General features: G+C 45.3%; 1 protein-coding gene across 1 annotated transcript; it reads left to right on the forward strand.

Moving 5' to 3' along the window:
- Nucleotides 1-10,830: 10,830 nt before the first annotated feature.
- On the forward strand, nucleotides 10,831-41,748 carry CCDC126 (coiled-coil domain containing 126). Its single transcript, XM_077491293.1, has 3 exons — nucleotides 10,831-11,040; nucleotides 28,057-28,442; nucleotides 40,481-41,748. The coding sequence occupies exons 2-3, from the start codon at nucleotides 28,205-28,207 to the stop codon at nucleotides 40,657-40,659; spliced, it is 417 nt and encodes a 138-aa protein (XP_077347419.1). The 5' UTR covers nucleotides 10,831-11,040; nucleotides 28,057-28,204; the 3' UTR covers nucleotides 40,660-41,748.
- The last annotated feature ends 30,341 nt before the right edge of the window (nucleotides 41,749-72,089 follow it).

Here is a 72,089-nt window from a genome sequence, read left to right on the forward strand (position 1 = left end):
AATGTCGGTCGTGGTCGGGGCTCCCGTTAAATTTGGTGGGACGTATAAATATATTAAAAATGATCATTCTTCCCAAGTTCAATTATATTTTTCGGAACTGCCCGGTCTGGATACCGGGTGCGTTCTTTCAGGAGGCTGACAAGTGTATTGGCTCCTTTATATGGAACGGATCCGCCCCCCGACTGGCCAAATCCGCGCTGCAGGCACCAGTGAGTTTGGGGGGTCTTGCCCTCCCTAATCTGCGTGTTTACTACTGGGCGGCTATGTTGGTCACCGTTTCCTGGTGGTTTGCAGAGCGGAGGTCTAACGTGGCGGTGTGCTTGGAGGCTGCCCTCCTTGGCTCTATGCAGGATCTGAGAAACTTGGTCTATAAGGGGGTGAAGGTGCGTGACCCTGTCCCTGGGCCGACGAGGGCGACAATTAGGACCTGGACTGCGGCCGAGCGACGGTTTCGGAGGTCGGGGTGCTGGTCTCCGGCCCAGCCCCTATGGGGTAATCCTCGTCTGCCACACTTCGGAACGATTCCGGATCCGCAGGTGTGGACTCGTTTCGGTGTCAAAACTCTAGGTGATGTTATGCCCTCGGGTGAGGTGCTGTCGTTCCAACAACTGACCCGTTTACATGCCCTTCCTGGCTGGATGTACTTTCGATATGCTCAACTGCGTCATGCAGCTAGGGCTCAATTTTCTGAACCTCTGACTATGGAATGTAGTCCGTTGGAGGAGCTGTTAGCAGGGGATGGCCCAAGTAAGCCACTGTCCGAACTGTACCGCACTATTCTCCCAATTGATTCTACCAAGCAGAGGCGTAACTAGAAACCTCAGGGCCCCGGTGCAAGAAATCAGGAAGGGCCCCCCCCCCCCCCCCGAAAAGCATGATTTTGATACTATATTTTTTTTCCACTGTACAACAAAGTAAAACATTTCTGTGCAGCCTGTGTCCCCAGTGGAACCTGTGTCACCAGTGCAGTGGTGGTCCTGGAGAGGGGTGGTGGTACTGGAGGTGGGTGGCGGTGGTGGTACTGGAGGGGGATGGTGGTACTGGAGGTGGGTGGCGGTGGTGGTCCTGGAGGGGAGTGGCAGTGATGGTCCTGGAGGGGGATGGTGGTCCTGGAGAGGGGTGGCATTGGTGGTACTGGAGGGGGATAGTGGTCCCGGAGAGGGGTGGTGGTGGTACTGGAGGGGGATGGTGGTCCTGGAGAGGGGTGGCGGTGGTACTGGAGGTGGGTGGCGGTGGTGGTCCTGGAGGGGGATGGTGGTCCTGGAGAGCGGTGGTGGTGGTACTAGAGGTGGGTGGCGGTGGTACTGAAGGTGGGTGGTGGTGGTACTGGAGGTGGGTGGCAGTGGTGGTACTGAAGGGGGGGTGGTGGTACTGGAGAGGGATGGCGGTCCTGGAGAGGGGTGGCGGTGGTACTGGAGGGGGATGGTGGTACTGGAGGTGGGTGGCGGTGGTACTGGAGGTGGGTGGTGGTGGTACTGGAGGAGGGTGGCGATGGTACTGGAGCAGCATGGTAGTCCTGGAGAGGGGTGGCGGTGGTGGTACTAGAGGGTGGGTGGTGGTACTGGAGAGGCATAGTGGTCCTGGAGAGGGGTGGCGGTGGTACTGGAGGTGGGTGGCGGTGGTGGTACTAGAGGGTGGGTGGTGGTACTGGAGAGGCATGGTGGTCCTGGAGAGGGGTGGCGGTGGTACTGGAGGTGGGTGGCATGGTGGTGGTACTGGAGAGGGGGTGGCGGTGGTCCTGGAGGTGGGTGGCGGTGGTACTGAAGGTGGGTGGTGGTGGTACTGGAGGAGGGGTGGCGGTGGTACTGAAGGTGGGTGGTGGTGGTACTGGAGGAGGGGTGGCGGTGGTACTGAAGGTGGGTGGTGGTGGTACTGGAGGAGGGGTGGCGGTGGTACTGAAGGTGGGTAGCACGGTGATTGTGGTGGTGGTGGTACTGGAGGAGGGGTGGCACTGGAGGAGGGGTGGCGGTGGTACTGGACATCAGGATCCCCAGATACCCCACCTTACTTTAGGGTCCCCAGAGAGCCCCCCTTACTTTAGGGTCCCTAGACAGTCACCCCCCTTAAAGAGGTTTCGCTGTACCTTGCTGGACTCTGCTGTGCACCTTGGCCCCCAGCAGATCTCTGTACACCCCCCCCCCCCCCCCCACGCACCTGGGGGGAGGCAGCGATCAGCAGCTCTATGGATGTTGATGGGCGGCGGGATCTTCCCGAGTCTACACACTGGAGAGGGGTCAGCACGGCTGTGAGTGGAGAGCGTGTCTCATGTAAACAGCAGCACAGAGACACCGGCACTCCGGAGTGAAGTTTAATTTTCCCTTGTCCGCTCGCAAAACACACAGCTGATCCTGCTCCCCCTTCGGCCCCCCCTCCCCTCCTCTCCTGTGTTCTCCGCGGGCATTCAGGTGTGAAGCTAACAAGCTCACATTTCCCGCGGAGAACACAGGAGAGGAGAGGAGAGGAGAGGAGGGGAGGGGGGGGCCGAAGGGGGAGCAGGATCAGCTGTGTGTTTTGCGAGCGGACAAGGGAAAATGAAACTTCACTCCGGAGTGCCGGTGTCTCTGTGCTGCTGTTTACATGAGACACGCTCTTCACTCACAGCCCTGTGAAAAGCAACCACGCCGGGGCCCCCCGACAGTGATGGAATTCCAGGGCCCAGTCGCAACTGCGACTGTTGCGACCCTGATAATTCCGCCACTGCTACCAAGCTGACTTTACTATGGGAAAGATGGAGGGCTGATATTCCCACTCTGGGGAGGGAGGACTGGGAGGATTGTTTGGAGCAGGGTCCTAAGTTAGTTGTATCGGCGGGGGATAAACTCATTCAAACGAAATTCCTTCACAGAGTGTATCATACCCCAGTGCGTTTGGCCAGGATCTTCCCTGACAGGGATCCACTTTGCCCCCGGTGTAAGTCGGAACTAGGAACATACCTTCATATGTTTTGGGATTGCCGAAAGTTGGACAGGTTTTGGGCGGGGATCTTCGATCACTTAAATGTCCGACTCGATCTGGATGTCCCCAGGACTCCTACACTAGCATTGTTGGGAATTCATGAGGATGAGCATAGGCCGCATCACTCTAAGTTACTAGTCTCATATCTCCTTTTCTATGCTAAGAAAGAAATTTTATGTAAGTGGATCTCTTCTACTCCACCTTCTGTTGCCTCTTGGGAAAAGAGTGTGAATAATGTTCTTCCGCTATATAAGCTGACTTACCTCAACAGAGGTTGTCCATGGAAATATGACAAAGTTTGGCTTCCGTGGACGTCTAACTAGCCGGGTTGTCAGGACCCGTACACCCAAATGTATTCGAATGTGCAACTCTGTACTGTACTGTACTATGCTCCGACCTCGCTGTACGTTATATAACTGTATTCTGCACTGTTCTCTTGTGTATAATTGTCTGACAATAAAGCACTCCTGTTTTGTAAAAAAAAAAAAAACTTATTTGGTTCAGATGGTGTCAAGCGTGTGTGGCTACAACCAGGTGAGGAGAACAAAGACAGGTGTGTCTTGGCTACAGTCAAGCATGGTGATGGGAGGGTCATGGTCTGGGGCTGCATGAGTGCTGCTGGAACTGGGGAGCTACAGTTCATTGAGGGAACCATGAATGCCAACATGTAGTGTGACTTACTGTAGCAGAGTATGATCCCTTCCCTTCGGAGACTGGACTGGACCGCATGGCAGTATTCCAACATGACCCCAAACACACCTCCAAGGCGACCACTGCGTTGCTAAAGAGGCCGAGGATAAAGGTGATGGACTTGCCAAGCATGTCTCCAGACCTAAACCCTGTGGGGCATCCTCAAATGGAAGGTGGAAGAGCGCAAGGTCTCTAACATCCACCAGCTCTATCATGGAGGAGTGGAAGAGGACTCCAGTGGCAACCTGTGAAGCTCTGGTGAACTCCACGTCCAAGAGGGTTAAGGCAGTGCTGGAAAATAATGGTGGCTACACAAAGTATTGAAACTTTGGGCCCAATTTGGACATTTTCACTTAGGGGTGTACTCACTTTTGTTGCCAGCAGTTTAGACATTAAGGCCTCATGTGCACTGAACGTTTTTGGACGTTTTTACAGCTGCTGTTTTTGGCTTCAGACGTTTTTTTTTTCTACAGTCAATAAACTCTCCAGCATGTTATCCTATGTGTCCATGCACACATACGTTGTTACCCATGTTTCCCCAAAAATAAGCCCTACCCCAAAAAGGGTTGCTATGGCTCTTAAAGCGGTTGTATACCCGCACTGAAAATTTTTAAAACAAAAGAAACTGTAACGCAAAGGCATAATCTTTTATGCAGTGCATACTAGCTCATTATGAAATACTCACCTTAGAATGAGGCCTCGGCATCTGATCCCGGTCCACACCGAGGGGGCTAACATGTTGCCTCTGCGTTTCTTCTGGGCTCGCAACTTGGCCGCTGTGAGTGGCCGAAGCCGCAATTATGTCACTCATGCGCATGCGGGCAGGACTCTTCTTCCCTACAAGGTCTGGCAGCATTTGCCAGACCTTCAGCCAGGCCTTCACAGCGTATGCGCCGTTGATGTCAGCGGCTGCATGCAAATGAAATATCTCATTAACCGTACAGGTTTAGGAGATATTTATTTTATCTACAGGTAAGCCTTATTATAGGTTTACCTGTAGGTAAAAATACCAAAAAAAGGTATACAACCGCTTTAAAGGAGCTGACGTAACAGGTACACCGATTTGCGGGAAGGAGTCAACTTGCTGATGTAAATGTGCTTGAGCTGGTTGGCAAGTGGTTAACTAAGGTTTATTTTTGGGATTACAGAATTTCACAATGCTGACTCTTGAGCTGACAGGGGGAGGAACTTTGTTGAACATACTGTAAATAAATAAGACATCCCCTCAAAATAAGCCATAGTGTGTTTTTGTAGCCAAAATGAATATAAGACCCAGTCTAATTTTTGGTGAAATACGGTATCAACTGTTTTTGGCTGGGGCGCTTTTTGGCTGTAAAAAAAACCCCCAAACCTAGCGGGTTCTGAGAAGTGTTTTCCAGCTGTAAAATTGCTCTGTCTAAAAATGCAGATAAACACAGCTTGCCAGCGTTTTTTTATGTTTTTGATCTATTGAAAAAAAAAAATGCAATAGCAAAAACGTTGAAAAACTCACTGCAAAGCTGCTGACGTTTTTATAACATTAAGGCTGCATTTACACCATGTTTTCCGCTCATAAAATGCTCGTAAAAAAATGAAGGATATGTAGTCCATAATTCATTTGAATTGCTATTTTACTTGTCAAACCGAGTGCAAATATACAGTTCACATTTTCTTGATTAGGAAAATATGAATAGCATATTTGCACTTGGTTTGACAAGCAAAAAACACAACCACACCCACTCACACACCATTATGACCACTAACAGATAGAGTAAATAATATTATCTTGTTACAATGGCACCTGAAAGTGGGTGGGTCATCTCGGAATTTCGTTTTCGTCCAAAAAATACATTTATTTAGTTACTCCCAAAATTTGTGTTTATTTATTTTGTTTTTCGTAAAAAAATTGCATTTGTCCCAAAATCCAAAATCGAATCTGTCATTGAAGGCTTATGGTGTCTGTCGAATGTTTAAAGAAGATTCGACTGAGCAGCGAAACTCACTGTATGATGCTGCAATCATACGTTCCCGATTGAATATTTCAACTACAAGCTATAGTAGGATTATAATGTACGTCTTCTATGGGTTTTAAGGCTATTTGCATTGCACACAGGTCATGTTAGCATAAGCATTAGCATTAAGAAAAAAAAAAATTAAGAAAAAACAATGTGTGGGGGTCCCTTCGGGTCTGGTATGTATATTAAGGGGAACCCCGTGCCAAAAAAATAAATAAATGGCGTGGGGGTCCCCCTCAAAATCCATACCAGGCCCATCAGGTCTGGCATGGATTTTAAGGGGAACCCCACGTCAAAAAAAAAAAAAAAGGAGAGTGGGGCCACACAGTGACTCTGCCCCCTCTGACGCACGGTTCCCTGCATCAGAGGGGCGGAGTCAACGGATGGCCCCGCCCTCCATTATATAAGAACTGTCAGAAGAAGAGAAGCGTCACACAGTGGGAGCCTCCCATTGCGCGGAGCGGCCCGAGAATGAAGAAGAGACGCCGTGGAGGAAGATGCCAGAGGAGAACACCGGAGCAAGAAGAAGCGGATTGGAGGAAGAAGATGAAGAAACTGAAGGATGAAGAAAAGAAGAAGGAAGAAGACCAGAAGAAAGAAGATGAAAGAAGGCTTTAATAAAGGACTTGTCTAAAGACCATCTCTTGTCATTTTTAACACTTTTGTCACTTTTTTGGTGAAATGGTAGGGGTACTTTTATACCCCCTTACCATTTCACACGGGGGGGAGGCCGGGATCTGGGGGTCCCCTTGTTAAAGGGGGCTTCCAGATTCCGATAAGCCCCCCCACCCACAGACCCCCACAACCACCGGCCAGGGTTGTGGGGATGAGGCCCTTGTCCTCATCAACATGGGGACAAGGTGCTTTGGGGGGGCCCCAAAGCATCCTTTCAATGTTGAGGGCATGTGGCCTGGTACGGTTCAGGAGGGGGGGCCGCTCTCTCATCACCGATCTTTTCCTGCAGCCTGCCAGGTTGCGTGCTCGGATAAGGGTCTGGTTTGGATTTTTTGGGGGACGGGGTTCCCCTTAAAATCCATGCCAGACCTGAAGGGCCTGGTATAGATTTTGAGGGGGACCCCCACGCCTTTTTTTTTTTTTTGGCGCAGGGTTCCCCTTTAATATCCATACCAGACCTGAAGGGCCTGGTATGCCCTTGAAGGGGAACCCATGCCGTTTATTTTTTTACATTAAAGTCGTGTTATAAGTGGCGCTGTGATTCACACTCAAGTCGTGTCCAAGTTGCCTTGCCTCCCAAAGTCGTGCTGGAAGTCATGTTGCCCCTGTGTGAATGGACTGTTATGATACAAGTTCAATAGAGACAGATTGTTATTGTCAGAGTCACGTTGAATCTCCTATCTGTATCAAACTGTGTCAAAACAAAAACGAAAATAAAGCATTTATTTATGTCGGATCTTTCGTTTTTTGGACTTTGTCAAAACGATAACGAAAAATACCTGAAATTTGGATGAAAATGCATTTGGACGAAAATATAATAATATAATAATAAATATTACATTTTTTAAGAGCAATTACCGGATCATCTTTTCCTCGTTTCCCTACTCAGCCAACGACTGTGGATGAAGCACCTGGGTGCTCTGCTATCTATGTGATGTATGAGTAGTAGCACTGACTTTTTTGTTTATATAAAGGGAGCAAAGACTGCCCTGTGTCGTCCAACCCAACTGAAGAGAATGCTGATTCTGATAGAAAGGTGACCGAACACAAAGTGCATTCCAGCTTGTTGTTTATGGGGATGTGTAGCCACAGACCAGTTAGGTTGCCCATGCTGACCCATGTACACAGACTAAAGCACCTACAATAGTCACATGAGCATCAGAATTGGGCCTATACATACACATACCGGCCACTTTATTAGGTACATCTTGCTAGTCCAAGGTTGGACCCCCTTTTTGCCTTCAGAACTGCCTTAATTCTTTGTGGCATATATAATTCAACAAGGTGTTGAAAACATTCCTCAGAGATTTTGGTCCATATTGACATGATAGCCTCACACAGTTTCTGCAGATTTGTCGGATGCACAAACATGATGTGAATCTTCCATACCGCCACATCCCACATCCCAAAGGTGCTCTATTGGATGAGATCTGGTGACTGTGGAGGCCATTGGAGAACAGTGAACTCATTGTCAGACATCCCAAGTCTCCCACGAGGTGCGAGCCTCCGGCGTTTCGAGGGCGGCTCCCGGACACCCACAAGTGCTGCCCTAAATCCCAGCTGCGGGGCTGATCCTGGATGGTCCCCTGGTTCACAGTTGGGGATGATTGGTGCAGCAGGAGGGATAGCTGTGAACACCAATCTCCCTGTATAGCTGACAGCCACTTCTCCTTCTCTTCCTCCCGCGGCTGTCAGCTAAAAAGTTATACGGGAGATCGGTGATCACAGCTGTCGCTCCTGCTGCACTGATCATCCCCGACTGTTCCCTGTATCCTCCTCCTCCAGCCCCCCCTCCATGTCCTTCGCCCTCCCCCCACCCCTCTGTTCTTCTCCGGCTCCCTGTCCTCCTCCTCCACCCCCACCCACCCTCGTCCCCCACAGCCGGCTTCCCTCCTCTCCTCTCCCGCCAGCTGTGGGGATCTGTCAGGATAGTGAGCAGAGGTAATTTACCTCCCCTTCCTTTTCTGAATTGGACACCGTGAGCGAGATCACTCCTGTGTCCTGTGAAAACGGAGCAGAGAAACCTGGGTGTTACTATGCTCAGTTTATGAAAGGAGCCGCTGGCCTCTGTCCATTCATCTTCAATGCTGAGAAAGGGACTGGGGAATCTCTGTCCTCAGCCTCTTTCTCTGTCTCAAAGGGGAGATGTCAGGGTTCTGTTTAGACCCTTGATATCTCACCAAAGCCCACCCCAACAGGATTGATGAAAATAAATAAATAAATAAATTACAAAAATGTAATTGTACACAAAAATTATAAAATTAAGTTTTAAAAAAAAAGCTAAAATAATAAACTACTGACACCACCCCCCTGCCCTACCAACACTGTCCATTGCCCCAACCCCCTCTTCCCAAAAAGCATTTAAAAAAAATGTAATTGTAAAAAAAACAATATGTAAAAATAAAAACTACTGACACAATCCACTGCCCTACTGACACCACCACATACTCCCCACCCCTTCCCCAGAAGCACTGTGAAAAAAATATTAAAAAAACTAATATTCAAACAAAATAATAATAAACAACAAAATTGTAAAAAAAATAGAGAACATAATAAAAACAAAAAACTACTCACACACTCCTCTACTGACACTGTCCACTACCCCACCCCCAATCATTGTGAAAAAACAAGAAATGAAAAAATTAATTGTATATAATAATGAAAAAAATAAAATTGTAAAACAATAATAATAAAAATAAAGAACTACTGACACCATCCAGCACATACTACTTATCACTGTACACTTCACACTCCTCACATGCAGATTATACCCACCTACATACACTCCGCACTCCTCTCCTGCACATACTACCCACCGCCATACACTCTACTGCACTGTACAGTCCCTATCACATCACTACATTCTGCACTATGTAAGTCATCTCAGACTCTATAAAACCCACACCCAATTTAGGCCATACAGAATATGTGCGGTTTAAGCCACGACCACCTCCCTGAAATTAGTTTTTGCAGGTTGGGATGTCTGCATGGTCATGTTAAAAAAAACAGTGGTGAGACGATTTGAGCTTTGTGACATGGTGCGTTATTCTGCTGGAAGAAGCCATCAGAAGATTGTACACTGAAGTCATAAAGGGATGCACATGGTCAGCAACAATACTCAGGTAGGCCGTGATGTTGGTACTTAGGGGCCCAAAGTGTGTCAAGAAAATATCCCCGACACCATTACACCACCACCAGCCTGAACCGTTGCTACAGCCAGGATGGATCCATGCTTTTGTGTTGTTTAGCCAAATTCTGACCCTACCATCTGAATGTCGCAGCTGAATCAAGACTCATCAGACCAGGCAACGTTTTTTCCAATCTTCTATTTTGCCATTTTGGTGAGCCTGTGAGAATTGTAGCCTCAGTTTGCTGTTCTTAGCTGACAGGAGTGGCACCCGGTGTGGTCAATGTGTTGTGTGTTCAGAGATGTATTCTGCATACCTTGGTTGTAATGAGTGGTTATTTGAGTTACTGTTGCCTTTCTATCATCTCAAACCGGTCAGTCCATTCTCCTTTCATATCAACAGGGCATTTTCTTACACACAAATTCCACTCACTGGATATTTTCTGTTTCGGACCAGTCTCTAAACCCATTCTCCCATGGGAGTCTATGCCCAGAAGTGGGTGCAAATACCTGTGAACTTCTGCTTTAATGCTTTCTATGCATTAAAGCGGAGTTCCACCCAAAAGTGGAACTTCCGCTTTAAGCCCTTATATGCCACATTTGGCATGCCATTTTTTTTGGCGGGGGGGGGGGGGGTTTAGTGGGTACCTAGTTTTGACTTCCTGCTTTCACCACCTGGGCGACTCCCACCTCCCCTCCCTGCAATCTCCTGGGACACGTCACAGGTCCCGGAAGATTGCCTGGCAACTAAGAGAGTGCAGCTCGACTTGCGCCATAAGCTGTCACAGCCGGGTGCCCACATTTCTGCAATGACAGCGTCACAGAGAGGCGGGGGGAGGGGAGCGAGGCTTTGGAACGTGGGACGGGTGAGTCTCTGTTAATTAAAAGTTGCTTTTTGTAGCCGCTGTCTTTTAATAAGATTACAAACGAGTCAAACTCCCCTTTAAGACAAATAACCTTATATATATATATATATATATATATATATATATATATATATATATATATATATTTGTATACATTATATTTTATTTTGCTGACAGCCAAGCTGTTTTATGACATTGTGACAGATGAGTGCGGAGGGTAAAGCACATCATTCATCCCTTCCATATCGCTGTCATCAATAATGAATAATGTACGGGCAGGCAGTAAGTGGTGGATATTGTTTCCAAGCAGTGCTGTCTTTGCTGTCCGTGCAATCAGCAGAACTAATGTAAATTCCATAGTGTGTGCAGCATCTGCCTATCAGGAGGCGGACACTATATCCATAGAGAGCCCTCTATATCCCCCAGCTGCAGCTATTGACAGGAAGCCTAGGGGCGCTGGGAGGGGGGCGGAGAGAGCGGCCAATCAGGAGCTGCCGTACAACTGTGCGCTGTAGCCCGGTACAGCTTAGCCAATGGAAGTCCGCCTTCCATTGCCAGCAAGGAAGAGGGTCTGCGCTGTGTTGTGCACTTGTCATTGTTGAACGTGGAGCTGTGCGGGTGACTGCAGGAAAGAATGGATCACACTGGTCATCAGGGGGCCTGAGGACACCACCCAGGGCGGGCATCACCGGGCACTCTTCTCACCATGACAACTCTTCATCGGGCAATCTAGGTGAGCAGGGAGGGAGCTGACTGACTGCAATGATGAACTCCTGAATTCCCACCATTAGATTGCTCTCCAATCACAGGATGATTGTTGGAGTGTGTGAGCTGCAGGTGACATGATGATGACTGCTGGGGATTATTGGGGCAGTAATAACAATTTAAAGCTTTACAGGCACTTTGTGTAGCCTCCAGCTGCCATATCTTGCATACACAATCCTCTGCCTAGAAGATCATAGAGGGGGTGGGCAGCTTATTTTCCCAGGGGCCACATGAGAAACTGGGCCTGTTGCGGAGGGCCCAACTTAATTTTGGACCTGGAAAGGCCTGCAACTACGCAAATATATATGTCATAAACTTGGCTCCAGGAATATACAGTATAACTGCACATGAAATGGGTCTGGCTCTCAGGCAGTTGGGAGGGGGGGGGGGGTGGTAAAAACAGGAACTGTAAAATAACAGCCAGACAGCGCCGTTCACATGCCGCAGGCACAACATTTTTAACTTGGGCTGCAGTGTTTGACAAAAGGCACCGCTTGTTCAGTTGCAACTGCATCATTGTAGTGTGGCATTATAGGGTTAAATCAGGTTGGAGGGGGTGATAGAACACCCACCTGCCTGTGAAATGTTCTGAAAAGCACTGTGACTGGAAGGAGAGATCCTGAGATTGCACAGTAGGGATTTCTGCTGACCTGGAATGAAGAGCGGGTGTACGGCTCCTGGGGTTTGCAAGCACTAAGGCCCCGGTTCGCACTGGTGCAACATGCGCTCCGACTTTGGGCACGTATAACGTGTACAGTGGTTTCCTATGAGAGCCGTCTTAGCTGGTCCGACTTTAGAAAAGTTTCCTGCGCTACTTTGGTCCATTTTCATTCAATATCATTGAAGTCGGATCCTCATTAGGGTTGCCTCCTCATCCCTTTTAACCCGAAAAAACATGAGTTACACAGTTTCTGAGGCTAATTTAATGCAGATAAGACACCAGGTGAGTTCAATTACCACCTTAATCATCCACAGAACCTGTGTAATTCATATGTGATTGGTTTTAAGGCCGGGTTCACACTGCTGCGGGGGGAGATCCGGATGTGATTCGCACCGCACTGCAGTGCAAATCACATCCGATCTCCGTAGCGATGCGAGTTCAGCCATACAGATAGTATGGCTGAATTCGCATCGCTCCCGCAGCAAACTCGCACGGGACCCTTTTTTTGGTCCGCAGCAGAATCGGATTGCATGGGTGTTCACACCATGCGATCCGATTCCTGTGCGAGTCTGCAGATCGCACTGCGATATGCGGATGGATCTGGGGGTGTCATTAACATTTCATTGACACTCCCAGCCGTTCGCATAGGGCAGTGTGAACTGCCGGCGGGAGTCATGCGATGCGGGAAAACGCCGCGGATTCGCGGCGTTCCCGCATCGCTGTGGTGTGAACCCGGCCTTAATGGATGAGGTGGCAACTCCTAATCCTCGTCCTAACCTTCTGACTTGTGACATCCGACATGGGGCTCACAGCAGTAGGAAAAGGAATTTGTCACACTAGAAAATATGAAACCATGCTGGCAGCATGTATTATTCAATACACATCATGGTGATTAGTGCCATATACATCATGTTTGTACCATACAAAATCAAAATGCAACAAAATTATATATAAAATGCATAAATCTATAAAGTGCTTATATGAAAAAAAGTGCAATGGTGCGCCAAACTTTGCAAGCTGTGAGGTGACTCCCCCTTCGGTGACCCCACTCACCAGAAACGATGGACCCTCAGCTTCGCAGTCTGGGGTCAAAAAGGCAGTAATCTATTGATCTGGGGATGTGTAGGATGGCTCCTCAAATAACTCTTCCAAGAGGGTACTTTTTAACAGGATATGTCACACTTCATAGGGGATCAAACCTAGAAGATAAGGCTATACGATGCTCCACTGTATAAATGTTGCCTCCCAATTCCTGCCAATTGTCTCACATATATTTTAGCCTAAATTGCAGTGTGAGCCCTGCTTCACAATGATACTATGCGGGAAATTCACAGGAATTGCTGTGCTTCCTGTATTGCATCGCACTGTATTCATGCGAACTGCTGTGAGTGTTAATTAAAAGTTAACCACACCACAAAAGCAAGTAGCAGAATTCGGTGCATTTGCCTGAATCCTATCATATCGTATTGGTATGGACACTCGTGCAACCCGATTCCAGTGCGGCACAAAAAGGTGCCTGCACCTTCTTTGTGTGGATTTGGTGTGATTTGAGCCATACAAAATGATGGACTCAAATCATACTGCACAGAATCGATTTGCACAGGAATGCAGAGCGAATTGCATGCAACGTGACAATGTGAACCTAGCCTAAATGCCTTTTTTGTATGTGGACCCCCCTCTGACGATGGCCAGCGCTATGGATGCTGACGGTTGACATCACAGCTCTGTGTTATTCAGACTCACAGAGGTGGTGGAGCTTTGTGGTCATATGACTGCATAGAAAAAAAAAATGGAAAAAAGTGTTTATAATGTGATTTATGCTAAAATATATATGCATGGCAATGGGGAGGCAGCAGTGTAGGTGCGGTGTTATAACCACAGCCCTTATTCATATGTGAAGAGCGGAGCTCTAAGGATTACACCAGGAGAGAGTGGCTCTGCAGGTAAAATCAGCAGGGCTCCACTGTCACTTTGACAACTGGTGCTCTGCACTGTCAGTGGTCCTGATATAGAGCAGGACTAAGCTGTCAATGTACTGCTCAGAACCTGGACCAATCTCAATTGATTGGCTCTGAAGAAGTAATCTCTCCTCGAAACACGTCAGCCATCTAGAAGGTCCTCTGGCTTGCTGGGATTAGTCTTGGTGACTTGGTTGCTTTCTCTATACTGTGGACCCTGAAATTCTTTTACCACTGAGTTGTTTGTGAGTATATTTCTTATTATTTTATTAAAAACACCACTTGAGCAATGTGCAAGGCTGGTGTGCCCTCTTTTCTTTCCTTCTTTTTATTTTTTATTTTTATTTTTTTAAGCAGTCATTTGACACATGAAGGTTGTGACCTCAGTGCCCTGTCTAGTCTGGTACACACTATGAGCTTTTTTTTTTTTTTTGGGTTGAACGAAAAAAAAAACTCCTCTGATCCAACGTTAGTAAAGCGATCTCCCCCGCGGAGCTGTTGTGTTCTGACAGGGGAACAGAAAACTAAAGTCAACGCTCTCAGCTATTGGCATTCTCGACATTCAGCCCGTGTGTATGGGGCTTAAAGTAGTTGTAACCTTTAAAAATAAATAAAAATAAGACTCTTCAGGCCGGTCACGTGACTCCTGCCTGCTCTCCTACTCCAATTTATGGGCTACAGAGAGAGGGGGCCGAGATTTCCCTCTAATGTCAATTGGGGAGGTCATGTGACCGCTGTGCTGGCCACTCAGCCCCTCCCACTGTAGCCTTTAGAAATATTTAGGAGGAGATCGGCTGGGAGTCATGTGACCGGCCAGAACAGATCTGAAAAGAAGGTATTTTGAGGCATTATTTTCAACAAGCATGTACACTGTGTAGGATGGCTGGATAAAAGCGAGGGGCTGCCAGTGAATTTTTTTTATGTGTACTTTGTTGCTAATAGCCGGGGTGTGTAGATGAGTCTCTCTCATTGACCACAAAAATCGGGGCTCGGCAGCCATGATTACTGTGGTCAGCACACAGAGGGGGTCACAGGAACAGGCAGGTTGCTTACAGAGGGACAGGTTAGACAGCACTGTAGGGGAACATGAGCTCTAATGTTTTAGGAGTTGGAGCAGTGTTTGTCTTGGTGCTAGCCATTCGGTGATTGGAATGCGATTGAGCAGATATCATGTCCATGTGATCTGTCTGCTGGCGGTTGCCCTAAAGGTATTACATTTGAACTCGACAGGAATGCAGATGTTGGTATGGGGACATTCTGAAGTAGAAAATCAGTTAATTGATGTACAAAGAAAAAAAAGCCCCCTGGCAGGGTAGTATTTTTTTCATTTGACCTTTTTCATAGTGCACGTATGTAAGGTCATATAATTTTTTTTTATTTTTTAATAACAAACATCATCATACTTGCCTCCACTGTGCAGCTCGTTTTGCAGAGTGGCCCCGAACCTGCTCTTCTGGGGTCCCTGGGCAGCTCTCGTTGCTGCTCCCCACAGCAGATAACCCCCTGGGAGAGCTTACTTTGCGGGCGCGCTCCTGAGTCCAGCATTCGGCGTCCATAGATGCTGAATGCAGGACTCGGTCCTGCCCCTCCGGTGGCCACGTCATTGGATTTAATTGACAGCGGGAGCCAATGGCTGCGCTGCTATCAATCCAATCAAAAACCGAGAGCCCCAGGCAGAGAGAGAGCATGTCCCCGTGGGACAAGTTCGAGGGTTCAGGTAAGTAAAATTGGGGGGGCTGGTCACTGACGGGTGTTTTTTCACCTTAATGCATCCTATGAATTAAGGTGAAAAAACAAGAAACCTTTATAACCTCTTTAAAAAAATGAACCCTTGCAGTGCAGTTAAAGCTGGGGATAGAGGAATAAAAAGTAAATACGCACCTTAAAGTGGAACTTCAGTAATTGTTTTTTTTCCAACTTTCCATCTATTAAATCTTCTGCCTTTTTAAATTTTGGATAGTATAAAAAAAAAAATTCTGTCCATAAATACCTTCTACAGCCCACTTCCTGTTTCTTGTCTGGTCATTGGCCTAGGCTTATGACATCATGTACAGCTCTTTCTCGTGAGAGTTTTCCAGAAAGGGAGGGAGGATGAGTCATACGGGGGCCAATGCGAGCTGCAGAGCTGGAGGTGTGCTTCTGTGTGTGTGTAAACTGATTGTTTGTCTGATACATTCTGTTGAAGAGTTTGTGCTGTGAAAAACAGACTTGCTTTTTGGATCACCAGATGAAAACAGAAGAAAAGATAAAAAAAAGCAAACAAATGCAGCCATCACCTCTAAGAATTGATAAGCTGCAAACAAATAAATGTTTGCTTTTGTGTTTTATACTGCTTTAACCCTTGCAGTGCATGGAGACCCCACTACAAGGGTGAATTTTGGATATTGCTGGAGTGGGGTGTTAAATATCAGTTATGTTATACAGTGTTTGCTGGCAAAAACTCGACAAACCCCAGGCACCAGGTCGCCATGGCGACTAGAAATTGCATCCTGGGCTTTTGTCAGCCGCAGTGGCTGTATTGTGGGGGGCAGCCACGGGGGTTCAGTTAACTGGTAGGTGTCACTGTGCCGTGTGTACGAGGCTGGGGGGGGGGGGTGGTTTAGGGCGGCGCTGCAAGGGCAGGTTAAAGGAGGAGAGTGGCAGGATTGTGAAGAGCAGGTTAGGGAAGATGCAGGAATGTAGGGAAGTAGAAGGGGCAAGTCAGGGGAGGAGTGGAGCTGACAGGAGCGGAGCCCCTGGTATTAAGTGTTTAAATGGGCAAAAATGAAAAATGCCTATAAATGAAATGTGGCTAAAAGTGGGTTACCACATTTAGCCGCGTTTGGCGTCTGAAACGTCGGAAACTTCGGTGTCTGAACTCATAAAAACGTCCCGTGGTACATTAAGCGTTAGCCCTTGTACACACAGTCGGAGATTCCGACAACCAAATCCGTCGGATTTTGGCCGAAACTGTTGCATACAAACGGTCGGACAAAGTTGACGGAAAATCCGTCGTGATTACATTATTTCGTTACGACGGGACTACATTCACGCTAGTAGCCAATAGCTTTGGTGTAGGAATTTGATCTGAGCATGCGTGGTACTTTGTCCGATTGGAATTCTCTACACATGATCGGAGCATTTTGTCGGAAAATATTTCCGGCAAGTTGGAAAAGTTGGTCCGTCGGATATTCCGACGGAAACAGTCCGATGCATACCACACACAGTCGGAATATCCGACAAAACGCTCCGCTAGGAAACATTCCGACGGAATCTCCGACCGTGTGTACAAAGGCTTTATTATATTGCAAGTTACCAATTCTTCTATCTGATGGCTATGTTCGTTTTCTTTTTTAGGCTTTTCTTTCTTTTATTTTCATCTGATCATCCAGCCAGTAAGTCTGTTTTTCAAAAGAACAAGCCATCCTGCAGATGTATCCAGTTAAAGGGATGAGACCAACAATTTACCACTGACAGGGGTGCTTGCAATGATCAGCTTTTATTTATGGAAAACCGTCATCCCAAAAAAAAAACATTTGCTGTAACTACCTATAAAGTAGTAGTTTAGCTTCAATTTGCTAGTGTGTTTAAATTTGCTAGTACATCTAGTGCTTCCCCCCCCCCCCCCCAACTGACAATGCTGCTGTCCAAATGTGTCCCCTGTACTCATTCATACAGAGCAGGGGTCCTCTAATACAGGAGGTGTGTTAGTGGCCAGATCAGCAGGTGAAAATAGAGCAGAAATAGCCTAAAAATGAAAATTAATGCAGCCACCTCATCTAATGATTTTAGTTTTTTGCTTTAATGCCTGCCTTACCATGATACAGCTTATTGGAAATTGTATTTATTGGGGTTCAATTCTCTCTTGAGCTGTGCATAGACAGACGGCCAACGTTTCTGCAGCTCTGAAAGCCGTTTGTGATGGATTGCTTTTCAGAAGGTTTACAGGGAAGAAAATGTCCATATGAGCCACACTAACTTTGGGGGGAGGATCCCCATGAATAAGCTCAGGGGACACAGTGATATACGTTTGGGCTGTGGCCTGGCTTGAGCCCAGGCTGAGGCTGTTGCACTTACCTGGCGTTTGCAGCAATGGCGGCTGGTCCATAAGGGGCGCACCCCCCAAAGTTAGTTTGCCAAAGAAGAAAGATACTTTATCAGGTTATAAACCATGATTTATTTAAAAAAATTATTATAATAGGACTAAAAGTTTTCATGTGTCACATAATGTGTGGGGTGCCGAACTAATGGGTGTCTATTAGGTCCATAAATGTGATGTGACCATGTGATTTCAGGCTGAGGCTCCAATTGGCTTGATTTCTTGGGGGCTCAGAGCACTGCGCCTGGACCCTCCCACTTGTGCTGTTAGCGAATCAATCGTCATTGCGTCCCTTCCGGTTTCTGGCTTCTCGTCCCATGGAGACGATACTGCTGGGGGAAAGTGCTGGGCAAAGTAATGCGGAGGGGGCAGCTATGGATTGTCTGTGACATTTAGCACCCCCCAGACTGGAACACTATATCTCTGTAAGTATGTAAGTGCGGACCTGGAGGGGTTTGTTTGTGTGCACCTCCCCCCCCCCCCCCCCCCCCCAATATTTTTTTTTTTTTTTTTTTTTTTTTAGCACCAGCCGCCACTGGTTTGCAGAGATGTGCAGTTCATATGGATATTTTCTTCCCCGTACATTGCTGTCTGGAGCCGGGAGGCGCTCTGTCCTAGCCTGCACTCACAGTGGATGGCTTTATTGATTGGGATTCCGACAGTTTAAGCATCATTAAGAATTTTGTCTTGGAGTCGCTTTTCAGAGGGGTTTGACAGGCCTGTTTTAACCCTGTTCATGCTGCACCACCACATTGCAACCTCAAGCTTGCAGTGCAGCCCTATTCACTTGAATGGGTCAATTTTGATGGTGCTACTGCCTGCCGAACACGACAGGGGGGTATAATGTTTGCTGTGTACATCCCCATCTGGTTGCTTTTGCAGCATAAGGTGTGAGTGAGGGAAGGAGGGCAGTTAAAATGTGGCACAACTGCCTGTTTTTACCACCCTCCAACCACAAGTGTTATCAAGCCCTAAAACTGTCACAGTGAGGTCTCAGCTCGGGGTGCATTTTTCATATTGTCTGGAAAATTCTTTTAAAATGAACCCCATATAATACAAGAGTGCGCAAAGTCTAGCAAGAATTTATGTAATCTGGGTAATAACCTTCCATAACAATGAATATTGTTTTTGAAGCACCACATTTGTTTCAACAGCATGGCTGTGCTGTATCAAATTTAGTTTTATTACAACATGTGTACTTCTTTTTTCCCCAGGGAGGTCTTGCGTTTTTTCCTCCATGAACAGAATTACTGGGTAATCTCTGAGAAAATCTTTTTTTTCATGTCGGGTTCAGGCAAATGTATTCTATTCAATTTATCCTAACAGCTGGATCTGTGTTGAAAGAAGCAAAGCTTGTTTAATGATTTAACTGCTGAACAAGCTACAATAATCTCTGTGCAGTAATACCTTTATTCCATCCAGCTCCTTTCTATTAGTGGCTCTCAATGTCATTTTACAGCTATACAGTTGAGTTCAGCAGCAGAAATCTTTAAATAACAAGTACTCTGGCTACTAAGGGTGAGATTTTAGTGCCCCTTAAACCAGGGGTCCTCAAACTTTTTAAACAGTGGGCCAGTTCATGGTCCCTCAGACTGTTGGAGGGCCGGACTATAGTTTGAAAAAAATATCAACAAATTCCTTTTTGCAACACTGCACATGTCTTATTTGTAGTGCAATAAAACAGGAAAAAAACAATACAATATTTAAAATAAAGAACAATTTTAATCAACAAACTTTATAAGTATCAGAATCCCCTCATCCCAGACTCTGCCCCCCCACCCCCATCACAGACTTCCCCCATCAATATTACTCTGCCTCTTCCTTACAAAAGATCGCAGTATTTCCCCCTCCCTCTGCTACCTATTCAGACACAAAGCATGACCAGTCTGGACAAAGGGCGTGACTTTTCAAGTGAAAGGCAGGTGATTGAATCCTGGGAACACTGCCTAGTAATCAATCACCTGCTTCTTAAGTCTAAAAGTCCCGCACTTTGTCCGGACCTGTTATGCTTCACGTCTTGTGTGAATAAGGTAGCAGAGGGGAGTGCTGTGGTCTTATGGAAGGAAGGGGCAGTCCACGGGCCAGATAAATCACCCTGGTGGGCCATAGTTTTGAGGACCCCTGCCTTAAACCTTTGTTTTTTTTTTTTAATATACAGTAAAGCAGTGGTCTCCAAATTTTGGCCTGCGGGCCAGTTGTGGCCCTTTGTTCATCTTTATCTGGCCCTTAGGGTGCTAATTCTCCCACTGACACCAATAATGTGGTACTATTCCTCCCGCTGGCACCACAGATGGAGCGCTATTCCTTCCTCCCGCTGGCACCACAGATGGAGCGCTATTCCTTCCTCCCGCTGGCACCACAGATGGGGCGCTATTCCTTCCTCCCGCTGGCACCACAGATGGGGCGCTATTCCTTCCTCCCGCTGGCACCACAGATGGGGCGCTATTCCTTCCTCCCGCTGGCACCACAGATGGGGCGCTATTCCTTCCCCCGCTGGCACCACAGATGGGGCTCTATTCCTTCCTCCCGCTGGCACCACAGATGGGGCTCTATTCCTTCCTCCCGCTGGCACCACAGATGGGGCTCTATTCCTTCCTCCCGCTGGCACCACAGATGGGGCTCTATTCATTCCTCCAAACGATCCCAACAATGAAGATTATTGTTCTCACTAATACCAATACCTGCCATTGCCCGTGGGCATTATGTAATTATTTTACCCCCACTAACCACCAAGTCAGGCATTTTCTACACAATCTAGCCCTCCTAAAGTCTGAAGAACAGTTAACTGGTCCTTTTGCTTTGAAGTATGGAGACCCCTGCAGTAAAGGTTTGCCTTGTTTGTTATGACGCTAATACACATCTGTGCTATGTGTTCACCAAATAAATCCACGCCCATTTTTTGATAAGTTGATGTGTGGTATTGGGGCCTTTGATAGGAAGGGCTGCACATGACTATGCACCTACCAAAAGCATTTGTAAAGGAGGGTGCCGACAGAGGAAGTCTGTTCTGAGGACTAAAGTCGCTAGGTTTGCACTGATACTGGTATCGGTGCTGATACTAAGCATTTGCATGAGTATTGGTACTCATGCAAATGCTCCGCTATCCAAAACCAATACTTCCAGGCTCGGTTCTTTCAGCTGTAAGCTGGATTCCCCCACTGACAGCTGAAATGTAAAAAAAACAAAAAAAAACAGGAAATGATCTTTTAGTAAGGAGCGGGGCTGCCGTGTTCTAAACAACCGATGACTCAATCAGCTGTCAGTGGGGTTCCCCTGTTGACAGCTGAAAGTGATTTGTAAAGGTAAATTATAATTTTATAATTTTTTTAATTTTTTTTTTTATTTATTTTTTTAAATAACAAACATGTTGTACTTGCCTCTTCTGTGCAAGGGTTTTGCACAGAGCGGCCCTGATCCTCCTCTTCTGGGGTCCCTCGGCAGTGCTCCTGGCTCCTCCTTTGCATCGAGTGCCCCAACGGAGAGCCGCATTTCATGGGGGCAATCGTGGGGGTGCGCTCCTGAGTCCTGCGGCTGCTTCCATTGACACAGACAGCAGGACTCGTCCCTGCCCCCGGCTCTAGTGTCACTGGATTTGATTGACAGCAGCAGGAGCCAGTGGCTCCTGCTGCTATCAATCTATCAAATGAGGACCCAGAACAGCGGCTGGAGCTGCTGGGCTTGTTCTTGTTGCTGGAAAGCTCGGGTATAGGTAAGTAAAAGGAGGGCTCTGGGGGGCAGCTGCACCACAAAAGGCTTTTCAGACTAGGGATGCACCGAATGGTTTTTTTTTTGGTGCCGAAACCGATACCGAAAATGAAAAATACACTAGGCCGAAAACCAAAACCGATACCGAAACAGCACCGATACCGAAAATGACTGTTTTTAAAAAATATTTTTATACAGGAGGTGGTCAGAGACTGGGGACATGGTTCAGGAGGTGGTCAGAGACTGGGGACATGGTTCAGGAGGTGGTCAGAGACTGGGGACATGGTTCAGGAGGTGGTCAGAGACTGGGGACATGGTACAGGAGGTGGTCAGAGACTGGCGACATGGTACAGGAGGTGGTCAGAGACTGGCGACATGGTACAGGAGGTGGTCAGAGACTGGCGACATGATAAGAGATAAGTGTGGTGTCCCCTGTGCAGCCAGTGTGGTGTCCCCGGTGTAGTCAGTGATGCCCCCGTGCAGCCAGTGATGCAGCAAAGAGAGAGGAGAGCCGCCTCCGCCGTCTGGTTCAATAGAGCGCCGGGAACCTCACAGCTTTAATTTCAATAGCTGTGTGTTCCCCCATCACGCGCCGTCGCATACAGCCCCTCCCCCTTGTCCGGGGAACTGTGATAGACAGATCCCCCGTCCAATCTGGACGGGTGATCTGTCTATCAAAGTTCCCCGAACAAGGGGGAGGGGCTGTATGCGACGGCGCGCGACGAGGGAACACACAGCTATTGAAATTAAAGCTGTGATGTTCTCGGCGCTCTATTGAACCAGACGGCAGTGGCGGCTCTCCTGTGCTATACACCTCCCATGATGGGCAGCACCAGGGGCGGGGCTCCACCCAGGCCACGCCCCATTTTCGGCTCAATTAGCGGCCGTTTTTTCCTTTCGGCAAATTGGCGGCCAAAATTTCGGTGCATCCCTACTTTTCACCTTTTAAAGGGGTTGTAAACCCTCTATTTATTTATATATTTTTACATAACAAACATATCATACTTACCTCCACTGTGAAGTTCATTTTGCACAGAGTGGCCCTGTTCTCCTCTTATGGGGTCCCTCAGCGGCCCTCCTGGCTTCCCTCTGCATCGAGTGTCCACGTTGGAGAAGACTCCCCTAAGGTGGACATCTACGCGGGCATGTTCCCGAGTCCTGCATCTGTGTTCATTCACCCCCTGGCACCACATCATTGGATTTGATAGCAGCGGGAGCCAATGGCTGCACTGCTATCAATCTATCCAATCAGGACATGAGACAGGTTTGGATAGCGTGCATTAAGGTGAAAAAACATAAAAAACATGAGGGTTTACAACCCCTCTAAAAGAGAAGTATGGATTTTTTTTTTTCTTTTGGCTATTCATACTTGCCTAGGTGGATGCAGCATCCGGCCGATGTTGCATCTGTCCCCTGCCGCCTCTTCACTGAGAACCAAGCCACTGAACACTGCTGATAGCTCGATTCTCTCACTTCCCTGAGCGGAGAGCTGCTGCCTGTGAGTCAGTATCTCTCCTGCTCTGCTCCTCCACGCTAATTGGAGCGCTGAGCTGTGGAGGGGCGGGGAGCAGCTGAGACTGCCATCAGTACAGGCACCTGGCGAATCCAGACTTCCTAAGTTGGGATGACGTGCTGCCTGAACTGATCTGCTTAAAACGGGTCAAATGAGTGCAAAAGGAATTGCACTCCTGTGACCCAGAGGAGAAGCTCAGCCTAAAAAGCTCAAGCTGGACTTCTCCTTTTAATACATAGAATGCATTAAAGAGGAACTAAACTCTCCCACTCTGATGCTTCTTTTCATTTAGACCATTCTAATAAGTCATTATCAGACTATAGCCACTGTAATCCAGCCCAAATTGCATATTACTTGCTGTTTAAAGAATCTTTAAAAAAAACTTGTTTCCAGGGGTTAGGCAGCGCCATCTTAAGTATTGTTTTCTGAGTCCAGAGTGGAGTGTATTTCCGCCCTTACATTGAGCACTTCCTGTACTGTTAACCAAGCCTCCTTCTCAATCCAACATTTCTATGGCAACCCTGCTTCCCTATGCATAATTTACTTGTTTATTTCATGGTATTTACTTGTGCCTGTCTAATGGCCATTACTGCAGTCTTATCAGCTGAAGCGGATAAGTCTGACAGAGGGAAACAAGTTTAGACTGTATGTGAGGTCACATGGTGTGTAGGAGGAAGCTCTGAGTGATTAGTAGAGTTCAGTGTTGTGCTGTAGGAAGTCCTGATAACAACAGATAGATAAGACATAGAGAGTGTACCTTAAATCAGGGGAGATCTGGGCATGCTCAGTGATTCATTCTACACTGCAGCACAACAAGGATTACAACAATACGAAGCAAGTAAGGAGATATCTACAAGCAGTGTTCATTAGAGTTTTTTTATGCTGATTTACATGGGACAAAGTTGTGGGGGAGGGTTTACAACCACTTTAAGGTGAAGGACCTTGAGACTTTACAACTCTGGGCAATGTTTATCAACAACATGCTGAAACAAAAAGATAAAAATATTGTTTCTTTTTGTATCTTTCTATGTATTCATCTACAGATCAAAGGGATGTTTTAAAGCAACCTGTCAAGTTAAAAAAAAAAAAAAACAAGCCTTAAATTTTTAATTAAATGTTTCTCTATTTCAACCCCTTATTTTTCTCCAATCAGCCTTAATCCATTTAATTATTACTTTCTTGCAACATTTTTGGTTCACTTCTATTTTATAAACTATATTAATAATTTAAAACTTTTTTTGTTTACTTTATTCATTAATGTTTTTACACGTTTCACATTGAAAAAAAGCACAAAATCAAAAAAATATATATATATTTAAATAAATTTAATTACTTTTCCATGCTTGCATGCTTTGTACCATTGCTGACAGCTGAAGTGTAAACAAAACCGTTGGTATTGGCAAGTACTAAAAAAAAAAATATCAATACTCATAAAAAAAAAAAAAAAAAAAAAAAAAATGGTATCGGTGTATCCCTAAAAGTCACCATACACTGTGCGAATTTCCACTGGTCAAACTGGAACTGGCTGAAATGTGCTCCATGTATGGCCTGCTTTAGACAGTTGTCACCAGAGCAGGCTTATCTATTAGAAGATTTCCCCTGAAACCGCTGTGTCCTAATCATTCCATATTCTAGCCAAAACCAAAAAGAGGTTTTGCACCCTTAAAACCTTCCACTGACCCAATTCTATATGTCTTCACCATGCCCTCATCACCTCCCTTTACTAACAGTGTTTAGGCTTGGCAATGGGCTGCTAAGGCTCAAGCTTTGCTTCAATAGCAGATATATTGTGGTTGTTCAGGTAAAGGAGTGCAGCATTGACTTGATATGAATGGGCCCTCACTGACCTCCAATGCACCACAGCAGATTGCGCTGGCATGAATAGACCGTTGGGCCTCATGAACATCCCTGTTCCTGAACATTTTTTTGTCCCTGAATGCACCTCCAATTAATCCTATGTATCCATGCACATGTAGGATTTATAGAAGTTTAGAGGCAGTTAAATCCTTCTGAATACAGAAGAATTGCATTCAGAAGAGCTTCTGACCATAAAAACTGCAGATGCTGCTAAACGTGTCTAAGCTCTAGGCATGTTTAGCACTTTAGCAATTATTCATTTCAACGGCCAGAATAAATTACAATTCTGGCCAATAAAAAATAAATACCCAAACACCAAATATTTCTAAACTCGCTTAACTCGTTTTGAAAAAATGCAACTTAGGTGAGTTTTTAACGTTGATTTTCTTCTGTAAAGAGAAACAGCGTTTACAATAAACCAGGGTGCATTGGTCCCAGGTCCCCTTCTTGCCAGGCATTGGTGGTCAGTGGATTGGCTTCACTAGGAGACTGACCAGAAGTAAAGGAAATCTAGATTGGCAGGAGAAGAGGCAGGACACTGGAAACCATGTGTAATGATCTGTAGAGTGCTGGGCATTTATGGGAGTACAATGGGGGATTTAGGGGGAATACAACCGGTGTTCAGAGCAGCCAGCACAAAAATGGGCCTGGGTGTGGAAATTAATTCCCGGAATGAGCAGTGTGCCATTTGGTTGAAACCCTGGGGCAGTCCTGCAGAACCCAAAATAGTTGGGAAATGAGTTGTCCTACTGGTAATGCAATAGTTTGTGCCATATTTTATTGGTAATTTAATTGTTAAAATTAAAACTTTTATTTTGTTAATTTTGAACAGATTTTTTTTAATTCTTGCTTAAGTATGTATTTTTCAGCTATCTACACTATATTACCAAAAGTATTGTGACGCCTTCCATTACATGCACATGATCTGTAACGGTGTCTTAGTCTGTTGGGTTCAATATTGAGTTGGCCCATCCTTTGCAGCTTCAACTCTTCTGGGAAGGCGATCCACAAGGTTTAGTAGTGTATCTATGGGAATGTTTGACCATTCATCCAGAAGCAAATTTGTGAGGTCAGGCACTGATGTGGAGAAGAAGGTCTGGCTCGCAGTCTCAGCTCTTATTCATCCCAAAGGTGTTCTATTGGGTTGAGGTCAGGACTCTGTGCAGGCCAGTCAAGTTCCTCCACCCCAAACTCCCTCATCCATGTCTTTATAGACCTTGCTTTGTGCGCTGGTGCGCAGTCATGTTGGAACAGGAAGGGGCCATCCCCAAACCGTTCCCACAAAGTTGAAATTTCGGAAAGGAGTAATCACTTAGCACTGTCGGTGGAAGATGTGACATAAAAGGACACTTGTATGAGTTGATAGGACTCTTCACAGTTATTTGCATATTACCAGAGTTGGAGAGAATGACACTATATAATATATGTATGTTTTATTTGTATAAGAATTTATTATGTATACATTTGTTCCACTGCACTATGAAGGTAAAAATATATTTTGGTGTTGTGTCCGCTAGCAACCGTTTTTGAACTATATATTTTGATTGTCTGGGTTCACAGTTTTTGAGATATTTGTGCGGATTGTCACTATAGATTTGAAAAGTCTAGGGTTGGTAGAGCAGTTGAGGTGTTTTGACAGGTCTGCTTTTTCAGGTATTTGGACCCCGTGAACAAAGGTATCTACCTTCACAGCTCTTCTGCTGTGTAAAATTAAAGCTGACCTAAACTGTATCTGAGTACCAAAAAACTAAAATACTGTTTAAAAGAGAAGTATATCCGAAGCTTTTTTGGCTATACTTCTCCTGTAGGTCACAGGAGTGCAGTTCATTCTGCCATTTTCAGCCAACAGTGGGCTAAAGTCTGCTGTTGGCTGACGTCCGGGCTCAGGAACGATCTGGACTATATGGTCGGGATTCACCCAGATGCCTGGACCAGCACCCTGGCCCAGCGATCCGCTGAGAGCCTGAGACAGCCCCTCCCACCCCTCCACACCCAGCGCTCCAGTGAGCTCTGGAGGGGAGATCAGAGAGCCAGTTACTATAGGGGAAAAAAAAGGTGCACCAGACTAAGTGTAGTATTTAAAATTCCATTTAATATAGTATAAAAAAAACTGCCAAATGGCTACTCGCAAAACGATGAGGTAAACAGGCATGTAAATATAATGGGGTCACTGGAGGGTCCGTGGGGAGATGAGCTGTGTCCCAATGAGGATAATAACCGTTGGCTGCTGGGGAAAAAAAAGGGGGGCAGGGATGGAGTCTCTGTGGATGAACCTCAGGCTAGCACCCCTGTGAATATTGTAGAATCAGCAGCGTCTAGTTTCAGCAACGTCCAAAAAACTGAACCGGAAGTGTGCCTCAGCGTGGAACGCAAGCTCCGTGGACCGGAAGTGATGTGGCGACCAATCAGAAGAGGCCTTTTTACAGCATCAGCTTTTTCTTCAGTTATAATATTGGAACCAGATTACTGGCAGTAACGTCTCTCCACTCCAAGCGGAGGGGAGAACTGAGCGATCAGCGGTGTTTGATCACTCAGCTCTCACTGCAGAGCCAGCAAGGGACCTAGAGGAGTATAAATGTCTGGGTTTATTTGGGTGAAAGTCTATACTCCCTTTACTTTATTTTAATTTAATGCAAACTCACCCATGTCTGCATGCTTTATTTTGTTGAAAGCGCACCCCCAGCATTTTTAGATGTGGCGGTCTTCAGTAAGGGAAGATGACTCCTGTAGCATGTCCTTCCCCACTGGCAGATTACAATGATCACTGCTGGCTGCTATTGCTGCCAGCAGTCATCGGTCAAAAAGAACCAGACGGGCTGCTTGTACTGAAGTTGATCAATAGATCAACTTCAGTACAACCAGCCTGCCTATAGACTGATTGAAATTTGGCTGGTTCCTGATGAACTGGCTGAATTTCGATCCATCTATAGCCGTCTTCAGACCACCTCTCTTCAGTTATAACTAAAATATCACTTTTGATGTTATCAGCTACATTTGAGGTAAAGGTACTTCAATCCCAGTGGCCAGAAAAGGTAGTTCTTGATGTTCGACATAATTTAGAGCTTACATTGTAAGAAGTAATTTTTTTTTTTCTCATAATGTAAACCTGGTTGCAAGCCCAGTGAATCTGGGGAAATGTTAGTATTATTAATCAGTAGAAAATAAAATATCATGCCTCTTATTGGCACTCATATTTCTGTGTTGTTTTTCAGATGCTACAGCTGCCATTTGGAAAGAAGCACTGTTTCCGTAAAATAAGCTATGCAACTGAAAATGGCACATCCAGGACCTTTCCCTAAGTCTGACATCTGGGGAAGAAGCCATATTTTGGTGTAAGCTGTGCATCTTGGGAGCCATACCATGTATTTAACATTCTCCAGAAAATCTATGTCACAGAAACTGAGCATTCTACTTCTTGCCTTTGGTTTTGTTTGGGGACTTTTGTTGCTACGCTACACCTTTCAGTATCCTAGGCATCAGAGCAGCTCAGAGCTCCGAGAGCAGATATTAGACCTGAGCAGAAGATATGTCAAGGCCTTATCTGAAGAGAATAAGGACCTTGTAAATGGTGGGAATGGAGGATCCATGGCAGGATATGGTAGGTAGAACCATGTTTACCAGTCCTGAAATAAAGCTACATTGTAGTAATTATAAATGATATGGAATCCGGGAACAGCACATGGTACTATAACATGATGAAATAGGATTAAACAAATCTGAAGGTCCAAATGGTCAATTTACATTGGATATAAAACGTCTACACACCCCTGTTAAAATGCCAGGTTTCTGTGATATAAAAAAAAATTAGACAAATAAATAATTTCAGAACTTTTTCCACCTTTTAATGTGACCTGTAAACTGTACAACTCAATTGAAAACCAACTGAAAATCTTTTTCTTTTGGGGGTGGGCGAAGTAAAAAAAATAAATAAATAATGTGGTTGCATAAGTGTGCACACACTCTTATAACTAAGGATTTATCTGTGTTCAGAATTAAAGGGGTTGTAAACCCTCATGTTTTTTCACCTCAATGCATCCTATGCTTTGAGGTGAAAAACGTCTATCGCTGACCACAATCCCCCCCCCCCCCCCCCCCCCCATGTCCTGTAATTCCCATGCCAAAGATGCACTCTTCCCCTCTGCTTGTTGTCTCGCCTCTTGATTGGATAGATTGATAGCAGAGCAGCCACTGGCTTCCGCTGCTGTCAATTGTCTACGGACGCAAATGCTGCAAGGTAACCCACTTCTACTAGGGGGTTATATGATGTGAGGAGGAGCTACCAGCGCCATCAGGGGACCCCAGAAGTCGAGGATCAGGGCCACTCTGTGCAAAACAAACTACAGTGGAGGTGAGTATGACATGTTTAACAAAAAAATAAAAAATCCTTCCAATCACTTTCAGCAATCGCATTCAACCTCATGTTAAATAGGAGTCGGTACACACCTGTCATTTAAAGTGCCTCTGATTAACCCCAAATAAAGTTCAGCTGTTCTAGTAGGTCTTTCCTAACATTTTCTTAGTCGCATCCTACAGCAAAAGCCATGATCCACGGAGAGCTTCCAAAGCATCAGAAGGATCTCATTGTTAAAAAGCATCATTAAGGAGAAAGGTACTAAACCATTTCCAAGGCATTAAATATACCATGGCACACAATGAAGACAGTCTTCATCAAGTGGCGAAAATATGACACAACAGTGACATTACCAAGAACTGGACATCCCTCCAATATGTATGAAACGACAACAATAAAACTGGTCAGGGAGGCTGCCAAGAGGCCTACAGCAACATTAAAGGAGCTGCTTCAATATCTGGCAAGTACTGCCTGTGTGGTACATGTGACAATAATCTCCTGTATTCTTCATATGTCTGGACTTTTCTTTTGAAGAAAAAACATCCATGTGTGGCTAAATTTTGCAAAAACACATCTGAAGTCTCCCAAATGTGTTATGGTCTGATTAAACCAAGGTTGAACTTTTTCCAGAAGATATGTTTGGTGCAAAAACAACACTGCAGATCACCAAAAGGACACCATACCCACAGTGAAAGCATGATGGTTTCAGCATTATGCTTTGCAGCTGTTGTGTGTGGTGTGTGGTGTTTTTTTTTTTTTTTTTTAACTGGAACAGGGGCCTTAGTCAAGGTAGAGGGAATTATGAACAGTTCCAAATACCAGTCAATATTGGCACAAAACCTTCAGGCTTCTCCTAGAAAGCTGAACATGAAGAGGACCTTCATCTTTCAGCATGACAAGGACCCATAGCATACATCCAAATCAGCAAAGGAATGGCTTTACCAGAAGAAAGTTAAAGGTTTGGAATGGCCCAGACCTGAATCCAATAAAAAAATCTGTGGGGTGATCTGAAGAGGGCTGTTCACAGGAGATGCCCTGGCAATCTGACAGATTTGAAATGTTTTTGCGAAAAAGAGTGGGCAAATATTGCCAAGTCAAGATGTGCCATGCTGATAGACTCTTACTCAAAAAGACCGAGTGCTGTAATAAAATCAAAAGGTGCTTCAACAAAGTATTAGTTTAAGGGTGTGCACACTTTTGCAACCATATTATTTTATTTTTACTTCCCTCCACCTAAAAGATTTCAGTTTGTTGTTCAACTGAGTTGTACAGTTTATAAGTCACATTTAAATGTGGAAAAAGTTCTGAAATGATTTGTCTCATTATTTATTTTTTACATCACAGAAGCCTGACATTTTTACCAGGGGTGTGTAGACTTTTTATATCCACAGTACCAGCAAAAGATTTTCATATAGGACTCAATGTACAGTCCACATTTACAGATACATTTAATTGTTGGATTAGCGCACATTGTGGCTGCCCACACAGCAGCAAAACCTTGGTGCTTGCTCTTTATCCAGACTGCCACTTAGTAGCCTTCATCTAGCGGAAAAGGTTGCTGTAAGTAATGAGATGAAGGGCAGCGAGAGTGTCGGCTGCATCTGTTTATCTCTCTAGAAGCCAGAAAAAAAGATGGTGTATGTACAGTACTATGCAAAAGTTTTTTTCTAGGAAGGTGTTAAGAAATGCTGTAAAGAAAGAATGCTTTGAAAAATATGTATTTTAATTGTTTTTTTTTTTTTATCAATTTACATAATTGAAAGTGAGCAAATGAAGGAAAAATGTAAATCAAATCAATATTTGGTATGATTACCCATTTGGCTTCAAACCAGCATTGATTTGTACCCTTGCAAAGTCAGGGATTTTGTACGATTAGAGTCAGGAGTATGATTAACCAATTATACCAAGCAGCGGCTAATGATCATCAGTTCCATATGTAGGTTGAAACCGTCAATAACTGAAACAGAAACAGTTGTGTAGGAGGCATAAAACTGGGTGAGGAACAGCCAAACTCTGCTACTAAGGTGAGGTTGTGAAAGACAGATTCATGTCACAGGTCACACATCATGGCAAGACTGAGCACAGGAACAAGACACAGGATAGTTTTGCTGCATCAGGCAAAGATTTAAAAGCAGACTGGGGATTCAAGATGTGCTGTCCAAGCTCTTTCGAAGCTGCAAAAAAGGGCAGCATTGGGGACCATAGACACAGTGGTCGGCCAAGGAAACCTAATGCAGAAGATAAAAGACACATGGCATGCTTCTTTTTTTTTTTTTTTTTCTTCCTTTAAATGTTTTATTATACACTTAGAATAACATCATACAGTTCAAAGATAGATTGACACATGGCTCGATACAGCAAAAACTCAACAAGAGTTTGGATCAGTAAAGCCTTGCTAGACAAAATACAACTATCTAATAAATATAGCAAACAGTGATGGTTCACAGACCATATCTGTGAGTCTCTTTTTAAAGGTCCCGACCTCAGGACTGACATATCATGCTTACCTCCCTTCGACATCCGAAAGATGTCCAGCAGTGCCGTCAGCATAGAACTGGAGGAAACCAGTGGGACCCAGGTGCTCCCATCTACTGTACGGCGAAGTCTGGCTAGAAGTGGTCTTCATGGAAGAATTGCAGCCAAAAAGCCATGAGCAAACAAGCAGGACAAAACTCTGGATAGCCGTACACTGGAAAAAGACTTGAAATCCCATATTTAATTGAAACAACGTGGGTCACATCAAAACAAAATAAAAAAATCCACAGCAAAAGAATAACAGGGTACAGGAAAATGCTGACGTGTTTCGCACCGTAATCAGTGCTTACTCAAATTTAAATATGGGATTTCAAGTCTTTTTCCAGTGTGCGGCTATCCAGAGTTTTGTCCTGCTTGTTTGGTGTGTGTAATGGTCAGCACCTGGGGCTCATCAATAGGAGACAGAGCTTCAGTCCTCGAGGATTACTTTGGAGCAGTGGTTCATCCTTTCAGCCAAAAAGCCATACCATTGATGTGGAAACGAGGCTTAGCGACTCAACTATGCATGAAAACATAGGAACTGGAGTGAAGAAAAATGGCAGCAGGTGCTCTGGACTGATGAGTAAAAATGTAAACTATTTAGCTGGAGCAGAAGTCAGTTTGTTGACCAAAGAGCTGGAAAGTGGTACAACATTGAGTGTCTGCAGGCAACAGTGAAGCATGGTGAAGGTTCCTTGCAAGTTTGGGGCTGCGTTTCTGCAAATGGAGTTGTAGATTTGGTCAGGATCAATGATGTCCTCAATGCTAAGAAATACAGACAGATAATTATTCATTATGTTATACCATCAGTCAGGTGTTTGATCCGCCCCAAATATATCCTACAGCAGGACATGGACTCCCAAACATACAACCAATGTCATTAAGAACTAATTTCAGCGTAAAGAACAATGAGGGAGGGCGTAGTCTGGACATGGCTTCAGGTGGACGCATGTTGCTAGAGCTCCTGGCCTTTACCCACTTACCCCAGCTTATACTGCGCAAATGTTTATGGCATGCTCTCATCCAAGAAATAGAAAGCAAAGGGGGGCAAAAAGGCAGCTAAGAAGAATAGCAAAGCGAGTGGAGAAATCAACCGATTCTTCCCGAGTTCTCAGGCAGCCTCCCCAGACTCCAAGATGGCAGAGCCGCCCCCCTCCTCACAAGGTTGCAGATCCACATATCCATCCAGATTCTTCTGCTGCTTCATCAGCTTCAGATGCCTATTGGGACTTTCCAGCAGATTTCTGTACAGACTCACAGAACCCTTCTTCCCATCCACTTACCCTTCAGCTGGATGTGGAACTGCGGGCCCTCCTTCAAGCACTTCTGACAAAGTCTGATATAGAATCCCTCATTAGCCGCCTGGAAGAGAAACACTGCAAAGAGCTGCAGTCAGACAAGAGGTGCAATCCCTCACTACCAGACTGACTACAGGGGAATTCTCTGTGGCAAACCTAGATCAGCTAGTGTCAGCGCTGGAATTTATCCAGGACACGCATACTGATGCGATGGTGACCTTACAGCTCCATGTGAAAGACATGGAGGATAGGAGCAGAAGAAACGACCTGCGCCTTAGGGGCTTAACGGAGGCGACGGGACCTGAGGACATGGGGTCCGCGGCTGCGATCTTCTGCAGTGTCTCGGGAGATGCCATCCCTGAACTGGTGGGGTTCGACAGGATCCACAGAGCCCCGGGTCCGTCCCACTGACCCTAACAGGCGACAGAACGTGACATGCTGACTCAACTATTATGCACACAAAGAACTTATGCTGTGAAAGGCATGGGAATTTGGGGAACTAGACTTTGATGACACATCTATCAAGATACTTCCTGACCTCTCCAGGGCCACACTGCAAAGCCGTGCCATGCTTCGCCCAGTTCTGGATCTCATGCGTCAGGTGAATGTCACCTATAGATGGGGGTTTCCCCCTCTCTGCCACCATCTGCAAAAACTAGCACTCATTTATCCTCCACACCCCTGGGGATCTGCCTGGTCTCTTCACATTCTTGGGAGCAAGCCCCATCCCAATCCCAAACTGGTTAATGTTTCTCCCCAGGCCAGCGAGCCACGCTGGGGCGATTGACCTTCTGGCGGACCTCCCGACCCTGGCCACGGAGAGCACAGAGCTGTTCCCAGCTGCCCTCCCCAGAGAGCTTACGTGAGTTTTGACTTGTAATACCTGCTTCATGAAGTTGCTTTCCCTTTGACCGCACTCTTCCTTCATATTCCCCAGTTAATTGCTTCGCTGCAGCCTGGCAGATGTATGGAGGTACTTAATCCCGATGCTTCGATCCTTACCCCCACAGATATTCTCATGGAGACTGGGTGCAGCTTTACCTATTTTCTGGCTAATAACGTCCCAGTGTCCCTTCAGACTACCAGACCCAGTTAACTGTTACTGCCTTTTTCTGTTGATGTCCCTGTTGGCACCTAGCCTTGCATCTGCTCCCCCAACATGTTTATTGTCCAGACATGAAGTCATACACCTCTGGTTACAACGTCTGAGACAAATCCTGCTACCATTGACCATACTATATGTGCCTTTTCGGGTCCCTCCTGGTTGCCTGCCTACTCAGGCCTCTTTCCTACTACTTCTTACAGGCAGCGGGGAAAGACCCTGGCTCTGACCCCCACTATTTGAGGCCATGGCTGCTATCAGTCTTCCCTTGGCATTGAGTTACCTGAATCCCATACACCTTCCGAGGAATCTTAATGTTTTTGGGTTTCTGTTGCACAGCAATCTGTTTTTTTTACTAAACATGTGGAACCCACCATGTGATCACCCTCTAGACACTTCCATCTCACCACACACCCTGTGTATCACTGCAGACTATTCGTGAAGATATGCTTTGTCGGATGCTTTTCAGGTTCTGTTCCATTCCCGAATGGCTGCTAACTACCTCCCGGCTAGTGTATAATATTGTAATGTTCTCATTCATGTGTGTTCTGAGATATGGGGGGGGGGGGGGGGTTGTAGAGCATTGGTGATCGCCTCCACACCGGAGTGTTCCCTTGTGGCATCTCTTCTCCCTTGTGGACCCTCCATTCTCTTTCTTGACTTGAGAGGAGGGACTGGGATGGAGCAACACCAGCGATGGGGCTAGCAAAAACTCTACAGAATACTTCTGGGGACATGTTTTATAGTTGAGATGGGAGGCTGCTTTAGGGGACAGTAAATGCATGATTGTTACATCATGCCTTTGCCCTAAATTACAGGAGAAGTCTTCTCCTTGAAGATGAGTACCTGTTTCAATACAGTTTTTTTAGGCCCCTTTCACACTGGGGCGGTGCGGCTTTCAGCGGTAAAGTGCCGCTATTTTTAGCGGTGCTTTACCGTCGTTTTAGCGGCGGTCTGCGGCCGCTAATGGGGGGTAGTTTTAACCCCTGCTAGCAGCCAAAAAAGGGTTCAAAGCGCTGCTGCAGCAGTGCTTTGCCAGTGGTATAGCTGCGCTGTCCCATTGATTTCAATGGGTAGGAGCGGGGAATACACCGCTCCTTTCACCGCTCCAAAGATGCGGCTAGCAGGACTTTTTTTTACCGTCCTGCTAGCGCACTGCTCCAGTGTGAAAGCGGCAGTTTTTTTTAGGCGCTACACAGGAGCTATTTATAGCGGTGTAGCGCCTGAAAACCGCCCAGTGTGAAAGGGGCCTTATGAGTGTGGTGTGTGTTTTTTTGTTTTTTGCGTGTGTGTGTTTTTTTTTTTTTTTTCCACCTGTGATGTATTTCAGTTATCTTGCAAACCTAGCTTGTTAGTGGGCCCTGAGGACAGGGTTGATGACCACTGCTCTAGTGCATGTGGGCCCCCGCCCCCACTTAGGTTAGTGCACTTCTTTTTCAGCGACATCAGTGAAGTGCACTGTTGGCAGTACTTTGCAGCTGTAGATTCAGAGGCCGTATATTCTTATACGTGACCCGCTGAACCTATTTACTAACTTAACTCAAATTTATTTTCCTTTTCCTCCCTCATTCTTGATTCCTACTCCATCTATACTCTTAGCCCTATAGCCTCCCTCTCCCTCTCCCTCTTCTCATCCTGGGATGGACACTGTTAAGATAGTTTCACTCAATGGCAATCGGCTCAATGAACCCTGAAAAGAGACAATTGTTCTTAATGACTTGAAACTCGCACATGCGGATGCAGCATTTTATCCAGGAGTCTCGCTTCAGAGACTCTAAACTTGCTAAATCCAAAGACTTTTTCATATTACTATTCAACTGACTTCCTTGGGCATGCCAACACACCCTGTCGGACACTGCTGGGCACTTCATGTTCATCAAAGGCTTGGTAAGGGAGGTTAAAGTGACATTCGCCACCCATTCTCCTTGTGACCGACAGGATCACTTCCTTAGCCGCACTATAAACCAACTTCTTAAATTCTCCAAAGGTCAATTGATCCTGGGAGGAAACTTCAATGTTCTGTTGGTTCCCCAAGTGGATTCCACCTCAAGCACGTCCTCCATTTCTGCTGGCACTCGCAAGCGTGTGACACGGCTCCTTAATGCGAATCAGCTAGTGGATATCTGGTGATTGCAGCACTCAGGAGAGAGAGAGACTATTCCTTTTACTCCTTTCCTCAAAAAACTCTATACACTCATAGACAATTTTTTAGTCCCACATACACAATTACATGCTGTGCAGTGTTCAACTATTGGTGCGACAACGTGGTCAGACCACGCACCAATTGAATTGACCTACAAGCTTTCAGAGATTTCTTCATCTAGGACTAGATTCTGGAAATGAAATGAAAGCCTTTTACAAACCCCTGAGGTGGTAGAGGATGTTCAAAGGAACTGACTCTTCCTTCAGACAAATGGCCTACCCGACTGATACAGGGATCCTGTGGGGGGCACATAAGGCTGTTATCATACACGGGTCACGACTCAAACCACAGTGTGAAGAGAAAGTTACATCTCTCCCCTAAATACGGGTATAACATATAACCTGGTCAGAAAGGTGCATTTCCTTTCACTTTGCCTACAGCTGTACCATTTTGCTACGTTACAAAATATAGTTATTGGAAACCCCTTTAATCAGCAGATTTTTGATGGTTATATTTTGTGGTACAGATCTGGGGCTGCTTTACTTAAATTTAAAGTTGCTGGTAAATTTTTCAGTTTCTTTCTACTTCTAACCTAGAAAATCAAATCTGCTATGAAATTAAAGCTTTATCTGCCCTAAGAAAACACATGTATGAAAGGTTAGGGTAGACTACAAAATACCAAAGATATAACGTGCAAAACTGAGACATTGCTGAAATAAAAAAAACATCTATAGGGGTAAAAAGGCCCAGGGATGCAAGTGGTTAAATCTGTCATTCCCAGTTCATGTGCTTGTGTCTTGAGTGTATAAACTGTAATCTGCTAATATCATTGTTGATGCAGTATGTAATTACACAGGAATGCTGAAAGTGCAAAGTCCTTCAGAGTGAAATTCTTAGTGGTGTGTAGCAAAACACGTGAAATTTCATTGGATGTAAAATGGGGAGTTGTACAGTAAAATCTTGGTTAGAGTGTAACTTGGTTTGAGAGCATTTTGCAAGACTAGCAAAATGTAAAAGAAAATTTTGACTTTATATATGTAGAGTCATGTCACAACTGGGTATAAAAGAGGAGAGGCACCTCTAAGTGTAGCAATATGGTTACATTTAATGAAGGTACAACATTTAATAACTCGCATGGTTGATGATTAAAACAGGCGCATCTAAGTATGCAGGCACCCGAGGTAAAGCTGTCCACATAGACAATCAATGTCATCCCTTCCACACTGCGCTCCACGAGCGGTTCAAGCCATGCTTTCAGATCGCTTTACTGCAGGGTATCTTCCTGGTTGCATTTGCAGACTGACAACAGTGAGAACCAAGGGTGAGGGGCATGGTCTATGTGGCCAGCTTTACCCAAATGCCTGCATACTTAGATGTGCCCTTTTTAACCACTTTTATATTGGGCCTATTCTGGCACTCCTCTCCTACATGTAAAAATCATAATTTTTTTTGCTAGAAAATTACTTAGAATCCCCATATACACACAATTTTTTTTTTTTTTTTTTTTTTTTTTTTTTTTATAGCAGACACCCTAGGGCAGTGATGGCGAACCTTGGCACCCCAGATGTTTTGGAACTACATTTCCCATGATGCTCAACCACACTGAAGAGTGCAACAGCATCATGGGAAATGTAGTTTGAAAACATCTGGGGTGCCAAGGTTCGCCATCACTGCCCCAGGGAATAAAATGGTGGTCATTGCAGCTTTTTATCTTGCACGGTATTTGCGCAATGATTTTTCAAACGTGTTTTTTTTTTTTGTTTGTTTTTTTTTTTTTATGTTTTTCATGATTTTAAAGAATAACAAAACAGTAAACTTAGCCCAATTTTTTTTTTTATATATATATGTGAAAGATGATGTTACGCTGAGTAAATAGATACCCAACATGTCGCCCTTTAAAATTGCGCACACTCATGAAATGATGCCAAACTTCAGTACTTAAAAATGTCCATAGGCGACAATTAATTTTTTTTTACAGGTTACATGTTTAGAGTTACAGAGGAGGTCTAGTGCTAGAATTGTTGCTCGCGCTCTAATGCATGTGGCGCTACCTCAAATGTGTGGTTTGAACGGCGTTTACATATGTGGGCGGGACTAACGTGTGTGTTTGCTTCTGAGCATGAGCTACTGGGGACAGGGGTGATTTTAAATTATTTTATTTTACCTTATTTTCTTTATTTTTACAACTTTTTTTTTCTTCTCACTTTTATTCCTATTACAAGGAATGTAAACATCTCTTGTAATGGGAATCATTCGTGACAGGTCCTCTTTATGGAGAGATGCGGGGTCAGTAAGACTCCACATCTCTCCTCCAGGCTGAAAAGCATGAGATCGGGGGGGGGACACGGTCCCATGCTTACCAGCCGCAAACTGTTTACAACCGCGGCCCAGACGTGATGTCAAATGTTGGCCATACACTATACGAAAATTTGGTCATTTAGATAGTTTGTTTGTTTTTCAGCCAGTTAATGGGCACAAAATCGATAATTGTTTGGGACGTTTTTGAGCCGAAAAAAATGAAGGACAAGTTTTTTAAAATTTTCTGCCGAACTAACAATTTTGAAGGTTAATGTGTTTCCCATCCGAACTGTCTGTACTATATATATATATATATATATATATATATATATATATATATATATATATAATAATATATACTCTCACTGAACGATTGATCTGTAATTACATGATGGCACTATCGTTTGCGCTCACGGCTGAATGTTCGTTTTTTGAGAATGGGGTTGGCAGATTTTGGCCAGCATTAAAGTGGCATTGAACCCACCGATTTAATGGTTTCCCAAAACAGTTACACTCAAGGCATGGAGTGATAACTGTCACAGTTACCAGTGCACTTATGTTAGCTCTCAAATTGTCATCTCACCAAATAGCTGTCATAGGCTTCCGGGGGGTATACCTCGGCTTCCGGGGGGGTATACCGGGATGATGCCCGCACCTGCAGGCATCATCCCGGTACCGTTTTTTTACAGCGGGCGATTGGCTTTCCAGCCATAACAACCGATGCGGCTAAAAGCCGCTCGGCTGTTATGCCGGAGGAGCGGGAGGGGACGTCCCCCCCTCCCGCCGCCTCTCGCCGCTGTTACCGGTGCTCCGATTAGCGATCCGTCAGCTCTGGCTGCTGGGGAGGAACTGGAACGAAGCCGTAATCGGCTTCGTTCCAGTCTCCTCATCGTAAACACGGAAGCGACGTCATGACGTCACTTCCCGTTTACTCGGCTGCCAATGGCGCCGGTTTTAAAAAAAATATCCGGTATTCAGAATCGCCGTTTTCGGCGATCTGAATACATTGAAGTGTAAAGGAGGGGTGGGGGGTCTTTTAGACCCCCGATCCCTCCATAAAGAGTACCTGTCACCACCTATTACTGTCACAAGGGATGTTTACATTCCTTGTGACGGCAATAAAAGTGATCAAATTTTTATTTTTTTTTTAAAACAATTTAGTCATTTTAAAATAAATAAAATAAATTAAAAAAAAAATTTTTCAAAGCGCCCGCCGTCCCCGCGAGCTCGCGAAGCAAAGAAAACGCATACGGAAGTCGCGCCCGCGTATGTAAACGGTGTTCAAATCACACATGTGAGGTATCGCCGCGATCGTCAGAGCGAGAGCAATAATTCTAGCAGTAGACCTCCTCTGTAACGCTAACCTGGTAACCGTAATTTTTTTTAAAGCGTCGCCTATTGAGATTGTTAGGTACCGTACTTTGTCGTCAATCTACAAGTGCGCGCAATTATAAAGTGTGACATGTTTGGTATCTATTTACTCGGCGTAACATTATCTTTCACATTACGCAAAAAAATTGGGCTAATTTTACTGTTTGTTTTTTTTTTTTATTCATGAAAGTGTCCCTTTTCCCAAAAAGTTGCGTTTAAAACACCACTGCGCAAATACCGTATGACATAAAATATTGCAACAATCATTGTTTTATTCTCTAGAGCCTCTGCTAAAAAAATATATATAATGTTTGGGGGTTCCAAGTAATTTTCTAGCAAAAAATATGGATTTTAACTTGTAAACACCAAATTCCAAAAATAGGCTGTCATGAAAGGGTTAATATTTTACCTAGTTATGTATAGATTTATCCAATCCCTCACTGAACTAAAGCAGAACATCTTTTTAATGCGTACAGTTTACCTGACCCCAGTCATCAATGTGTCCAGTGTATGTTTTCTGCCATGTATTAATCAGAATGTTCCTTTTAATCTTGAACAGCTGATCTGAAGAGGACAATTGCAGTTCTTCTGGGAGACATCCTGGAACGCCTCGGAAAGTTAGAAAACAAAATTGACTATTTTATTGTGAATGGATCATCCAGTAACAGCACTAACAGCACCACTGGGAATCCAGTTCTAACTACTAGCAAACGCATCCCAGCCACTGGAAAGAGATGATATCAACAAAGAAACCAAGTACTCCATGCCAAGCTGACCGAAAGATTCCACTACAACCTCTCCAGCTATAGCAATGGGTGTAATAAATTGTTAATTCAAGAGCTTTAATATGAGGAAAGACGGCGCTAATGTCAAGTGTTTAGCACTTGTCACAATTCAAGCATACCTGGCCATATTTTTTTTTTTTTTAAACAATAGGGTATGTTTTCTATATGAGTGAATTTTAATATTCTGTTGATTTGCTCTAGATTATATAATTTAGTACTGTTTTAGTGATAAAAGAGAAAATATTTTGAACCTGTTGTACAGAAGTGTATACTTGTATATTATATTTTGCTACTCAGAGTGTTTTATGCTTAAAGAATAAGTGCACTTTAAGAAACCCTTGGCCCGATTTATCAAGCTGCATTTGAGGTACCTTTTTGGGACTCGTTCACACATGCGGCAGTCCTTTCTGACCCTATGAAAAGCAATCTGCAGTGGATCGCTTTTCAGGAGGTTGTAGTACAGTGACTGCCAGGCATTTAGTAGGCAATACTTCTGTTTCCTGAATTCTCATTGTTTTTGTGTGTGTTTTTTTTTTTTTTTTTTTTTTTTTTTTTTTTTTTTTTTCAGTCAACATTTTACATGTAAATACCATGGTGCAACCGCAAGCCAACCGCAGTGCAGCCCCATTCATTTGATTGAGTCACATTTGGCAGTGCCCTCCAAGCACGACAATGGGTGTCATTTTTCCCATGGCATATCTACAGCCATGAGCGGCTGCATGTTTTCTGTTAAGTGGATGGCTAGGGGGCAGTGAAAATGCCACTCAACCGCCGTTTTTTACTGTGCAATGGCCACTCCTGTGAACAAGACCTTAGATTGAACTTAAGGCATGCTAAACTGACTTTTTAACCAATATTATCATGTTCCATGCCTTAAGCAACATTTAGCACTGCTTAACTGATATTGCAGCTTTCTGAATCAAGGCCGTATAGAAGCTATCTGTGTAACAAATCAAGCATTTTTGCAAGGTTTATCTGTCGACTTGTCTATTTCCCTTTTTAAAAGCAGTGATAGGATAGATTTAAATATATATATATATATATATATATATATATATATATATATATATATATATATATATATATATATATATATATATATATATATTTTAGATATACATAGCCCGTGAACTGAGTGATCAAACACCACTGATCGCTCAATTCTCAGTGCTCCCTGAACAGAGAGCTGATTACTATCAAATTCAAAATCCACATATGATAAGCCTAATCAGAGTATATGGTTAGTGAAATCTGTATGTTAGCATGATCCGTATATGCAAAAATCTCTGCAGCCAAAATTCTATTCAAATTTTGACTTTTCCTATGAAAAGTTCCTTCCTGTTCTACCTCCCAAGCCTCCCTATTGGTCTTCTAAGGCCATGGCCAACCTCACTGACCTGTAGGAAAATCAGGGTCGGGATTTGCATACAGTTTCAGCTGTCTGTATCTCTGAATCTACCGATCATGGTTTTTATTGCATTCAATCACTGATTTTTTCATTTTTGTCCTTTTTTCTTTTCTCTGCTATAGTTGCGTTTTTTTTTTTTTTTTTTCCCTTGAGTTGGCACTGAATTAACAAAATATGTGCGTTAGCATAACACTGATTATTTTTATCAGAAAAGTACACTCATCCTTTAAAAACAAAGATTCTTGGAAGTGTGACCCAAAGAATGTATTTATTTGCACTATTTGTTAAAGTATAACCATAGAAGACGTGCTGTACTGCTTATTATTTTTATGAGCTCACATAAAAAATAAAAAAGTAAGAAAAAATTGCAGGTTGTTGTATTTTAATAAGATCTGACACTTTAAACATCTCAGTTCAGAAATCGATGTCTTAGAGGTGACTTAAAGTGACACTAAGGCTCCATTCACACAGGGGCAACTCCTGATCCGACTTCAGGTCGCCCCTAGTCGCCTCAGGTCGGACAACATTTAAAAAGCAATGTAAGTGAATGAGAGCCGTCTTAATGCACACTACTGAAGTCGCTCCGACTTCAGAAAAGGTTCCTGTACTACTTCTATCCGACTTGTAGGCGACCGGTACCCATTGATTTCAATGGAGATCGCCTCCAAGTCGGATCTCCGTCTATACGGAGGCGACTCTGACAGAATTATCAGCTCTCAAGAGGGAACTCCACGCCAAATTTCTGAAAAAAATTTGGCGTGGGTTCCCCCTCCGAGAGCATACCAGGCCCTTAGGTCTGGTATGGATTCCAAGGGGAACCCCCTACGCCGAAAAAACGGCGTGGGGGTCCCCCCCAGATCCACACCAGACCCTTATCCGAGCACGCTACCCGGCCGGCCAGGAAAGGGGGTGGGGACGAGCGGGCGCCCCCCCCCCTCCTGAGCCGTACCAGGCCGCGTGCCCTCAACATGGGGGGGTGCCTTGGGGGAGGGGGGGCGTGCGCCCCCCCACCCCAAAGCACCTTGTCCCCATGTTGATGAGGACAAGGGCCTCTTCCCGACAACCCTGGCCGTTGGTTGTCGGGGTCTGCGGGCGGGGGGCTTATCGGAATCCGCGAGCCCCCTTTAATAAGGGGGCCCCCGGATACCGGCCCCCCACCCTATGTGAATGAGTATGGGGTACAATGTACCCCTACCCATTCACCTGTGAAATAAAGTACAAAAAAAACAACACAGGGTTAAAATATTTTATTGCACAGCTCCGGGGGTCTTCCGTCTTCGGGGGTCTTCTCGCCGGACTCCTCCGCTATCTTCTTGTAGCTCTTTTGCTAGCGGAGGAGTCCGGTTTTCTTCCTCGCCGCCGGCCTCTTCTTCCGACTTCGGGGGTCTTGTCCCCCTCTTCGGTTCTTCTGCCGGGCCACCGCGCCTTCTTATAGCTCTTTTACAGGCGGTGGCCCGGTCTTCCTATTCACATAGGGTGGGGGGCCGGTATCCGGGGGCCCCCTTATTAAAGGGGGCTCCCGGATTCCGATAAGCCCCCCGCCCGCAGACCCCGACAACCAACGGCCAGGGTTGTCGGGAAGAGGCCCTTGTCCTCATCGACATGGGGACAAGGTGCTTTGGGGTGGGGGGGCCGCACGCCCCCCCTCCCCAAGGCACCCCCCCCCATGTTGAGGGCACGCGGCCTGGTACGGCTCAGGAGCGGGGGGGCCGCTCGCTCGTCCCCACCCCCTTTCCTGGCCGGCCGGGTAGCGTGCTCGGATAAGGGTCTGGTGTGGATCTGGGGGGGACCCCCACGCCGTTTTTTCGGCGTAGGGGGTTCTCCTTGGAATCCATACCAGACCTAAGGGCCTGGTATGCTCTCGGAGGGGGAACCCACGCCAAATTTTTTTCAGAAATTTGGCGTGGAGTTCCCCCTTGAGCTCATTCTCTGCTTGGCCACGGCAAAAGTCGCCTGGCCTGGGGCGACTTGTAAGTCGTCCCAAGTCAGGTTGAAGTCATCACAAGTCGTGTTGAAGTCGTCCCAAGTCGCGCTGTGATCTTAACTCAAGTCGTGTACAAGTTGCCTCACTCAAGTCGCCTACAAGTCGTGTTGCCCCTGTGTGAATGGACTCTAAAGGTTGTTGTTTTGTTATTTAAATATTTTTTATTTCTTTTTTTTTAAATGTCATACTTACCTCCACTGTGCAGCTCATTTTGCACAGAGTGGCCTAGATCCTCGACTTCTGGGGAACCTTGGAGGCTCTAGTGGCTTCACCCCCACAGCAGATAACCCCTGGGAGAAGCGTTCTCCTGGGGGTTACTTTACAGGTGGGCTCCCGAGTCCAGCATTCGGCTTCCATAGGAGGCCGGATGCAGGACTCGGCCCGGCGCTCGCGTCATTGAATTGACAGTAGCGGGTGCCAATGGCTGCGTTGCTATCAATTTATCCAATCAACAGCCGAGAAACCTGGGCAGAGAGGCAGCGCATCTCCGTGGGTCAAGTTTGAGGGGTCAGGTAAGTAAAACGGGGGGCTGGGGGGATGGTCACTGACAGGTGTTTACCTTTTACATTCCCTTTAATATGTATAATTCTAAGGTTATCATTATAAATATGTCAAATGAAATCGATTGTAAGCGATCACCTTGTAAAACAACCCATTTAGTTTAATATTAAAATGAAAGGCAAAAACATTTGTATAGATATAAAAAAAAAAATACCCTTCCCCCCCCACTTTTTTATAAGTGATCACATTCCTTTTGTTCTCCACCGGGAGAGCTTCCCAGTGAATGGCAAGGTGGGGGGGTTGTCAGGACAAGTCTGATCAGTGGAGGAGAGTACAGAGTTGCCTGCACAGCTAGAGAACTGACCATGCGTTGTCCTGCTTAACGTGGTCAGTTTCTAATAGGAGAGCAGAGGGACTGGTGGAAGTAAGGGATTTCACATAACGGAAGCAATAAAAAAAGAGAACAGGATACTTTTTCAAACAAGTACATGGTACAGCAGGCACATATCATGAATATGAAATGCTGGAGTAACAAACGCTTTAGGTTTTTATGCCAAGGGCTGCACAAAGACCAGGAAATAACAGCTGTATATGGGAAAGAAGATTTACAGTGCCTTGCGAAAGTATTCGGCCCCCTTGAACTTTTCAACCTTTTGCCACATTTCAGGCTTCAAACATAAAGATATAAAATTTTTATTTTTTGTGAAGAATCCCCAACAAGTGGGACACAATTGTGAAGTGAAACGAAATCTATTGGGTTTTTGAAACTTTTTTAACTAATAAAAAAATGAAAAGTGGGGCGTGCAAAATTATTCGGCCCCCTTGCGTTAATACTTTGTAGAGCCACCTTTTGCTGCGATTACAGCTGCAAGTCGCTTGGAGTATGTCTCTATCAGTTTTGCACATCGAGAGACTGAAATTCTTGCCCATTCTTCCTTGCAAAACAGCTCGAGCTCAGATAGGTGCGATGGAGAGCGTTTGTGAACAGCAGTTTTCAGCTCTTTCCACAGATTCTTGATTGGATTCAGGTCTGGACTTTGACTTGGCCATTCTAACACCTGGATATGTTTATTTGTGAACCATTCCTTTGTAGATTTTGCTGTATGTTTGGGATCATTGTCTTGTTGGAAGATAAATCTCCGTCCCAGTTTCAGGTCTTTTGCAGACTCCAACAGGTTTTCATCCAGAATGGTCCTGTATTTGGCTGCATCCATCTTACCCTCAATTTTAACCATCTTCCCTGCCACCACCATGTTTGACAGTGGGGATGGTGTGTTGAGGGTGATGAGCTGTGTTGCTTTTACGCCAAACATATCGTTTTGCATTGTGGGCAAAAAGTTCGATTTTGGTTTCATCTGACCAGAGCACCTTCTTCCACATGTTTGGTGTGTCTCCCAGGTGGCTTGTGGCAAACTTTAGACGAGACTTTTTATGGATATCTTTGAGAAATGGCTTTCTTCTTGCCACTCTTCCATAAAGGCCAGATTTGTGCAGTGTACGACTGATTGTTGTCCTATGGACAGACTCTCCCACCTCAGCTGTAGTTCTCTGCAGTTCATCCAGAGTGATCATGGGCATCTTGGCTGCATCACTGATCAGTCTTCTTGTCTGAGCTGAAAGTTTAGAGGGACGGCCAGGTCTTGGTAGATTTGCAGTGGTCTGATACTCCTTCCATTTCAAAATGATCGCTTGCACAGTGCTCCTTGGGATGTTTAAAGCTTGGGAAATCTTTTTGTATCCAAATCCGGCTTTAAACTTCTCCACAACAGTATTAGGGACCTGCCTGGTGTGTTCCTTGGTCTTCATGATGCTCTCTGCGCTTTCAACAGAATCCTGAGACTATCACAGAGCAGGTGCATTTATACAGAGACTTGATTACACACAGGTGGATTCTATTTATCACCATCAGTCATTTAGGACAACATTGGATCATTCAGAGATCCTCGCTGAACGTCTGGAGTGAGTTTGCTGCACTGAAAGTAAAGGGGCCGAATAATTTTGCATGCACCACTTTTCAGTTTTTTTTATTTGCTAAAAAAAAGTTTAAAATATCCAATAGATTTTGTTCCACTTCACAATTGTGTCCCACTTGTTGGTGATTCTTCACACAAAAAATTAAAATGTTATATCTTTATGTTTGAAGCCTGAAATGTGGCAAAAGGTTGAAAAGTTCAAGGGGGCCAAATACTTTCGCAAGGCACTGTACCATTAGTTTAGGACAGGCTATAATAGTCAAAAAAAAAAAGCCAAACTCCAGGAATTAGACAATCTCTACCTTTTCCGGGTATTTCTGATGGGAACCTCGATGTAGGGGGGTATTCTGGTGTGCTCAAGTTATTTTCTCTTTGTTTTTACTGAATTTATTTTTTCCTTTTTTTTTTTTTTTTTTTTTTTTTTTTTTTACACAATGTGGCCCTCATACTGACACGTTTTGGAAGCTTCTGCCCTAGACTGAACAAGCATTCAACCATTGCAGTGCCTCGCTCCATGTGCTTTTTTTTTTTTTTTTTTTTCACTTAACCCAAGTTCCATTTTACCTTGACACCAAGTTTATGCCTGCTTATTGGTACCTATCCTGTGCCAGTATTGGTTTGAAACCACTGTTCTCTGCACCAAACCAGTACTGAATGAGATGCATTAATACATAATGGACTTATGGTATTCAGATGCTACTTTTGGAAGTTGTAAGATCTTTCATCTATATATTCTTATTTTGTACAGCTTTGAAATTCATGCACATTCATCCATGTTTGATCACTGTTAAACAGATGCAAGTACAAAAAAAATAAATAACTGTTCACATGCCAGAAATATATAATACTCACCTTCTTTTTACCATGAGAGCACAGCTCTGAATTCATAAGTATGTGGGGTCTGTTAGCCTTGCCTACTTTTAAGTGCTTGTAAGGTCTTGTGTGTTTTTTTTTTTATATATATATATATATATATATATATATAATATGAAAATGTTCTGCTTACCTGCTCTGTGCAGTGGATTTGCACAGAGCAGTCCTCCTCTTCTTGGGTCCCTCTTCTGTGCTCCTGGCCTCCTGTTGAGTGACCCCCAGCAAGCTATGGGGGCACCCAAGCAGAGTCACGGCTCCCTGTGTCCATTCAGACACGGACCCATGACCCGGGCCCCACCCCCACTTGTGATCTGTGAAAGCTGATAAGCGAGCATTTTGTTTATGGTGGAGGTGGTAGTTGAAGGATCACACACTACACGGTGGTGAATGGTGCAGATACCGTTAAATAATATTTTCATCACATTTGGACTTTATCATATCACTGGTGTTTGGAGCATTCAGTTTCAATCCTATTACCAGCGCAACTCTATATATGAATGCTTGATTTGGGACTGTTATATTTCATAGAAGAGTTGCTGCCTTGATGTTTTGTATTTAAGTTCTTTAGCACAGTTTCTACCCTGTTTGATAGAATACTGATGTGTCATGAAATGATCAAATCCTGGGAGGATCCAAAAATTGTACAATCATTTAAGAAAGTAAGTAATTTTGATGGCAGCCACTCTTCCCAACCAAGCGCTGGGGCTATTTATCCCATTCTGACAACATAGACTTTAATTTACAAACTAAACAGAAGACAGTTTGCACAGTAAAGGTTGCTGTAGATCTAGGCTGACATAAGATGAATGCCCAAATAAGGGAGAAAAAGACCGCTGCCATTGGAAAGTGTATTTGCCTTTTAGTTAGGATAGGCAGTCTGGTGGCAAGGATATGTCCAGATTCAGTAGGGGAATAGGCTTATAATAAGCCCAAGAAGTAAGGTCAGTGTGGAGTTTGGATATCATGGAAATTCTTGCCATTGGGAATTCTGGATGAAAGCCATGGCCCTTCAATATTTGGTTGAAGGCACTAGTCAGTACAGGAGCTAAAAGGTCTGAAAAATTTTTGTAACAGTTTGCCGAGATGTCATCAGACCAAGGCAGTGTGGTTTTAGCTGGAGAACCTCCTCCGAAGTGATGAGTTCTTCCAGTTTAGTTCTATTGGTAAAAAAGGTAAAGCAATATTAGAAAGGAGCCTGTCAAGAATTATCAGAGGATGAGTCCAAACTCGAATAGAGTTTGGCTAGTTGTACACTGAATTTTCGAAAGAAATTTGGTTGGATAGCTAGTAAACCCACGAGGGTGTGTCTTAAGGTGGATAGGCTTATATTCTGAGTTTCAATATACATGCCAAACTGAGCATCCTGCTTATTACTCTTGACATAAAACACAAGCCGAATTCAATGGAAATAATTCTCCATGGTGTCAGTTAGGAAAGTATCCAGCTCTAGATGGGCTTTGGATAATATCTGCCTATTACATGGTGTTGGCTGTGGTTGGAACACTGTCATGATCTGATAGGAGGATTTAAAATGGCACATGCTTGTGTTTTTCCCATTTCGTATGCAAAAATAGTTGAATGCAGTGACCTTGTATTGTGGGATTGTGAGCTTCCCACAGAGTTATAGGAGAAACGTCAGTAAACTCATTATGCGCAAGTAGTCCTGTATGGCCTGATGAATAGATGAACAAAAAAAGGATCAGTCAGTAAAGGGTCCAAAAGGTGTCAGAGCTATGGGGAATAAGAGAGGACTGTGTCAAAAGGCCATCAGTTTTGTTGAGAGTGGGATAAAGCATACGATTAAAGTCACCATCCTGATAGCAGTAGTCTGAAAGGAATCTTACCTAAAAAGCAGCAGGATCAAAGAGGACAGTGTGAGTACATCAGCACATTCAGTGACTTACAAGGGGGGGGGGGGGGGGGAGACAGCCACATGTAGCAAGCCTTTCTGGAAGACAGCGTTGTGCCTAACTAAATCTTTCCTTTCCCTTGCCCTGAGGGATCTTCGGTAGTAGCCGGGTGAGCTGGTGAAGAAGCAGCCAAGTGAGTTGGTAGCTCCTGAAGTCAGTAGAGCTGGGATCAGTGTCCACAATGGAGTTGGAGATTCTCTGGTATGCAGGGGTGAACTGACAACACTCAGGGCCCCTGGGCCAAATAAAGCAAGGGCCCCGTCAGGCCCCGTCCCTGTTCCCACCCTACAAAATACAGAAAGTGAAGCAGGCAACTCTAATGGGACCTGGAGGGGGGTCTCTCTAACAGAGGCCCTCTCCGTGGCCATTGGAGAGTCTGTTAGAAACCGTCCCCTCCAGGTCCCATTAGAGATTACAAAGGAGTATAATGGGACCTTGACGGGGGTCTTTCTCTAACAGAGGCCCTCTCTGTGTCTATTAGAGAGTCCGCTAGAAAGCGTCTGTAAGGTACCTGTGGTAGGTAGTGTCCGAAGTGGAGCTTGCATGCTGAGGATTCGGCGGAGGTCATGCATGAGCTGGCGGTGAAGTACCAAATCAGCAGGTTGAAGAAAAGTCAAGAATTCAGGCAGAGGTTCAATACACGGTAGTCAAAATCACAGTGCTATCAGTACACCCAAGGGGCTAGTCCAAACAAACGGGCACTGAGTAACAGGCAGTGCTGCTATTTATGGGCTGCTTAATTGTACATTGTCCGCAGCTGGCAGAAGGTGGGGCTGGTGAGTCCAAGGCAATGCATCAAGCTGGGAGAACATTGCAATAACTCCAGAGCTCCTCCGTGGCACAACAGGTAAGACTGCAGCTGTAGGACCAGGAACATTGCGGTTTGAACATGACATGACAGCATCCCCTCCAGGCCCCATAAGAGACTGCCACAGAGTCTAATGGGACCTGGGGGGGGGGCTCCTGCTTCCTCTTTGGCTGGCTGGCTAGCTCTCACGTCCTCTGTGGCTGGCACCCTGCTGTGGGTGGGTGGCCTGGCTCCCTGCTGACGGTGGGTTGGTGTCTGGCATTGACAGTAGTGCACTCTGTGGTGAGTGGCTGGCTGGCAGGGACATTGTACCCTGCTGTGGGTGGGTCACCGTGCATGGCTGGCTGGCACCCTGGCCCTGTTTGAGTAGGTCACCATGGCTGGCTGGTACCCTGGCCCTGCTGTGGGTGGGTCACCATGGGTGGCTGGTTGGCATCCTGGCCCTGCTGTGATTGGGTTGCCGCAGCTGGCTGGCACCCGGGCCCTGCTGTGGGTGGGTCACCGCGGGTAGCTCGTGGTTGGCACCCCCCTGGCCCTGCTGTGGCTGGCTGGTGTGTCCTCTCCTTTTCAGCATTTCCAGGCACTGTTTGCCAAGGCAAGAGAGTGACCCGGAGGGAGGCGGCGGCCTCCGCCCTATATGGGTAGAACTAGGATTGCAGCAGGCCCAGTGCGCAGAGGTGCGTGGCGCAACACGTAATGACGTGACATGCGTGTGGCACTCGCCTCTGACCACTGGACCTGCTGCAAACCTTCTGAGTCCTGGGCTGGCTTCTTCTACCCGGGCCGGGGCCCCTTCCCATGATGATGATCTTCATGCGTGCTGGGGTCCGGCCGGGTCCAAAAAAGATGCTCGCCATGGGACCGCGGCTGCAAATTTCTTTGTCCCTGGAGGACCCCTGAGAGTTCCAACCCCTGCCATTATGCAACCTACAACACTTTGTGCTACTTTCAAAGGGACTGAGAGTTCCATGTTCTTAAGGGGTTTTTGCATTTTTATCTTCAGAGACCTCAAGATCTTCTATATAGGGAGCAAGTTGTCTCTGGTTATTTTTCTTTGATTCAAGTTGGGCATCCCATATATCCCTTCACCCCATCCAAGTTGTTACCCCTGATAAAACATAAAAACAAAGTCAAGGGAATGACTTCTTGGGTTTGGATGCAAGCAGAGAATGCGTGTTGCCTGGCTGTGCAGGAGTAGGGGAACCAATTACTAGCGGCCCCTGTGGGAGTAGTACATGAACATAAGTTATAGGTACCTTTAACTATGCTGTGAATTAGCACCAGGAAATAGACACAAGCCTGTTTTGTGGTAAATTAACTCGATGTATTGGTGGTTCGAGCATAAAAGAGCATACAGAAGGTAGGTTCAGACACAGTCCACTAGACAGTATAATCACTATGCCAAAGTAACTTAGAATAGAGTTCTGTACCACTAGACTGGAATCAACTCATAAATTAGCAAGTCAACAATTAACATTGCAAATAAGCATTACATGAAATGTGAATAATAATACTATAATTAGTTTAGAGTGGGCTAGGGCATGGTGAAATGTCCGCTGAGAGGTACATCTTAGCATAAGCAATCAGTAAGGGTCTCTATGTAGCAGCTGTCTAAGGGCAGTCTTTAGTTCTAACTCTTCACCTAGCTAGCAGTGGGGGCCAGGAATACCACTGATGTATATTAGAATAGTTCCAGTCAAGCCTGCAGGCAGCAATAAGGCTACTACAGTGGGTATAGAAAATAATCGACTCCCTTTAAAATAATCACATTGTGTTGCTTTGCAGCTTGAAATTAAAGCGGAGGTCCACCCTAAAGTGGACCTTCTGCTCATTGGAATCCTCCCCCCCTCCGGCACCACAATTGGCACCTTTCAGGGGGGAGGGGGTGCAGGTAGCTATCTGCGGAAAGGGGCGTAGATTATGCCCCTTTCTGAAAGTCCCCCGCTGCCTGCTGGGAAACACACGGATCCCAGGGGCAGCGGGACCATCCTTATTGCGCAGCGCGACTCGCGCATGCGCAGTAGGGAACCAGGAAATGAAGCCGAAAGGCTCCACTTCCTGATTCCCATACCCAAGATGGCGGCGGCAACACCCGAGAGACGATCGAGATCGGCTTCGGGTGCCGACATCGCGGGCGCGCTGGGCGGGTAAGTGTCCTTATTTTAAAAGTCAGCAGCTGCAGTATTTGTAGCTGTTGGCTTTTAAAAAAAAAAACGGTGGAACTCCCGGCGGACTCCCGCTTTAAGACAGACACAGTTTTGTTTTATCCAGCTGTATTTAATCAGTGCAACTTATAATATCCAAGTCCAACATGTCAGAAAAATGTAAAAACAGAATTAATGAGTTGAAAAAGGGATCACCCCCTTGTGTCAGTATTTTGTTGCACCAACTTTTGCTTTAATTACAGCCTTTAGTCTGTTGGGATGTCTCTACTTACTTTGCACATCTAGACTTCGCCATATTTGCTCTCTTTTATATACCCACTGTAGATGGATGGACGGTGAGTTCCTGAAGGGCTCAGTCTCTCTAGGAGTAGTTAATCCCCACAGCAGCAGCTCATCAGTTCCAGCGATATTGCAGCTTACTATCCAGTCACAAACACCAATCAGTCCACTCTCTGCTTTACACCCAGGTGACCCTGGCTGTTGGCACCACAAATTCAGCACTTTAAATCCCACTTAGGCCGCCCATATGCTGCAGTGGTGGTGTGCAATAGACAGCAATGTGCACTCTCCGGTCACCTTCACAGTAAAAGGTTATGTCCTGTACAGCCCAGGAAAATGCAACTCTCTTCCCCTCCTCCCAGAAATTTCCTCTCTGGGTAAGGCCTGGTTCACATCGATGCAGGTTGCAGGTGATGGGTTTTTCAGGTGCATCTTGCCGTTTTTTCATTTCCAGTTTTGACGCATTTTTTAAATATTTTTGCATTTTTGGGAGGTGTCTGTTGTCTTGCAGGAAAATCCATCAGAAACGTATGAAAAATGCAAGCACTGCAATTTGATGCGTTTACACTGAAGTCTATGGAACCAGAAACACAACCTGCGGTGAGAGTAAAAGTCCCTGACCCTTTCCGAAAAACGCACCATGGAAAACGCAGATGTGAGCGGGACCCATAGGAAACCATGTTGAATAGACTGTAGTGTGTTTCTGCAAAAATGAAAATGCACTGAAAAACACATAAGTGTGGCAGACCTTATGTAGTTCAAAAGCATTTGATCACCACAACTTAGTCTCTCCTATGGACTACAGTTCCCACAGTGCGTTGCTCTCTGATTTAGTTTATTAAACTCTTCCTGCTCAGCAGCTCCCTCCTCTTGCTGAAACAGCTGTTAACCAGTTAAGCACTGCATGGCAGCAACTACAGAGAGCAGCTACAGCACTCTCATTTTTAGTCAAACACTTAGAATGAGCATGTACACCTGCATACTTACACAACCTGCAATGTCTCCTCTAAGCCCCTGTACACACGGTCGGAGATTTCCACAACCAAATCCGTCGGATTTTGCCCGTCAGATCTTGTCCAAAACTGTTGCGTACACACGGTCGGAGATTTCCACAACCAAATCCGTCGGATTTTGCCCGTCAGATCTTGTCCGAAACTGTTGCATACACACGGTCGGGCCAAGTTGGCGAAAAATCCGATCTTTCAGAACGTGATGACGTAATTTCGTTATGATGGGACTACGTTCAGGCTAGTAGCCAATAGCTTTGATGTAGGAATTTGATCTGAGCATGCGTGGCACTTGGTCCAATCAAAATTCTCAACACATGATCGGAATATGTCCGACCGGCCCAGTTGGTCGGGAAATATTTCCAACATGTTGGAAAATTGGGTCCGACGGAGATTTGGACGGATTCAATCCGATGCATACCACACACAGTCGGATTATCTGACGACACGGTCCGATAAGACACATTCCGACGGATTCTCCGACCGTGTGTACGCGGCATAAGACAAAGGATTGGAGACTTCTTCCTACCCAAATCTCTTTAAAGCCTCCAGGCTCCAGATCCTGATCTGGGATTACCAAACCCAGAGAAACCTGAAATCCCGGTCTTCTCAATTCAGAAACAATATTCTAGAACGTCTTACTCTGCCTTAGTGCGAATCATGTGCGTTTTCTGCCTATCCTCATCCAGAGGCAGGGCTTAGTGCTGTCACACAGAATATGGATGTGTAATAATCAGGGCAGAGGAAAGAGTTTTCTATGTTATAATAGGTCTATTTTAAAAAAAGCAGTTAAAGGAGTGTTTTTGGCCAAAGCTTTTTTGTACCTACTTCTATGGATCACAAGATTTAAGTTCGTACTGCACTCCTGTGACCCGTTTTCAGCCACTAGCGGCCTAAAGTCAGTGTCAGAGTCAGCCACTGTTTCCCACACCTTGGCCTCCTTCACCCCATTCCTGTGTTAATGATGCAAAAAAGGGCAGGCGAGTTTAGTTAAGCTGGCCATACACTATGAATTTCGCTCAGTGAATGTCAGCTGCCTCCTGACCAACATACTTTGATAAAAAAAAAAAAAAAAATCAAAGGAGTCTGTCAGAAAATGGAAAATAATTGCTGAATCCAATCAGATGCAGTTGCCATTCAATTATTTTGACAGCCTGTGGGGAAATTTGTCCATCTGCCCTATATAGTGTGGATGGAGGAATCTGTTATATTTTTAATTCAGCCTACAGGCTGAAGGGAAGAAAAATTCTAGTGTATGGCCAGCTGTACTATCAATAAGGCCTTATTTACACTTGTGGTTTGGGGGTAGTAAAAACTAGCAGTTCACCCTAAGCTGCAAAGGCAGTGGAAGGGAGTGTACATATGCTGCAGCATGGGGTATCAACTTAATGGGGGGGTCTCCATGCACATGTAATGCGTGTGTTTGTGGTGCGCTGGTCCAGGGCGATGTCTCCTCACTGCCTGTCAAATGCCCTCTGGAGAACAATCAAATGTAGATTGTTCTTTAGTAGGCAACACAAGTGTAAAAGAGGCCTAAGTGTTAAAGCTTTTGCCTTTGAGATTGGTTGGCGATTAGGTCCTATTTGCAGAGTTCTGGAGGTTACTGTAAGCACATCTATAGGTGCCTTTACATTAGACCTGGAGCATTTTTTTTTTACAGAAATTATTTAAAGTGGTAGTAAAGGTCAGGGTCTTTTAACTTCATGCATTATATGCATGAAGGTAAAACAAACCTCTGTGTGCAGCTCCCCCCACAGCCCCCCTAATAATTACCTGAGCCCCATCGCAATCCAGCGTTGTACACAAGAGTCTTGGGTCTCCGGGGACTCTCTCTCCTCATTGGCTCCTGTTTCTGTCAATCACAGCCAGTGAGCAAACGAGAAGAGAGAAGGGGCAGGGCTTAGCTGTGGCTCCATGCTTGAATGGACATGCAGAGCAGCAGCTCGGTAGTGAACCTGCTCAGGTGCCCCCACAGCAAGCTGTTTGCTGTGGGGGCACTTGGCAGCAGGGAGGGGCTGGCAGGGGAGGAACAGGGCTGCTCTGTGCAAAATCACTGCAAAGAGAAGGTAAGTATGACGTTTGTTATTTTGGGGGAAAAAAACCTTGACCTTAATATCACTTTAAGTATGAAGTACTGTAACTATCTGAGCTATGTGTATACCCCAGTTCCCTACTTATCTAACAGCAAAAACAGGATGCTCTGTAAAACAAACTCCAGCCACTGTGATAGCCCTTTTTGAAAAAAAAAAAAAAACAAGGTTATGCAACAGAGCATTAAGATTTTCGTTTAGTTAGGGCACATTTTTAAATTGCATGAGTAACTTTAGATTTATCAAAATATTTAATCAAACTAGTTTGCTTTTCCACTGCAAATGCTTTAGTTATGTATGTATTTATATATACAGTATATATATATATATATATATATATATATATATATATATATATATAATACTCTGCATCCAAAGTTGATTTATGTAAAATACCATGTAACACTTTGTAAGGAATAATTTTTCAAACATACCTCTCCTGCCACCTTGTGGCAAAAGTATCTAAATGCATTTTTCTGAACCAATCAAGCCGATTTATTATAGGGCCGTTTGTGAAAATCTATTCCATACTTTGAGATAACGCTGAGATGGTAGCTTACTTTCACAAGCAGCTAATGCATTACTAATGATCTATTATACTTTAGTACTTGTAATGGACACAAGCATTGTTCAAAAAGTTTTGGTCAAAGTGTGTTCTTGTGTGTACTTGTAGCGCTCTCCACACCTCCAGAGGCCTTATGGTAGAGACAGGGAGGGCTGACATTCCTCAGGCTTCAGGTTACTAGGCATGGTGGGTGTTGTGCAGAATGGAAAGATGGGCGCCAGTCACTTTTAAAAATGAACAAAGAGAAGTTTGTTTCTCTTAACAGCAAAATGTGGGAGAGAGGGGTAGGGCTCAGGACACCCTTAGGCAAATGCAATGGCAATTTAGCAGACCAGCAGACTCCTCAGTCAAAATGCAGAACCAGGCAGACAGCAATACAGAAAAAGTGCCTTTAAACTGGACCCCAATCTGTATTCTATAGCAACAGCTGTCTCCTGTAGCAACAACTTAAGTCACAGTATCTCACTGTATTTCCTAGGATGAGTTTTCTCCTGAAGCTTTCCTAGCTACTTCATAGTCCCCTGCTTATGAAGAGTCTCCTCTGGTACTCTTTCAGAACTCCATCATTCTCAACCTCCCACTGGCAACAAGAGGTGCTGACCCTTTGGCAATTTCCTCTCTCATGCCTTCCAGCATCGACCAGGCTCCCTCCTGCAGAGCCCTTTTACACGTGGTTAGGCCTCAGACTTCAAGCCTTCACCGCAACAGCTGCTCCTCATGCACCCACCCGTCTGGTTGGAATGAACCCAGATCATCTGACCTCCTCCAAATAAATACCTTCTCCCAGCAACCCAGACGACCAAAGAAACTCCTTCTGATTGGCTGAGAAAAGTACACACACACTCATAACCTGCATTCTCTGTTATTCATCACACTGATGCCAAAGGTAGCAGTGCCACCTATTGACAAAAGGGAAAAATCACCCTTTTGGCAGGTAACACCAGGCTTAGGGGAAACCCATCTGATCAATAGATTACAAATTAGCCAGGCTAGCTACCCCCTAGCACAGCTAGATTTATAAGCAGTCCTGTTTAGGACAAGGGTGCTACATACTAACAAACTCAAAAATGTGCAAAAATACTAATTCTATTAACCTGTTTTAACTGTGTACAATCAATGAAAAAGTAAGTATGCTAAATAATACACCAGCTTGATTTGGCCCTACAGTTGTAAGGCTTCACTCATAGTATTTTCATGGTATGCCCTTGATCAGGGATCCTCAAACTACGGCCCTCCAGCTGTTGCGAAACTACACAACCCATGAGGCATTGTAAAACTCTGCCATTCACAGTCTTGACTAGGCATGATGGGAATCGTAGTTCCTGAACAACTGGAGGGCCGTAGTTTGAAGACCCATGCCCTTGATTGTAAAAAAAAAAAAAAATAATGTTTTAGGCACTCTGCCACTGAATTGCATAAAGTAGAATTCCAGGTTTATGTCTATCACTTTAAACAGTTTGTTTGGCCAAGGTGGTCCAAACAAATTTATTTACATGTCAGAATGATCTGGTTGTTAGGGCTGCTGTAATGGACTTTAGGAGCATTAATTACATACAGTAAGTGGTGCTGTGTTTCAGCAGCAGTATGGGGCACTTCCTCTCTGCTGCTGGGTATAAATCAAGTTGGTCTTAGCCCATCTCTGCCATTCAGGAGAAGCCTTGTGTTTTTATCGGTGAATGGAAGGCTTCCTCTGACTGGCTGAGGTGAAGATCCTTATGTCATCCACCCACCTCTCCACCTCCGGCAGTCAGTGGAAACCTTGTATTTAATGATAACAATACAAGACTTCTCCTCAATGGTGGAGATGCACTAAGACAGACTTGCACTTAAAGTGGTTGTAAACCCTTACAAACCACTTTGACCTACAGGTAAGCCTAGATTAAGGCTTACCTGTAGGTCCAAGAAATATCTCCTAAACCTACACGGTTTAGGAGATATTTGCTAAAAGACAGTGACAGCTGTCTACGGCGCATGCGCCGTAGACAGCGGCATGCAGGCGCACTATCGCCGCTAGCAGCATGCCGCTGCTAACGGCGATATGCCATTAGTGGCGGCTCCCAATCGCATGCGCGGGAGTGATGTCATCGCTGCTCCGGCGCTGTGAGTGGCCGGAGCAGCGACACCCGGAAGAAGATGGACGCTCCAGACTACAGGGGACAGCGGTGACATCGCTGGCTCCTGTGTCATGTAAGTGACACATAATGGGCTACTATGCAATGCATAGTAGCCCATTATGCTTTACCTTTGCAGGGAGACAAAGGGGAAGTAAACCCACCAGGGTTTACTTCCTCTTTAATAATTATGCTAAGGTCTCTTTTTATTATTTTGGCAGTGTGAACTTGTAACTAAAGCAGACAAAGCTGCCCTTTGTTTGAAGTACATCACCACACATGGTACGGTGAAGTGCACCATAGCACCACGTTCCTAAGTGCACCAAAGTACCACATCCTCATTCCTCCTATTGCCATAACTGATAATAAAGTTAGGCATTCCTCTGCATTTAAAATGTCAGGTAGGTCGAAAAGGAGAGACAGAGGCATCTGCACATGCAGCTAATAGGGGGTGAGCAGGTTCTGCATCTTCAGGACAAAGGTGGTTGGGCTGTATCCATGAGAGATGGGGCACATCTGCCTTTTTTTCTAGCAGCCAGAGCACCTGGATAAGAAAGTTGAGTGGCCCAGTAAGTCTTCCTGATCTTCTTTCCATCAGATATAGAGTGTCAAGTTTTCTGTAACAGCTGCAAATGCACCCTCTTCGTCATCCTCCTCTACTACTAATCCTGTTGTAGCCCACAAACTGGCATGCAGGAGTCGGCTAAATTATTTCAGCATGCTTGCTATACAAAGATATTTGAGAATTCATACTGTTATCTTACTGCCAAGTGGGCTCAAGCAATGAGGAGGGTGGGGATGATGAGGTGGCAGACCGTATTTCGGTGCCAGCAATTGTAGACAAGAAAAGTTGGGGCCAGAAAAGCATTGAGTGAAGATTTCCTCCAGGGGCAGGGACAGGTTGCAGAGAAATGGGGTAGCAGCCATCCAATTCCTCTGGATGGTACTGCCCCAATGCAAACAGACCACTCCTTTCCTCAAGGCTGCTCCACATAGCTCAGAACAGAATTGTGATTTGTATCCTCTGCGTGCAGCTTATCAATCATGGTAAAACTACCAGTCATTTTGGTACCACATTAGGGTTTCCACCTCCTCTTTTAAACCCAAACACATATTAAATAAACAGGTTCTGTGGCTGATTAGGGTGGTAATTAAACTCACTTAGTGCTTTATCTGCATTAAATTAGCCTCAGGATGTGTTTGGGTTTAAAGGGATGAGGTGGCAACCCTTTACCATATGTATGAAAAGACATATGAATCTGCTCTACAAAGCTCAGTGGAAGCAGCACCTCGGTGATACAGGTTGGCCTGCCCTCCTCTTCTTCCTCCTTGTTCTTCACTTTCAACCTCTCTTTCCACGTCCGCAAAATGTTATCTCTGCATCAGCTGCGACATCTGGAGCCTCAAGCTCAAGGAAAGAAATCTGAAAGGGAAGATAGGTTTGAGAAGATTTTCACATCAAGCAGGGGAAATGGTCATCATAGGGCTACGCAGAGTAGGGTTAATCATAGGCTTGAACCTCACAAAATGTCTCCTAATGCCACCTTGCTGTCTCTAGCAACATTCTTGTCCAAGCAGGTGTCTCTTCAGCAGGAGGTGGAGCAGAAGAAAATAAATCCCTTAATCATTCTCATGCCCAGTGTCTTAAAGCCATCTTGTCAAAACTGCTTTCTTTGCAGCTGTTGACATTCCAGCTGATGGATTCAGTCCTCTTCCAGGAGTCACCCAGCTGATCTTTTTTTTTTGCCCAAAAGGCCACCCGCAAATCCTACCAATATGTGGAAGGGCCAGCAATGGACCATATGATCAGTGGCAAGGTCTGCATGGGTTGATTTGCTGGTGGCTAGAAAGGATGCAGGATGAGGCACACTACCTGGACTGGTGGTGCTGCCCCATGCTTTACACATTGATGATGTTGACAGAGCAGATACCTCCACCCCCTCCTCCTCGGTGGCCTCATCCAGTTACCTTTCAGAACCATCAGTGCAACCAAGTGCCCCAGAGCCTATGTATCCAGCCAGGAAAACTGCTGCCATGCTGTTTTGTAGCTAGTATGCTAAGGGAACAGGAGCAACACTGGGCAGAAATTCTGTCAGCTCTTTAGGGGTAGGCCAAAAGGTGGCTGACCCTATGCCATCTTGTGACAGGCAAGGTCTGGTGTGACTATCTGCTGCCCACTTTTCAGCGGAGAAAGTTCACACACGTCTTGGCTGGTACATGTCCTAAATCTGTGGTACAGTGTAATTTCTGTTTAGGTACCCTAGCTTCCAAGATGTTCTGTAGCAGGCCAGAAGAGTGTGTGGCCACTTTAAATGGTGATACCCAGCAAGTATTTTTCTGTAAAAAAATGCAGCAGCAACACAAGTTACCTGTTAAACCGCCTGATATGCGATATACCCACTCCCTGAAACTTGACGTTAGCAATGCTGCTGTGGCTGCAACAGCACTGGCAAGCCATGAACAAGAATTTATGTGAGCATTGGATAAGAAATGGCTTTGGGTAGTTGGGGATCTGTTCACCACGTCAGTAGCTTATGATAAATTATGCTTGCTATGTATTTGTCACCTTTCCATTGCTATTTTAAGATAAAAACTGCATTGCCTCTTCTGCTTATGTTGTGACCTACCCCAGCTGCCCACATACTCTCCTGTGACTGTATAATATTTGTCTCTGAAATAATACACTCAAATTTTGTATTCAAAGCGATGTTAAATGCAAAACCAGAAATGTAAAATATTGCAGCTCATCGGTCATTAGATATGGTTGCCACATATTATTCATGTATTATTTATATTTATAAGGAGAGGAGAGAGATGGGACTGATGTATTATTTATATTTATGTTTTTTCCCTCTGTTTTCACCTGGTGATGTGGCCAATAACACACCCCCTGTATTAGTGCCTCCACGCTTTGTCTCAACCCTCTTACTCCATCTTCAGAACAGCGTGTTCTGTTGAAAAACACCAGATTTACTGACCAGATCACCAGGTAAAAATAAAGGGGGAAAAAAGCTTAAAAATGAAAATGAATGCAGCCACCACATCCAGGAATTGATAAATTGCAAAATAATAAATGTTGCTTTAGGGTTTAATACCACTTTAATGATAAAAACTAACCCGTCTCACCCTTTTACATTGCTGCCTATTAAAGCTGTTTACTCACTGTCCAGCAACTGTTTAGTATTTGTGGCTATTTTCTCTGAAATAATACAGTCTAATTTTTACTTTATGATAAAACCCATCTTGTTTTTTCCTCTTACATTGTGGCATAATCAAGCTGCTTACATACTCTGCAGTGACTGTACTATATTATTTCTGAGATAATATACTCTAATTTGTATTTAATGATATAAAATTTCCTGTCCCTCCCTTTTAGGTTTCAGCCCAATCAAGCTGCTTACATTCTCTCCAGCCACTGCAATATACACTATAAGCAAGATCCATAAAGATATGAATGAGCGAGTTTGGGGTGGAGCAACTCAACTGGCCTGCACAGAGTCCTAACCTCAACCTGATAGAACACCATTGGGATGAATTAGCGTGGAGACTGCGAGCAAGGCCTTCTCGTCCAACATCAGTGCTTTACCTCACAATTGCACTTCAGGAAGAATGGTCAAACCTTCCCATAGACACCAGTGGCGGCTGGTGCTCAAATGTATTTTTGGGGGGGGGGGGGCGCAAATAAATGGAAAAAAAAACATTTGATGGCAGCAGCTACTGTGCCATCAAATGCAGCCACTGTGCCCATCAAACACTGCCACTGTGCCATCAAATGCTGTCACTGTGCCCATCAAATTCTGCCAGTGTGCCCATCAATTGCAGATATTGTGCCATCAAACGCTGTCACCATGCCCATCAAAGGCTGCCACTATGCCAAACGCTGCCACTGTGCCCATCAAATGCTGCCAGTGTGCCCATACATTGCAGCCACTGTGCATTAAAATGCTGCCAGTGTGCCCATCAACCACAGCCACTGTGCCATCAAACACTGCCACTGTGCCATCAAATGCTGCAACTGTGCCCATCAGATGCTGCCAGTGTGCCCATTAAATGCTGCCAGTGTGCCCATTAAATGCTACCAATGTGCCCATCAAATGCTGCCGGTGTGTCCATCAAATGCTGCCAGTGTGCCCATAAAATGCTGCCAGTCTGCCCATCAAATGCTGCCAGTGTGCCCATTAAATGCTGCCAATGTGCTCATTAAATGCTACCAGTGTGCCCATTAAATGCTGCCGGTGTGTCCATCAAATGCTGCCAGTGTGCCCATAAAATGCTGCCAGTCTGCCCATCAAATGCTGCCAGTGTGCCCAGAAAATGCTCCCAGTGTGCCCATCAAATCCTGCCACTGCGCCACTGAATTCTGCCAGTGTGCCCCGCCCACACCTGCTTGCCGTCTTCCAGGCACTTACCCTGTCTCGGTGGGACAGAGACGAACGGGGTCCTCCATGCATCTCCTGCTGTCCTCATCTCCTGTCCTCTCCTCCTGATAGGCGTCCAAAAGCGGCGCTTGTCATTTCAGCCAATCAGGTAATGGGTAACAGACCTGAGCACCTGATTAGTGGAGAGGCGGTTCATTGTTAGAAAAGTGAATATTCATTCTCTTTTCTAACACACTTGGGTAAACTGCGAGCGCCAAGCATGGTGCTCGCAGTTCACCTATTTTGAAGCCTATTAGAGCCTATGGCTCTAATCGGGTGCTTCAAAAATAACCGTGCCTGAATAGGGGGTGGCAGCGTCAGCTATTAGATTCGGGCAATGCATGAATCTATTCATTTGTTATAGTGGGGGTGGCTTGAGAGAGGGGGTGGCGCCCGTGCGCCCTTATGGACACACGGCCACTGATAGACACACATCTAAACCTTGTGGACACTCTTCCCAGAAGAGTTGAAACTCTTAGGCCTCTTTCACATGGCCGATCGGTTCAGGTCCACCTGTCAGTTTTTCAGGTGGACCTGATCGGATGCTCCATAGAGGTCTATGGAGCGTCGGATGTCAGCGGTGACATGTCCGCTGGCATCCGACCCGCTCCGATACGAAAAAGTGTGATGAAGGAAAAACCTATTTTTCCATCCGTCATCGGATCAGGTGACAACGGACACTGCGGTCCGTTGTCACCCCGATCTCCCATAGGGGAGAGTGGCGCTCTGACAGGTCCATCCCTGCACAGTGTGCGGAGAGACGGACCTGTCATCTTCCTGCTCAGCGGAGATTGCTCCGGCGATCCCCGCTGAGCAATCGGATATCCACGGGGCAGATCAGCACTGATCTGACCCGTGTGAAAGAGGCCTTATAGCTGCAAAGTGTGGGCCAACTCAATATTGAACCCTACAGACTGAGATGCCATTATAGTTCATGTGCGTTCCAATACTTTTGACAATATAGTGTATGTGTGGCTATTGTCTCTAAAATAATACACTCCAATTCTTTTTTCAGGATAAAAACTGTCTCCTCTATGTAATGCGGTTACGGTTGCGGTTACTCTAGGGTTGCGGTTTTGAAGTGTCCACGTTTCTTCCGTTTTGACATTTCAATAAACTTGTTTTGCCACTGACCAATTGGTATGAATATGAGGGCTGGGCAATTGATATAAATTTGAGGGTTTTAGTTTTATATTCTAAGAGTAAACTTTCCTATAGCTTTTAACTTTTAAGGAATTGGTGTTTTTTAATGTCACCCTCGACATTACATAAAAAGGAGGACCTTTTAAACATTTTTACTGTTGTAGCACTCACCCGTGAAGGAGCTGCTGGTTTGATTGGGCTTACCGTTATCTTCTCCTCCTCGATCTGTGTCTAGGGGTTCCCCTGGTAGATGGCCCAGTAAACTCAGAGACTGACAACAGATCTGCATAAAGGGATTTTTATTTGCAAAACATAGACAACGAACAGTCTCTCAAAATAGGATCAGAGGGTTAGGAAGGAAGTTCAGGTACTCTTATGCCGCGTACACACGACCGGACTTTTCGAGGGACTAGGTCCGACGGTCTTTCCAACGGACTTTCGGCAGAGTTCCGATGAACTTTCCGAATGAACGGACTTGGCCACACACAATCACATCAAAGTCCAACGGATTAGAATGTGATGAGGTATGACTGAACTAGAATAAGGAAGTTCATAGCCAGTAGCTAATAGCTGCCCTAGCGTCAGTTTTTGTCCGTCGGACCAGCATACACACGAACGGATTTCTCGTTTCGGCGGAGTTCCGGTGGGAAAATTTAAAACATGTTCTATTTCTAAAGTCCGCCGGATTTTTGGCAAGCAAAGGTCCAATGGAGCCCACACAAGATCGAATTGTCCGACGAGCCAACAAGGTACTTTACTTAGGAACAAGTCTCTGCCACAGACGTTGTTGTAGAACATACAGGAATACGTCTCTGCCACAGACGATGTTGTAGACTTCAGGAAACGAACACCTATGGAACACTCGTGTGATACCTGGATCTTTCAGCCAGCTTGGTGATACCCACGAGACTGGATTCACTTGGTACTTCAGCCCTTCCAGGCTCTTGCTAAGAAACCAACTCGTACGTGGCCTTCTTCTGAAGAGTCCTCCCCTGGATAGCTATGAAGTTACTGAGCCTCTCCAACTACCAAAGATGGCACCGGACCACCACGGAATCCTTCTTAGTTTCCTTGCCTCAGGCTAGCCAGCCCCAAGACAATGTGGGATCCGCACCCAAGGCCATAGCCTTCCTGGGGGCTGGTCAGGAGGACCAGGACCATGGAGTCAGAACATCCTTCTGGACCGGAACACCGAACCACGTGACATCCGCATCTTAAGTACCCTCTCCCAGAAAGCACAGCAAGAGTGACACTCCCACTGGGCGAGCTCTGAAAGAGAGTAAACTGAAAGCACCCAACTAGACTGTGGTTCCATGCCTGCCAGAAGAGAAAGTGCCCCTTGTGGCCAGGCTGAACATCCTTAGTCCAGTTAGACGGATGCTGAAGTCCAAATTTAGAACAATTGTACCTGAACCAAACTGCAGTTCAGGTGTAACCTTAACTTTCAAAAAGCATAGCGCGTGCTCTTCAGGAGCCGGTGCTACACTGTATTTACTTCATGTCCCCTATTTCAGTGCTTTTCTCCCCATGCCATTTGATTGACAATTTCTTCACAATTAGCCTTAAAAATAGCCAGATTTCAAGATTTACCCCCATAGACTGGATTTGAAAGCAAATCCAGACATATTCACTCATCCATATCTCTGACCCTCCAGAGAGTGTATGTGACCAGGTAATAAGAAGGGTGGAGGGAGAATGTGCTGATGTTTGATTGCATTTCATTGCACATGGATTGACTGCTTGTTGCCTGTATATTGTCACAATTCTCTTTTTGCTTATATATTGTAAGAATTGGTATTTTTTTAACCATATATTGTCACTATTGTCTGTTTGTTACCTGAATATTCTCATGACTGCCTATACATTGCCTACATACTTTCTGGACTGTCTCTTGAGCCCCATATTATTGTCCATGTATTACTACAATTCAAAAGCTCACTGGGTTACAGAAGTACCTAAATATGGCAATTGCTGAACTCCCATATAGAAGATGTATAACGGTGCCCATGAGCATAGTGCAGACAAAAGTACATTAGAAAAAAAGGATTTAACTTGCAGATTGTAGAAAATTGAAAAGGCACACATTCACACTTAAGACACACATATGTGTGACCAAATACCCCCCCCCCCCCCCCCCCCCCCGCTTCCCAAAGTAGCAGAGATCCACAATGAAACATGGCCGTGACCACTTTTTAGTTCTGCGTGTGTTTAAACTGAAAATCTGTTGCAAGTACAATGATAAATCTCTAACAGATGTGTGCAAAATTGTCACATTCAGCTGTCTGGGATTACAAGTACAGAGACTACAAATATACACAAATCCTATCCCAAATCCTTTGTGCTAGATAGCCAGCTGTTTCTTTCAATATCCAGCTTTAAAAATGTTACATTAAGATTGTATTCACCAAAAATATTATGAATTTTGGAAATTATAATGGGGTTATGTTTTAAGCAATTATATTTTGATGCAAATAGCAGAGTTTGTTGTACATTCAACAAAAATCTATATATTATATCATAATGTTACCTTTGCTTTTTTTTTTTTTTACCGTTGCAATATACACAGCAGTCATCAAAGCTGAATTTCAGTGTTTGCAGCACCCTACAGGCTCCTCTACATCGAGTCTAGGTTCACATCTATGTGGCTGCACTTAATGCGTTTTTCAGGCACATTTTGCAGTGTGTTTTGTGTATTTAAACCCTAGTTTTCTGCATTTTTGCATGCAATTTTCATGCATTTTGCATTTGTTTTTTTTTCTCTTAACGCACTGTAAAAACACCTGTATATAGCTGGATGCTAAGGAGGGGGCTGGGAAGCCAGACCCTTATCCGAGCATGCAGCCTGGCAGGTCAGGAAAGGGAGGGAATGAGCGAGCGCCCCCCCCCCCCCCGAGACATACCAGGCCGCATTCCCTCATCATGGGGGGATGGGTGTTTGTGAGGGTGAAGTATGTGAAGTGAAATGTACGTTGAGGGCATGTGGCCTGGTATGGTTTGGGGGGGGGGGGGGTATTGCTTGTCCCCTCCATTTCCTGACCTGCTGGGCTGCATGATTGGATAAGGGTCTGGTATGGATTTTGGGGGGGACCCCACGCTATTTAAAAAAAAAAAATTGGTGTGGTGGGGGACTCGAAAGGCCTGGTACGGACCTAGGGGGGTGGAGCCCACACCGTTTTTTTGACAATTTCATTTTTGCCAGCAATTTTTTCTTTTTACATTCAGCTTTTAGCGGGGAATTCCACTGATAGTTGATGACTCATCGGTTGTTACGGACACAGCGGCCGACTTACCAGCCCCCTCCTTAACAACCACTTATATACAGTATTTTAAACAGAAAAATAAAAAATGCAAAATGCAAAACATATTAAAAATGGCATCACAACAACTTGCGCTTCTGGTGGGATTCCATTGAAGTCTATTACATGCAAAATGCAAAAAAAAAAAATCCCTGACCCTTTCCAAAAATGCACCGGCCTGCAAAATGAATAGATGTGAAAGTGTACCATAGGAAACCCTGTTAAATGGACTGTAGTGTGTTTCTGCAAATTGCAAAATGCTCTAAAAATGCATAGCGGGAGGGTTAAGGAGAGTGCTTGTTCTCTCAAACCATGTATTTTAGTTGCTTAAGAATCCTATCACATGGGTCTTACTATCGGGTCCACCTCTCAGTTATTCATGTGGATCTAATCAGACGTTCCATGTTAGTTTATGGGTAGGCAGATGTAAATGGATGTATGTCTATTTATAGCCACTAACCTCCCAGTCCACCCAGCTCTGGAAGAAAAATGGAAAAGGACAGTGTCCTTTTCTGTTTTTCTGGACCTATACCAGGTCCGGATCTAGCCTACCTGATCTGGGAGTGCATTATAAAAAGTCAGGGGGCATATTGTCAACAGAGTGACAGAGATGGAGGGAATCTGTATTCACTGTTCACTCAGCATGCTTCTGCACAACCTGGAAATATCATCTGATAGGAAGTGCAGAGGTGGTACAGGGGTAAACAGGGAACACTAGTATGTATTAGGCTGTCATTAGATTAGGATGATAAAACAGAACATGTGCCTCCTTATAACAAGTGTCACTATCAGAGCCCCCCTTACATAGTTGCATAGTTAGGTTGAAAAAAGGCACAAGTCCATCTAGTTCAACCATAAAAATAAAAAAATAATATCATGGGGGGCGTGGTCTGGACATGGCCGAGTAAGGAAATGTGCTTGCTGAGCTCCCGACCCTTCTCAGTTTAACCCGGCTTATACCTTTCGAATCTCCCCAGCATGGAAGCAGAAGAGTAAGGATAACAAGAAATCCTCCAAGCCACAAACTATTGGTAAAATACTCTGTTGTCTCTCACACACTCCAGAGGCTTCCCCGGCCACCAAGATGGTGGATCCCGCAAAGCTCCACCATGAGGGCCTACACTCACAGGAGCCCTCCGCCTCTCCAACAGTCTCAACTACATTGGAAGCCTATTCTGACATCCCGGCGCTGATTCACACTGACTCCCAGGAGACACACCATTTACCTCTCACTCTGAGAGCTGACAAATTGAGGGCACTGCTGCAAGCCCTACCCAGAGGGCAGATATTGAGACCCTCCTCGGCAAACTTGAGGCTGGCCACCTCCAAAAAATGGCCTTGGTTAAACAGGATGTAAGGAAACTCACGGATTGGATGGAGACGGGTGAGTCCTCTGTATCGGCTCTGGAGAAACAGATGCTAGCAGTGGAGGCACAACAGACATCTCAAACAGCTGCCATACTCACACAGCTGCCATACTCACCCAACAGCTCCATATGGAAGAACTGGAGGATCGGAGCCGGGAAAAACAATCTGCGGCTCAGGGGCCTCCCGGAAGCCACAGAAACAGAGGATCTAGTGGAGTCTACCGTGGCCATATTCCACAACTTATCGTGGATGCATTCCCAGCCAACCTGACCTTCGACCGGATCCATAGGGCCCTGGGCCCCCGCTGCTCTGATGTGGACAGGTCGTGGGACGTGATCTGCTGGGCACACCATTATCTCCATAGGGAGATCATCCTGCAGAAAGCGTGGGAGAGGGGAGAAATTGAATTTGACGGTGCTCCGTTTGAAATCTTAACTTATCTTTCCAGGGCAACTCTGCAGCGGCGGGCTCTGTTGAAACTGGTGCTGGAGATAGCTCGATAGATGGGGATTACTTACCATTGGGGTTTTTCCCTGTCTGTGACCTTCAGGAAGGCTTAGCGGTTCTTCACCCTCCACACACATGCAGAAATCCCTGCGTTGTTCTCGTTTATGCAAACCGACCCTATCGAGGTGCCTGACTAGCTTCAGCTACTGCAACGTTTTCCTGCTCGTCCTGGCTCATCGGGGCTGAGGAGAACCAGATCACACAGACCGCAGCAGAGTAGGCAACGTTCTTGCATCACCTCATCCAAGGATACACCTGAGATCTAATAAATGATGCAGGAATGGTGACCTTCTGTAGCCTCCACTTCTTTCTTCTGTTGCCCTTTATTGAGCCATCTCCTGAGTTAGCTCCTATACCCCATGTTGCTGCCAACCTGCTGGTTCTTTCTCAGACTCACATATGGCCCCCACAGTTTGCTGTCTGCAGCCATGAACAAACACTCAGTACATGAGGATACTGTTCTTTCTTTAGGTTGGGCTACCGTTCCTTGGGACCAGTTCTGCTATGAGCTTTGGCCTGGGAGCTCACAAGGACTAGATGTGGAAATTATCTCTTTTCCCTGCTGAACTCTATGTGTCTTGTCGCTTGTCACTGATACACTCAAGGTCTTTGAGCCTTCATATTTTAGGGATGTGCCGCTAATCCACATCTGCCGTGCATATAAATGTCTGCTGTTCCATTTTTTACTGTGTAATGTTTCAGGACATCCTGATTCCTGAGCAGTGTCTACACTATGGGGGTTATTTACAAAAGGCAAATCCACTTTGCACTACAAGTGCAAACTACAAGTGTACTTGAAATTGCAATGAAAGTAAATCTGAGGGGTAGGTCTGAAATGAGGGGAAGCTCTGCTGATTTTATCCAATCATGTGTAAGCTAAAATGTTGTTTTTTATTTTCCTTGCACGTGCCCCTCGGATCTACAGCGACTGCACTTCCAAGTGCACTTTGCACTTGTAGTTTGCACTTGTAGTGCAAAGTGGACTTGTCTAGTAAATAACCCCCTGTGAGTTCTAAACTAAAACTGCATTCGTAATGTGTCTGAGTCCGCTGCAGGAGATGATGTGCCGTGGAGAAGGAGGTCAGGTGAGGCTATTACTCTAAGCTTCAGAAGGTTTTAAAACCTTAATTTTTATTTTTGTGCTCTGATACCTGTCGGCATTCTATGCTGACGGGTAGGGGTGCAACGGATCGGCACCGATCCGCGATCCGAACGGGTCACCCCGCTCGGATCAGCACACTCCGTGATCCGTGGAGCGCTCTGCGGTCTCGGCCTTAGGAAAGGCTGTGGCTTCGGCCTAGTTCGGGAGTGGCGGCCATCTTAGTACACCCGTTAGCGTTTACAATGTGATCGCTTCATGATGACGCCGGTTCCTCTATCCCCTCTCTGTACTGATCTGTACAGTGGAGGGGAGAAATTGTATGGCAGCCACAGCCATCCCAGCAATACCCTGCCAATACTCTGCAATACATACCCTGCCAATACTCTGCAATACATACCCTGCCAATACCCTGCAATACTTACCCTGCCAATACCCTGCAATACTTACCCTGCCAATACCCTGCAATACATACCCTGCCAATACTCTGCAATAAATACCCTGCCAATACTCTGCAATACATACCCTGCCAATACTTTGCAATACATACCCTGCCAATACTCTGCAATACATACCCTGCAATACTTACCCTGCCAATACCCTGCAATACTTACCCTGCCAATACCCTGCAATACATACCCTGTCAATACTCTGCAATACATACCCTGCCAATACTCTGCAATACATACCCTGCCAATACTCTGCAATACTTACCCTGTCAATACCCTGCAATAAATACCCTTCCAATACTCTGCAATACTTACCCTGCCAATACTCTGCAATACTTACCCTGCCAATACCCTGCCAATACTCTGCAATACTTACCCCGCCAATACTCTGCAATACTTATCCTGCCAATACCCTGCAATACTTACCCTGCCAATACTCTGCAATACTTACCCTGCCAATACTCTGCAATACTTACCCTGCCAATACTCTGCAATAAATACCCTGCCAATACTCTGCAATAAATACCCTGCCGATACTCTGCAATACATACCCTGCCAATACTCTGCAATACATACCCTGCCAATACTCTTCAATACTTACCCTGCCAATACTCTGCAATACTTACCCTTCAAATACTCTGCAATACCCAGCAATAATCTGCAATATCCTGCCAATACTCTGCAATACCCTGCCAATACTATGCAATACCATGCCAATACTCTGCAATACCCTGCCAATACTCTGCAATACCCTGCCAATACCCTGCAATACTCTGCAATACCCTGCCAATACCCTGCAATACTCTGCAATACCCTGCCAATACTTACCCTGCCTATACTTACCTTGCCAATACCCAGCCATACACATCCATGCTCAGCCAATATTACATTGGGGGAGATGACGTGGATATTACAGTGGGGGAGATGTATATTGCAGTGGGGACTATATGCTGGTGGCATTTTCACAGGTTTTTGCTAATTTAATTATTATTCGCTGATCCGAAAAATGATCCAATCCGTGACTCTGATCCGAGGAACGATCCGATCCATGAGTTTTTTGATCCGTTGCACCCCTACTGACGGGTACACTTTGACATTTTTTGAGGCCGCTGGCTGGCTCCTCTCTGGCACATCGTTCTCCATGGGGTTAATGTGATAATAGTGCATACAGCTTGGATTGTCAGATGTCAGACGCAGACTCTATGCATTTTTCTCTTAAGACTAGGATGAGGTAGCAGGAGCCTTTGGCCCCTCTCCCCACCCCTTATATGTAGCCGGGGGTGGGAACTACACCCAGCTGGGGGGGAGGTTACCCTTTGGTGCATATCACACACATGGAAAACTGCTACAGTCTGTAAATACAGAGTTTAAACTAACTAATAGGTTAACCCAAGTTAATCTTATATGAACTTATAAAGATGGAGTCACT

Source organism: Lithobates pipiens, unplaced genomic scaffold, assembly GCF_037356315.1.
Source record: "Lithobates pipiens isolate NorthernLeopardFrog02 unplaced genomic scaffold, aLitPip1_a1.2 Scaffold_19, whole genome shotgun sequence".
Classification (NCBI taxonomy): domain Eukaryota; kingdom Metazoa; phylum Chordata; class Amphibia; order Anura; family Ranidae; genus Lithobates; species Lithobates pipiens.

Coding starts and splice junctions, on each gene's coding strand:
- CCDC126 (XM_077491293.1), top strand. CDS start 28,205: ATGTATTTAACATTCTCCAGAAAATCTATGTCACAGAAACTGAGCATT. Junction 28,443..40,480: donor AGGATCCATGGCAGGATATG/GTAGGTAGAACC, acceptor AATCTTGAACAG/CTGATCTGAAGAGGACAATT.